General features: G+C 45.0%; 1 protein-coding gene across 1 annotated transcript; it reads right to left on the bottom strand.

Annotated features, from left to right (window-relative positions):
• Positions 1–20378: 20378 nt before the first annotated feature.
• Positions 20379–57625, bottom strand: EHF (ETS homologous factor; the record flags this gene model as incomplete). The annotated part of the gene is made up of 9 exons (XM_082659246.1): positions 57509–57625; positions 35734–35833; positions 31837–32082; positions 30747–30809; positions 28005–28073; positions 27818–27886; positions 22342–22404; positions 20583–20778; positions 20379–20478 (listed from the first exon to the last, which is right to left on the bottom strand). Exons 2-9 carry the CDS (start codon positions 35828–35830, stop codon positions 20379–20381), a joined length of 903 nt encoding a protein of 300 aa, XP_082515372.1. The 5' UTR covers positions 35831–35833; positions 57509–57625.
• Positions 57626–72089: the final 14464 nt, after the last annotated feature.

The raw sequence follows: 72089 nt of genomic DNA, 5'->3' as shown, positions 1-72089 counted from the left end.
TGTAGACAGACAATCAAGATTTCTGATAGAAAGTGGTCGCATTCATTAGTGTGGGTTAGGGTTTCTCTTACTCAGGATTCTGTCTCTACTTGTCCCAAGACTAACCTGTACCTAATGCCTTAAAACACCACACAAAGGAATGAAATGGGCTCCATCTATTTGTCAGGACAAGTCCTTTTCCCCATCTTCCAACTCTCTCACTGGGTTCTTCTTGGCTTCCTTGCATTTTCCCAGCCCCAGGTAAAATCTTTCTGTACAGAAATAACTTATATGATAGGCAAGCTGTCACCACAATTCTACTCCTCTTTAATAAGAATAAGGTCCTTTGTAACCTGAGAAAACTCTAAACTCCCAAAGACTAGACCATATGCTCTCTGTTTGCTGGCCTCTGAAGCTTTGTTCATGCCATTTCCTCTACAAAAATACTCTTTCCAATACTGTCACCAGCTACCTTCACAATTGTATTGACTAGTGCTCTTCGTTCTGCAATCGACAGAAAACTCAGAAGTCTAAAACAAAGATTTATCAGCTCCTGTAAATGAAAAGTCTAGTAGTGAGGAAGGCTTCAAGTACATCCTGATCCAGGGGTCCATGATTCATGAGGGATCTAGTACCAGTTCTCTGAAATTTGGTTTGTTCTGCCCCTCTCAGTGTATTGACTTTATCCTCAGGTTAACTTCCCTTATAGAAGAAAAAAATGTTACAGTAGTTTTGTGATTCACGTCTTCATATCACACAGTCTTGAGGAAGAGACTTTTATGTCCCAGCATCCCCAGCAAAAAGTCCTGAGACTCACTCTGATTGTACTAGTTTAGGTTATAGTGATAACCCTCAGAAGAGGTATAGACTACCCTGATTTGCTCTGCCTGAGTTATGTGCTCCATACCTGGAGTTGAAGGAAGAGCTACTTTCCTCAGAACTACATGGATCCCCAGTGCAAACTGAGAACTACTAGAGAGAGATAAGAGAAGAATGTGCACTTGGGAGAAACCAACAGAAATTTATTACATTATGAAGTCCTGACATCCAAGAGGTGAATCAAAATAAAGAAATACAAAATGGATAACCAAGGTAAAAGATCTGGTGGCAAACATTTGACACACTTAAATTTAGATCTGACTAAACAACTTCAGAATTGCGTTTTGAATTTGTCAAGAAAGACTAAAAATTTTAACCCTCAGCAATTAAAATATACTAACCCAAATCAGGAAATGGAGGAAGGGAAATATGAGGAACCACACATGTTAATTTTATCATATTTCAGAACAAGGAGTCAATCAATCCTGTCTAAAATTGAAACATGTACTTTTAGAAAGCATAATTGCTCCAATGTCAAAATTTTCATGCTTCATTTTCATGAACTTAAAGGTACCTTTTTTGAACTAATATACCTTGTATTAAAGAAACATTTATTTGAATTCAGAGATTCCCTCCATTTCTTTTTCTTCAAGTTGAGTCGAAGTCAAATTGAGTAGTTTTTACTTTGTGAATTGTGCATAAGATCACATTTCTCTAAAATTACTTCTATCTATGTACCTATCTATTCATTTTATTGAAGAGCTAATCCATTAATATGGTTCCTATATAAAGTTTTACAGTGAAAAGTCATGCTTTCACCCATATCCTCCATCCTCCCAAGTCCCAGCCCTCAATTCATCTATTTTTTATTAGTCCAGAAGCCTGGAATTACATCCATCAAAAGTGTACATGGTTATTTGGAGTGGTGGGATTTGAGATACTTTTTAACTTTCTTACTGTTTATCTATACTTCTTTTTTTTCAAATAGTAATCAGATATAATTTTTAAGTTATTATATTAAAAATGAAAATAATTCCTCTCCTTCAATGGCCAATTAAATCCCACTCTTTTGTGAAGACTTTGCTGGTTTTCAGGAGCAGGAATTACCTCTCTCCCTCTTCTCCATCATCCATATCCCTTACTCTGCAGCCCTCACACACCACATACATACTCTCTGAGACCAATGCTATTTGTGGACGTGTAATGCATTCCTGCGGCGGGAGTTCCCTGGATGTCCAATCTGGGGTTCCACTGTTAGCGTTACACAGACCAGTCAGCCTCAAGAAAAAGTGATAGCTAACATGAGTTTTGAATTTCAAATTACACTCAGTGTCCCAGGAACCTGTTTATTTTTGCATTTTTGGCAAAATTCAACTTCCTGTTTCTAAGAAACCCTACTCAAAGAAAGAAGGGACTTCACTCAGCTGTTCAAACCTCAGGTGGTACCTCCTTTAGCAGCTTAGGAGTTCATGCGATAGAAAGGTCATTGCTTGGGGGCTGGGTTCAAGTCCCAATTCTGCCACCTGGGCAAATTGTTTCATCATTCCCTCATCCCAAGGGAGAGGTGGTAACGATGATATTTACCTATCTCATAGAATTAAGTGAGATCATATAAGTAAAGTGCATGGTACTCTGCCTGACAAAGTAAGCACTATATAAGTATCAGCCATCACTCTTACCTATGCGCCATATCCCCGGGGGGCAGCATTACCATGTGGAGATACACTGTTTAGATCCTGAAGGGCAGCTTACCCTGGAACTAACCACATATGTCCAAGGATCCAGGCTCTGCTGCTTTTGTCTCCACCCCTTTCCCACCTCCCAGTCCTACAAAACCACCAGAGACAACTCCACGTTCACCTCAGTTCACCAGCCCTTCCCAGGGCAGAATCATAAACACTTAAATAAATTTTGGACTCCATTCAAACTTACTTTCATAAATTCCTGGAATTTTCTATTTGGAACAACCTCAGAGATGATCTAGTCCAACCTGTTGATTTACAAATGAAGAAACCAAAGCCAGAGAGTTTAAGAAACTTGCCTAAGGGCCCATGGCTAGTTAGTAACGGAGCCATGACTGGAACCCAGGTCCCATCTTCCTGCATTTCCCTATTATTGATCATATTGCCATGTAATATGTTGGTTAATTGGCCGTCTCCCCCAGAAAGTGTGATCTCCAACTTAGAATGCCTGCTTGTTCATGAGCAAGCTGAGGTTTAAAGAGGTTAAGTCACTTGCCCAAGGTCACTCAGCTTGTAAGTGAAGGTATGAGATTTGGAACTTAGATTGCTTCCACTCAAAAAGCCTGTGCTTTTTATGCTGCTAGCCTGTTTTCCAGTCCCAGTGACTTAAAGATATCTCTTCCTAAAGAAAGAATGGACATCAACGGTGGACGCAGGATGGTGGAGTAGAACAGGAAGTCAAGTGGGCTCATATACTACACTGCTATGTGAACTTGGACCAGTCATTTGACCTTGACTTTTAGTCTGTCCTGTGCAGTAAGACTGTGGCAGCCCCTGGTGCAGTGCATGACACCTTGGCCATATGTAGTTGAAAATTGTTGAATGTGTGAAGCTTTTTTCCCCCAGTACCACATAGCCACGTTCTCTACTTCTTGTTTTCCCTCTCACAGGGCACCTCAGCGGAGTCCATCATGGGCCCGGAATCCTGTGTCTCCCCATACAGGTGAGGCATCCTCCGGTCGAGCTGAAGAGATCGCCTCTGTTTGCACAGCTTCAGCAGGGATCACTGACTCTATCACCAAGTGTGAATACACTGTTTGTTTTCCTTCTTCTCCTTCCATGTGTTGTTGGAAAAGTCCATTAGTGCTGAATGTCATGACTAAATAGTCAAGGGGAGAACAGTTGATGTGTTAATAACCCTTAGGTAAATACCATTTGTTACTGTCACCACTGAGGCTTTCAGAGACATGGCACCATTCCTGGCCCTGGACTGTCCCCTTGTCAGCTCTCTGTCTTTCAGCAACCTGGAAAGACAGGTTTGGAGAGGCAAGAAGTCTGAAAGGGACTGGCAAGCAAGAGGAAGGAAAGGTATGGGAAAGAAACAGGGACTCAAAGAGATACAGCGAGTAAGAGAGAGGAGGGTAGGTTCACGTACATACACACATATGCGTGTGAGCACACACACATACACACACACACACACACACACACACACACACACACACAATGAAGCCACGGAGAGAGTCAGAGAGCTGACGATTAATGGGATCTTTTACTAGATTTTGTATTCTCTTGTGCTCCTTCCTTAGCAGTGCTAGAGACCTCTGCATTCATCATATCTTAGCAGCTCTGACTTGGTCTCCCTGATTCCACATCTGCTCTTCTACTAACTTCTAGGATGTGCAGATTTTTCTTACCAGACCTGGCTGGGACCCAGAGTGGAGATGATGTTGGCTGGATTTGAAGAATCAGCATAAGAAGGTTACATGGCATCACCATGGAGGCCAGGAGAAAAAGGAACTTTCTAAAGGATATCTCCATGTTGGGGATGGAGGAACCCACCGTCAGGAAAGGTCACACTTGGGTGAAAGGATTCATGAAGAAGAAAACTGGAAAACCAGCTTCTCCTCTTAGTTAAGAGCCTGGGTGACCTTGGGGCCGCGCATTAAGCTCTCTGTACTTTTATGATGGCAGTTTGCATCAGATGATCTTCCAGCTCTAAGAATCTCTGGGGCTGAGATTTTAAGGTGGATCAGACACCAAATCCTCTTTGAATTTTCGTCCCTGGCTAGGGCTGATCAAGTATGACTTTAATGCAAGGCAAAATGGCTTGAAGACATCCATGTTGGTTAGATATCATTGTGTTCCCAGACTAGACACCTTAAATACCTCTCTTGGAGTTCTCACAAATTTAGTGATAATTCCTTTACTTTGCTTAGTACTTAATTCTTTTCATAGCACTCTCCAAGAGAGACTATAGAGCATCATGATTAAGATCCCAACTCTGGGGCTTCCCCGGTGGTGCAGTGGTTGAGAGTCCGCCTGCCAAGGCAGGGGACGCAGGTATGTGCCCCGGTCCGGGAGGATCCCACATGCCACGGAGCAGCTGGGCCCGTGAGCCATGGCTGCTGAGCCTGCGCGTCCGGAACCTGTGCTCCACAACGGGAGAGGCCACGACAGTGAGAGGCCCACGTACCGCAAAAAAAAAAAAAAAAATCCCAACTCTGGACTCAGCCAGACACAGGCTCAAACCTCAGCTCTGCCTCATACCAGCAGGGTGAAGTCAGGTAGGATTCTTTACCTCTATGAGCCTCAGTTTCCTCATCTGCAAGATGGAAATAACAGTAGAACCTATCTCAGGGGCAAGGACTTAAATAAATACTGTTTTTAGCACAGTGCCTACATGTATAAACCCTCCATAAATATTAGAATTTGTCCACTCCATTCCCACACCACCAATGGGAAATAGATATGTATTTCCATTTAGGAGAGGAAGAAATGGAGAACTTAAGTGACATGACTATGGTCTCCAACCAGTTAAAGTTGAAGCCAGGACCAGAAAGAAAATAGACTGTCCATCCCCCGTATCATCACGAAGTCTCTGAACTATGCTTTCAAGAGGCTAAGCTTTGAGGGTGAGAATGAAAAGGGAGAAGAGTAAAGGCTAAGGCTTTAATATTGGGGAATACGTGTTGTTAGAAGGATGGGAAGAGTAAGAACTGAAGAATGAGTACTCAGGAAAGCAGGTGAAGAAAACTGTTGCAGAAAACAAGGAAATGGAGAGACCTTCAAGATGGCAGAGGAGTAAGATGTGGAGATCACCTTGCTCCCCACGAATACATCAGAAATACATCTACGTGTGGAACAACTCCTACAGAGCACCTACTGAAAGCTGGCAGAAGACCTCAGACTTCCCAAAAGGCAAGAAACCCCCCACGTACCTGGGTAGGGCAAAAGAAAAAAGAATAAACAGAGACAAAAGGATAGGGACGGGACCTGCACCAGTGGGAGGGAGCCGTGAAGGAGGAAAGGTTTCCACACACTAGGAAGCCCCTTCGTGGGCGGAGACCGCGGGCGGCGGAGGGGGAAAGCTTCGGAGCCACGGAGGAGAGTGCAGCAACAGGGGCGCAGAGGGCAAAGTGGAGAGATTCCCGCACAGGGGATTGGTGCCGATTGGCACTCACCAGCCCGAGAGGCTTGTCTGCTCACCCGCCGGGGAGGGCGGGGCTGGGAGCTGAGGCTCGGGCTTCGGAGGTCTGATCGTAGGGACAGGACTGGGGTTGGCGGCGTGAACACAGCCTGAAGGGGGCTAGTGCGCCACGGCTAGCCTGTGGGGAGTCCAGGGGAAAGTCTGGAGCTGCTGAAGAGGCAAGAGACCATTGTTTCGGGGTGCGCGAGGAAAGGGGATTCAGAACACCGCCTAAACGAGCTCCAGAGACGGGCACGAGCCGTGGCTATCAGCGTGGACCCCAGAGACGGGCATGAGATGCTAACGCTGCTGCTGCCGCCACCAAGAAGCCTGTGTGCGAGCACAGGTCACTATCCACACCCCCCTTTCGGGGAGCTTGTGCAGCCCACCACTGCCAGGGTCCCGTGATCCAGGGACAACTTCCCAGGGAGAACGCACGGCGCGCTTCAGGCTGGTGCAACATCACGCCGGCCTCTGCCGCCGCAGGCTCGCCCTGCATCCGTACCCCTCCCTGCCCCCGACCTGAGTGAGCCAGAGATCCCGAATCAGCAGCTCCTTTAACCCTGTCCTGTCTGAGTGAAGAACAGACGCTCTAACGCAACCTACACGCAGAGGTGAGGCCAAATCCAAAGCTGAACCTCAGGAGCTGTTGAACAAAGAAGAGAAAGGGAAATTTCTCCCAGCAGCCTCAGGAGCCAGCGGATTAAATCCCCACAGTCAACTTGATGTACCCTGTATCTGTGGAACACCTGAATAGACAACGAATCATCCCAAAATTGAGGTGGTGGACTCTGAGAGCAACTGTAGACTTGGTGTTTGCTGTATGTGATTGACTGCTTTCTGGTTTTATGTTTATCTTGGTTTAGCATATAGAGTTTGTTATCATAGGTCGATTTGTTTATTGATTTGACTGCTCTCTTCTTTTTTTTTTTAAATATATATTTTTTCCTTTTTCTCTTTTTGTGACTGTGTATGTGTATGCTTCTTAGTGGGATTTTGTCTGTATAGCTTTGCTTTCACCATTTTTCCTAGGGTTCTGTCTGTCCGTTTATTTATTTTTTTTAGTATAGTTTTTGCACTTCTTATCATTGGTGGATTTGTTTTTTGGTTTGGTGGCTCTCTTCTTTTCTTTCTTTCTTTCTTTTTTTTTCTTTTATTACTTAAATTTTTTTATTTTTAATAATTGTTTTATTTAATTATTTTATTTTATTTTATTTATTGCATTTTTTTCTCCCTTTTCTACTGAACCATGTGCTGACAGAGTCTTGGTGCTCCGGCCGGGTGTCAGACCTGTACCTCTGAGATGGGAGAGCCGAGTTCAGGACATTGGTCCACCAGAGACCTCCCGGTTCCACGTAATATCAAATGGTGAAAGCTCTCTCAGATGTCTCCATCTCAACACTGAGACCCAGCTCCACTCAACGACCAGCAAGTTACAGTGCTGACACCCTATGCCAAACAACTAGGAAGACAGGAACACAACCCCACCCATTAGCAGAGAGACTGCTTAAACTCATAATAAGTTCACAGACACCCCAAAACACAGCACTGAACCTGGTCCTGCCCACCAGAAAGACAAGATCCAGCCTCATCCACCAGAACGCAAGCACCAGTCCCCTCCACCAGGAAGCCTACACAACCCACTGAACCAACTTACCCACTGGGGGCAGACACCAAAAACAGCAAGAACTACAAACCTGCAGCCTGTGAAAAGGAGACCCCAAGCACAGTAAGTTAAGCAAAATGAGAAGACAGAGAAACACACAGCAGATGAAGGAGCAAGGTAAAAACCCACCAGACCTAACAAATGAAGAGGAAGTAGGCAGTCTACCTGAAAAATAATTCAGAGTAATGATAGTAAAGATGATCCAAAATCTTGGCAATAGAATGGAGAAAATACAAGAAACATTTAACAAGGACTTAGAAGAACTAAAGAGCAAACAAACAATGATGAAAAACACAATAAATGAAATTAAAAATTTTCTAGAAGGAGTCAGTAGCAGAATAACTGAGGCAGAAGAACGGATAAGTGACCTGGAAGATAAAATAGTGGAAATAACTACCACAGAGCAAAATAAAGAAAAAAGAATGAAAAGAATTGAGGACAGTCTCAGAGACCACTGGGACAACATTAAACACACCAACGTTTGAACAATAGGGGTCCCAGAAGAAGAAGAGAAAAAGAAAGGGACTGAGAAAATATTTGAAGAGATTATACTTGAAAACTTCCCTAATATGGGAAAGGAAAGAGTCAAGTCCAGGAAGGTCAGAGAGTCCCATACAGGATAAACCTAAGGAGAAACATGCCAAGACACATATTAATCAAACTATCAAAAATTACAGACAAAGAAAAAATATTAAAAGCAGCGAGGGAAGAACAACAAATAACATACAAGGGAATCCCCATAAGTTTAACAGCTGATCTTTCAGTAGAAACTCTGCAGGCCAGAAGGGAGTGGCAAGACATATTTTAAGTGAGGAAAGGGAAAAACCTACAACAAAGATTACTCTACCCAGCAAGGATCTCATTCAGATTTGATGGAGAAATTAAAACCTTTACAAACAAGCAAAAGCTAAGAGAATTCAGCACTACAAAATCAGCTTCACAACAAATGCTAAAGGAACTTCTCTAGGCAACAAACACAAGAGAAGGAAAAGACCTACAATAACAAACCCAAAACAATTAAGAAAATGGTAATAGGAACATACATATCAATAACTACCTTAAATGTAAATGGATTAAATGCTCCAACCAAAAGACATAGACTGGTTGAGTGGATACAAAAGAAGACCTGTATATATGCTGTCTACAAGAGACCCACTTCACCCCTAGGGACACATACAGACTGAAAGTGAGGGGATGGAAAAAATATTCCATGCAAATGGATATCAAAAGAAAGCTGGAGTAACTATTCTCATATCAGACAAAATAGACTTTAAAATAAAGACTGTTACAAGAGACAAAGAGGGACACTACATAATGATCAAGGCATCAATTCAAGAAGAAGATATAACAATAGTAAATATTTATGCACCCAACATAGGAGCACCTTAATACATAAGGCAAGTGCTAACAGCCATAAAAGGGGAAATAGACAGTAACAAAATCATAGTAGGGAACTTTAATACCCCACTTTCACCAATGGACAAATCATCCAAAATGAAAATAAATGAGGAAACACAAGCTTTAAATGATACATTAAACACGATGGACTTAATTGATATTTATAGGACATTCCATCCAAAATCAACAGAATACACTTTCTTCTCAACTGCTCATAGAACATTCTCCAGGATAGATCATATCTTGGGTCACAAATCAAGCCTTGGTAAACTTAAGAAAATTGAAATCATATCAAGTATCTTTTCCGAACACAACGCTATGAGACTAGATATCAATTACAGGAAAAAATCTGTAAAAAAAACAAACACAGGGAGGCTAAACAATACACTACTAAATAACCAAGAGATTGCTGAAGAAATCAAAGAGGAAATAAAAAAATACCTAGAAACAAATGACAGTGAAAACACAATGACCCCAAACCTATGGGAGGCAGCAAAAGCAGTTCCAAGAGGGAAGTTTATAACAATACAATCCTATCTCAAGAAACAAGAAAAATCTCAAATAAACAACCTAACCTTACACCTAAAGCAATTAGAGAAGGAAAAACAAAAAAACCCCAAAGTTAGCAGAAGGAAAGGAATCATAAAGATCAGATCAGAAATAAATGAAAAAGAAAGAAGGAAACAATAGCAAAGATCACTAGAAGTAAAAGTTGGTTGTTTGAGAAGATAAACAAAATTGATAAACCATTAGCCAGACTCATGAAGAAAAAAAGGGAGAAGACTCAAATCAACAGAATTAGAAATGAAAAAGGAGAAGTAACAACTGACACTGCAGAAATACAAAAGATCATGAGAGAGTACTGCAAGCAACTATATGCCAATAAATTGGACAATCTAGAAGAAATGGACAAAATCTTAGAAAAGCACAATCTTCTGAGACTGAACAAGGAAGAAACAGAAAATATAAACAGACCAATCACAAGCACTGAAATTGAGAGTGTGATTAAAAATCTTCCAACAAACAGAAGCCCAGGACCAGATGGCTTCACAGGCGAATTCTATCAAACATTTAGAGAAGAGCTAACACCTATCCTTCTCAAACTCTTCCAAAATATAGCAGAGGGAGGAACACTCCCAAACTCATTCTACAAGGCCACCATCACCCTGATACCAAAACCAAAGATGTCACAAAGAAAGAAGACTTCAGGCCAATATAACTAGTGAACATAGATGCAAAAATCCTCAACAAAATACTAGCAAACAGAATCCAACAGCATATTAGAAGGTTCAAACACCATGATAAAGTGTGGTTTATCCCAGCAATGCAAGGATTCTTCAATATATGCAAATCAATCAATGTGATAAACTATACTAACAAATTGAAGGAGAAAAACCATATGATAAAAGGAATCTAAATCAGAAAAGAAGAAGTAAAGTTGTCACTGTTTGCAGATGACATGATACTTTACACAGAGAATCCTAAAGATGCTATCAGAAAACTACTAGAGCTAATCAATGGATCTGCTAAAGTAGCAGGATACAAAATAAATGCACAGAAATTCTCTTGCATTCCTATACACTAATGATGAAAAGTCTGAAAGAGAAATTAAGGAAACACTCCCATTTACCATTGCAACATAAAGAATAAAATACCTAGGAATAAACTTACCTAAGGAGACAAAAGGCCTGTATGCAGAAAACTATAAGTCACTGATGAAAGAAATTAAAGATGATACAAACAGATGGAGAGATATACCATGTTCTTGGATTGGAAGAATCAACATTGTGAAATGACTACACTACCCAAAGCAATCTACAGATTCAATGCAATCCCTATCAAATTACCAATGGCATTTTCACAGAGCTAGAACAAAAAATTTCACAATATGTATGGAAACACAAAAGACCCCAAATAGCCAAAGCAATCTTGAAAAAGAAAAATGGAGCTGGAGGAATCAGGCTTCCAGACTTCAGACTATACTACAAAGCTACAGAAATCAACACAGTATGGTACTGGCACAAAAACAGAAATAGAGATCAATGGAACAGGATAAAATGCCCAGAGATAAACCCATGCACATATGGTCACCTTACTTTTGATAAAGGACGCAAGAATATACAATGGAGAAAAGACGGCCTCTTCAATAATGGTGCTGGGAAAACCAGACAGCTGCATGTAAAAGAATGAAATTAGAACACTCCCTAACACCATACACAAAAATAAACTCAAAATGGTTAAAGACCAAATGTAAGGCCAGACATTATAAAACTCTTAGAGGAAAACATAGGCAGAACACTCTATGACATAAATCACAGCAAGATCCTTTTTGGCCCCCCTCCTAGAGAGATGGTAATAAAAACAAAATAAACAAATGGGACCTAATGAAGCTTTTGCACAGCAAAGGAAATCATAAACAAGATGAAAAGATAACCGTCAGAATGGGAGAAAATGTTTGCAAATGAAGCAACTGACAAAGGATTAATCTCCAAAATTTACAAGCAGCTCATGCAGCTCAATATCAAAAAAGCAAACAACCCAATCCAAAAGTGGGCAGAAGACCTATATAGACATTTCTCCCAAGAAGATATACAGATTGCCAACAAACACATGAAAGGATGCTCAACATCATTAATCATTAGAGAAATGCAAGTCAAAACCACAATGAGGTATCACCTCACACTGTTCAGAATGGCATCATCAAAAAATCTACAAGCAATAAATGCTGGATAGGGTGTGGAGAAAAGGGAACCCTCTTGCACTGTTGGTGGGAATGTAAATTGATACAGCCACTATGGAGAACAGTATGGAGTTTCCTTAAAAAACTAAAAATAGAACTACCATACGACCCAGCAATCCCACTACTAGGCATATACCCTGAGAAAACCATAATTCAACAAGTGTCATGTACCACAATATTCATTGCAGCTCTATTTACAATAGCCAGGACATGGAAGCAACCTAAGTGTCCATTGACAGATGAATGGATAAAGAAGATGTGGCACATATATACAATGGAATATTGCTCAGCCATGAAAAGAAGCAAAATTGAGTTATCTGCAGTGAGGTGGATGGACCTAGAGTCTTTCATACAGAGTGAAGTAAGTCAGAAAGAGAAAAACAAATACTGTATGCCAATGCATATATATGGAATCAAAAAAAAATGAAATGTTTCTGAAGAATCCAGGGGCAGGACAGGAATAAAGACAGACGTAGAGAATGGACTTGAAGACATGGGGAGGGGGAAGGGTAAGCAGGGGCGAAGTGAGAGAGTGGCATGGACATATATACACTACCAAACGTAAAATAGATAGCTAGTGGGAAGCAGCCGCATAGCACAGGGAGATCAGCTCGGTGCTTTGCGACCACCTAGAGGGGTGAGATAGGGAGTGTGAGAGGGAGACGCAAGAGGGAGGAGATGTGGGGATATACATATATATATAGCCGATTCACTTTTTTATAAAGCAGAAACTAACAAACCATTGTAAAGCAATTATGCTCCAATAAAGATGTTAAAAAATAATAAGTGTATTTTAGGCAAAGGGAACAGCTGAAGCAAAGTTCCCGAGGTAGGGATGAGTTTGACTATGACTTTCAATGGGGCATTTTCAGTGACTTGATATGAACAGAGGCCAGATCATGACAGTTAACAGAAGAGAATTGAAGTATAAGGAAATAGAGAGTCTATGGGTAAACTACTCACTCAAAGAGCTGGTCTTAAAAAGAAGGAAGAGAACGGTATTGGTGGCATTTATGGTCGACAGTGGGCAGTGCCAGCCATTTCTATTTGGGTACCTTTCATTTCCCTTCCCATTTCAGTGATTTCCCCTCAATACCAATATTCTCAAGCGGAAAGCCACATCCTTGGAACATTCACATTAATGACTATGAGGTATTTGTGGGGTTTGGAGATAAGAATACTCAAATCCTCCCACTCCAAGTCTTCACTGACAGCATGGAACTTGTTTGCACTTGTAGATACTGTCACCATTTCAGCAAACACAGAGATATTTGCTTTGGATCTTTATTTTTTTTTTGTTCTCTAGAATTCAGGGTCATCTCTGGTTTCTAAGGCTTTACTGTATCTTATTTAACTGTTGGTTAGTTTTGCTCACTATCTTTTCACGCTTACCCCATCCTCCCAGGTCAAATTCTAGAGAAAGGCTGTCCAATAGAACTTTCTTTGATTATGGAAATGTTCTATATCTGCATGTCCAGTACAGGAACCATGAGTCATATGTGGCTATGCAGCATTTGGAATCTGGGTAGTGCAATGAAGAAGCCACAATTTCGGCTAGGACAACAGAAGAATTTATATTTTAATTTTATTTAAACATTAATTAAAAATATGACACATTTAAATGTTTGGAAAATAAGTATGTTTGGAAAACATCAGGTATATGAGTCAAATAATTTGATTATAAAATTTATGAAATCTAAATACAGATCAAGTCTTTCCAATCAATATTTAACATGTGTTCCGTAAGTGTAAAATGCACACCAGATTTTACAAACTTAATATGAAACTTTTCATATTTCATAAAATATCTCATTATTAATATATTAACTCATTTTAAAATGACAATATTTTTATGTATTAGATTTTAGAACATATTATTATAAGTAATTTCACCTGTTTCTTTTTACTGGTTAAAGGGAAAATTGGAAAATTTCAAATTACATGTGTGACTCATTTTATTATCATCAGAGAGAGCTAATTTAAGCTATTATTTAGATATTAAAGAGCAGATTTGACAAATCTCCCTATTCTGTAGGTATACGAATATAATTCATAATGTTATTGACTTATGATGCTTTACATTAAAACAGAATAGAGTTTAAAAAACTTTTTTTTAATTTTTTAAAACAATTTCATTTACATAATTTTCACTAACTTAAATAGCCACCTGTGGCTAGCACCCATATTTTTGGACAGATAGTTCTAAAGTTAAAATTCAGGAGAGTTCATAGTTCCCAAAGAGAAGACACTCTGCAAGGTCTTTGTGATTACCGAGAAATGCATCAATGCAAATAAATAATTCCCAGGGCAATGAGGAAATTTCTTCTCAATTAAAATAAAAGGAATATATACAAAGTAGGCCAAGTTTGATGTGCTTGAATATTATCAGCATACTAATTTAGCCCAAACATGAAAATACTGCTTCTTGTAAATCAGAGAGGTAATCTCTAAAGATCATCATTTCCCTGAGTGTGTTCTAAAGGGTGCTGATTTCATGAAGTCTTCTTTGATGAAAAACGTGCATTGTCAAATAGGCTTGGAAAATTGGGAGCACTTTTTTCCCTCTCTTACAGATTCACAATACACATCATAGCACAAAGGCTCTGGGAAATCCTACAGTAAATAACTCTGTGATACATTGTTTGACTCACTTTCTCCAATGTATTTAACCATGAAACCCTGTGTGTGTGCGTTTGTGCGTGTGTGCGTGTGTAAAACATTAGTGTTTTGACACACTAGAGAAATATTAGGGTTAAGAGTACTTAACTTAACTTTGGGGGAAATCCCTGGAGGACCAGCGGTAAGGACTCAGCGCTTTCACTGCAGGGCCGTGGCCCTGGTTCAATCCCTGGTCAAGGAACTAAGATCCCACAAGCTGCGTGGTGAGGCCAAAAAAATAAAAGTATGGACTTTGGGAAAAAGAGAGCTGGGTGAGCAATGCCAGTTCTACCACTTACTACTAGCTGTGTGACCTTGAGAAAGTCATTTAATCTTTCTGACCTTCATTTCCTTCATTTGAAAATTGGAGATAATAGCTATAACTAGCAGGCTTGCATGAGGATTAAATATAATAGTGTATGCAAAGAACATATCACAGCTCCTGGGATCAAGTGGATCTTCCCCAAATGGTTAGCTATTATTATTTTCATTATGACTTCTATCTATCTATTTATTTATTTATTTATTGACTGTATTGGGTCTTTGTTGCTGCTCGCGGGCTTTCTCTAGTTGCGGCGAGTGGGGGCTACTCTTCGTTGCAGTGCGCGGGCTTCTCATTGTAGTGGCTTCTCTTGTTCTGGAGCACAGTCTCTAGCATGCAGGCTTCAGTAGTTGTGGCACGTGGGCTCAGTAGTTGTGGCTCGCAGGCTCTAGGGTGCAGGTTCAGTAGTTGTGGCTCACGGGCTTGGTTGCTCCGTGACGTGGGATCTTCCCAGACCAGGGCTCGAACCCGTGTCCCCTGCACTGGCAGGGGAATTCTTAACCACTGCGCTACCAGGGAAGTCCCTCATTATGACTTCTTAAGTGACTGAAGGACTGAGACTTTCTGGGCCCCAGGAGAAATATGTTATGAACTGGTAGAGCTCATTTTTTGCCTGGAAATCTTTTTACCTATTGTACTGGAAACCTGGATGTTAAGAGTGATCTTTTCTGCCTTTCTTTGTTTATCCTTCACTAAGAATGTACACTCAGCATCAGATGCTCTCCATCTCACTCAAAAGAAAAACCAGAGCCTTCAAATTGACCTCCAAGTTCTGTGTGATCTGGCCTGCCAGGGCCTCTCTAACATTATTTCCTACTACTGCTGAGTCTACTCTGGCAAACAGACTGCCCTGCTGTTCCTTGGACATGTCAGGAACACGCGTCAGGAACCTCAGGAACTTTGTACCTGCTGGTCCCTCCAGTAGGGTACCATTCCCCCAGCCATCTGCATGGCTCCTTTCCTTCCACCCTTCTTAACCCTGTCTAAACTTGCAATCAACCCTACATACTCCAGCACACTTTACTCCTCTTCCTTGCTCTACATTTCTTGACTACACATCTGATATGCTATGCTTGTTTCTTAATATTTTGTTTCTTGTCTGTTTCCATCCAATAGAACATAAACTTCAAAAGAGCAGAATTTATTTTGTCTCTTTCATTCTCTGCCATAACTCAGTGCCTAGGACAGTGCCTGACACATAGTAGTAGATGCTCAGTAAATGCATATTGAGTAACCATATGCAGAAACTGCATATGTTGTGTTGCTAAGTGTGTTGCTAAGTGCATTCCCTCTAAGCCTGGTTTCGAATGACTTGTTGAAGCATGAAGCACACATTACAGGTTGGTTTCTGTGGTTTTTATTAGTGTTTTCTGGGACCCATCAAACCAAAAAAACATATTTTGAAAAATATAATTCTTTCATAAAACAGAAATATTCAGTTTGAATTTAACACAGTTTCAAGGGCAAGATTTCTGATTTTTTAAAAAATAGCAGCAGTAGGGTTGCTTCCCACAAATTGTCAACCCAGAAGCCAGATGGGAAGAAAAGCAAGAATTAGGCATATAGTTACAGAAAGATTAATCCCAATTAAGCTAAACTTGTGAAGGCTTATACATTTTAGTGGTTCGTGAGGCCCAGTCTCAACACGTTTTTATTAAATGTTCTCTGTATCTCTTATTCCAGAAATGAAATACTGAGAAGCAATGCTGAGGTTAATTCAGCTCTGATAATTGTGATTGCTGTGTTCTTTCTTTCACACAGGAAGTACCCATCCAATGGGCTCCTATGGAGTACCTATTACACCCCACATAGTTAGATAAGCTCTTCACAAATATGGTTCCACGCTGTGCACACAGTGGGCACTTGATAAACTTTTTTTAACTATAGAAGAATAATATAATTGCCTTTCCCTCTTATTATTTTAACTTTTCCTACACTTTATACATTTGAAAAACAACACACTTGTAAAACTAAAATCTAACATGCATGACTAACCTTATCAAAAGATCCCTCAATATTTTTCAAAACAACAACAAAAAAATACAAACCAACCCCAAAATACTAAAACTTAGAACTGCTTTACACTTAAATAGCAATTTACATCATATAAACACATTCATAATCTTCATTGGTTTAAACAGGTTCAAGGTTCATGACTGGCGTCTTACACCAGGTAAGTCTCACAGTTCCTAATAAGGTGACAGAATTCTCACACAACATACATTGACTTGCAGAACCAAATAAGCTGTTTTGATTTTATTTCAGCACAGGTAGGAAGGCAAAGTAAAGAGTCTCACAGTAAAATGTTCACCTGATAGATAATATGTACTTGAAGTTTTGGCCGTTGTGCTCTTCATCCAGTGAAGAAAACAATTTACATCACGATTATGGATATAGCTTCCCAATCCGAGGAGTCTTCCAGAAGACATTCATTCATTCACTCAACATATGGTTATTGAGGACCTGTCTCATGTTGGATACTGGGAAAACAATATTGCTAAGATATCATCCCTGCCCTCAAAGAGCTTACAGTCTAGCAAGGTATGAGTTTGAAGAAGGACAAGCACACTCAAAGGAAAACTCATTGCCCGGGTCTGCCCTGCTCAGAAAGCAAGTTCAAGAAGCTGTAAGTATGTCCCTGGGAGTCAGGGCTTTGCTCGTTTCATCAAGTCAAGTATCTAGAAGCCTCAGATGATCTGAGTCTGGTAAAGTCTTAGCAATACCTTTCCTGCCTCAGGTTCCCAGGAAAAAAACAAATAAGAGCCCGAGCCTTTAGTTTAAGGAGAGTTTAAGGAGACTGTGCGCAGTGACCATAGGAGCATCGGCTCAGACGAGCTTCTCAAGTGAGAAGCTGTGAGTTGCCAAAAGAAGGGGGCTTCACCTGGTGCTGGCTTGTCTCTGGGATTTTGCTTTCCCTTGCAACACCGGGGGGAAGGATTCTATTCACACCCCAAATTGGCATGGCTCGATTACCTTGAGTTCTCCAAGTCATGAACAGCACACACAAAATGCATCAAACTCAAGCCAAGACAATAGAGAGATATGCTGAGAACTTAATACGCCCACCTATTTATGCAGGAACCGGATGCCAAGAAACCGTCACTTTCAACAAATAACACAATCTGCTAATTATCTGCAGAGTGTTCCAGTCAGTACACCCCAAACTCACTACCTAGCAAGGACTGCTCTTCAATGGAGAGGGTGAGGAAAGAGCAAGACCAATTTGGAGGAATGTGAGAAACTTACAGGTTTGTGGAAGAGCGAGGTTGGAGAAGGATCCAGGCTGCCTAGATGATGAACAGGCCAAGCCAGAGAAGAAACAGCAGAGAGCGAATTAGCAGACACCCCTAATACCTTCACACAATTCAGGCACACACAGTCACACAAACATTCATGTGTTTACACTAATTCAAATATCTGGAGGTTTAATTCATTCTGTGGGAAGTATAGTCAACTGCTGGGAAAGCCTCATAGCTCTTTAGCCTTCCTTGGAGAGCAAGGTGTGTCTTTCATGCAGGAATGTCTCAGATCTGTGCTGCTCATCTTCATTTCTCTCAGTTCCCTCAGTAACTGTGACTTGACAACACTGAGTAGCACCAAGTCAGGCAGAGACAAAAACAACTCGGTTGTACCTTCAGAAGGTCATTCATCTCACTAAGCTGTGCTCCAAGGTCACTGGCCATAATGGCTCTCATTATAATTAGGACAAATTCTTCATACTTCCAACATTCTGAATCCATTACAGACACTCTGCAACCTTTGACTATGACTCGCTTGCCTGAGTTGAGGAAGGCACTGCAGGAGGTGTTCCATCAGTGGATGAGACGAGCCCCCTCTTATTGGTACATGTCTTCATTCCCATATTATGCTCAAGATAGAGAGACAGGAGGGAGGAGAAAGCCAAGGACATGGGGAGCAAAAAAGAAAAGTTGCAAAAGGGATCTGGATGTTCAAACTCATTTTCAAAGTGTCTACAGGCTCACGTTCCTCCCAGATTTCAGGGTCTGGCGATAATTCTCCAGGGACCCAGAACAATGCCGTCATTTGAGAAGTCTCTAACTCCTTCCTGACCATAGATCCTGAACCGAGTTTTCTGTTTTTCTCTTCCATCCTTCCTTTCTTTTGTCTTTTTTTTTTTTTTAACATTCTTCTAGATGCAAATCTAGGCAAGACATCATTCACTTTGGAATGAGTTAAGATGAGATAGGAAAGAGATTATCCAAAAGAGGAAAGATTATAAGAACTAACATCTGCAAAGATTCTCCCCTGGAACTAACTTCCTCTCTCTCACACACACACTCTTTTTCTCTCCTCTCAGTGTTTCCTTCTGTAATATAATATTTACTCTGTTTTGTAATTCTAGTGCAGTGTGTTCTATTGTTAGCCCTTGTTTAATTTATCTGAGTCTAGCTCTCATCTCAGGTTCTGAAAAGAAATCGCTCTAGCTCTTTCAACCCATTGTCCAAACATTTTAAAAATGAAAAATAGGTTGACTTTAAAGTCTTGCTTTTGCTTCACTCTAGGGATTTTTTGTTGTTGTTTTTCTGAGAATAAATCACCATCTTCATCTTGACTAGCTAAATCAGTGGTTCTCCCTCCCCCCGGGCCCCGGGGACATTTGGTAATGTCTAGAGACATTTTGGGTTGTCATAACTTCGAGGACCAGAGTGCTATTGGCACCCAGTGGGTACAGATCCTAGATACTGCTAAACATCCCAAAACACACAGGACAGCCAAATAATACACAACAAAGAATAATTCAGACAAAAATATCAATTGTGCCAATTGGGAAACCACAGGACAATGGGAGTACAAGAGCAAACTCATAACTACCTCCCTTTTCCCACTTATTTTTAAGCAACTGGGATAAAAATAACCAAAGCGGGACCTTCTCTTTAAGTAACTAAAAGTGAGCAGAGGTGGCAATTGAAGTTTTTCACCAATCATCCAAGGGGGAGGAGGGAAGATAGACTTGGCACCAGGTAAATCATTCCTGAATGAGTATAAAGCCCCCTCCACCATTATTCTTTTCTGATTTAAGCATAAAAGGCATGTGATTATGCAACGATTACAGTCCACTCTGGATTGTGGAAGTCCTCATTCTCCACTCACTGACTCCCGAAGGTCAGGGTAGACTTCTCAGCATCCTTCTGGTTCATCCCACCAATCGGAGACCCTGGAGTTCATCCTAGAGGCCACGCCCACCTCTCCTGAAGAGGCCACGAGGATGCTATGTGCGGAGGACACCTCATCTTTTCCTAAATCATTTTGCACATAAAAACTTTTAATGCCATCTGATTTTTTTTTTCTTTCTCCTTAGCAAGAAGCACATGGCTACAGACTCTGTTCTTGCAGTGGAGAAGAACTTCACAATAGAGGCAAAAACAAATCACAGCCACATACAGTGTCATATTTCACAGAAAACTGTGTACGTTTGTTCCCCATATAGGACATACTTCAAAGTAACAAAATAATTCTATCAACTGTCATGTTCCTTCTTCCTGTTAGAAGTAGATGTATTTTTTTCCCCGTCATGGTACATAAATATCAGAGAAAAGTAGTCTTTGAAATATTTATGTCCAGGGACTTCTTGGTTGGTTATCATGTGGGATGTGTTTAGGTTTGTGTTCAATGTTTCAGCAGCTTCAGTTTTCATTTTCCCTCCATCCGCGTGCATTCTTCCCAAATTTATATACCAGTCTTCGTCCATCCACACGTTCCAGAATTTCTCTTTTGTAGTAATATCTGTAACAAAAGGCATTGCATAAGGTGGCTGGTCTGATTAAGACAGCCGGGGGAATGACTGGTCACACGGCCTTATCACGCTTGGAGACGTGAAACCCCCTCACCTCATGGCTCGGCTGAGTTTTTCGTAGGTCATGCTGCTGTTGTTTTTCTTTTTCCCCCATAGCTGGGCCACAGCCTCTGATTTCAAGAACCTGAAGATGCCTTCAGACCGGTCTTCCCACTTGATTAACCCTGGATTCTTGTCTGGGTTCAGGAGGATGTCGCGGATGAATTCCCATAAGTGAGTCCCTCGCGGATCTGAGGTGAAGGAGAAAAAGGAGTTTATTCATGGCTGAAGTCACTGCAAAGAAGGGCTAGAGGAAGCCTAGAGTAGAAATATCTCACAACAAGTCAGAGATACTCGATTCCATGCTACCCACCTGTGACGCCAAGTCACAGACTCCCCACTGGGTATTTAAGAATGAACTAGCACAGTTTTTTAATTTTACAAATCAGAAAGCTGAAGCATGGAGAATTCAACTGACTTGACCAAGGTCACACAGCTAACGAGTGGCAAAGCCAAGACAAAAGAATAGGTCTTACACAGAGAACAGATTTGTGTTTGCCAAGGGGGCACGGGTTGGGAGAGGGGGCGGAGTGGGAGGTCGGGGTTAGCAGATGTAAGCTAGTATATGGAATGGATAAACAACAAGGTTCTACTGTATAGCACAGGGAACTATATTCAATATCCTGTGATAAACAATAATAAAAAATATTTTTAAAAAAGAACGTATATATATGTATAACTGAATCACTTTGCTGTACAGTAGAAATGAACACAACACTGTAAATCAACTGTACTTCAATAAAAAGAAATAAGTTTAAAAAATAGGTTTTAGATCTCCTAGGCTAGGAGGTATATCTTCTAAATATGGTTAACAGATTGCTGGGCATTCATTTCAACTTGTTACTTCCCAGGAGAGCAACGCTCAACCACTTTTATTCAGAACCTCTTTTGTTTAGAACCTCAATCAATTAGACGGCCGCCACCCAGCAATTGTGTGTCAGCCGAATGGGCATCGGTAGGTCTTAGAATTCTAACTCCTAGAGTATATTGGTGCGGGGTCTCACAGGGGTGGAGGGGGCAATTTGAAAATGAAACAGCAACTGTAATGAAATTAGCAACCAAATTCAATTCTACCCTCACTGGATTTGTGACACACAACTCCCTCCCACACCCAATTTGAAGGGCTGTGTTCATTCTGTTCTGTGGGAGGACCTGGAGTAGCAGATAGCAGATAGCAGTCCAACTCCTTACAATTTCCAGATGACACCACCTTGATTTCTTTCCGTGTCCTCCCCCCGACCACCTCCACGTCTCTGATATTTCATACACTTTCATAAGGTTTTATTATCGGGGGAAATACAACGCCCCAAAAGCACTGTTGAATCTTAAGAATAAACAGTATTTCTTGGAACAGTAACTCCACAAAAGTAAGAAGCCAACATTCAGCAAAAGAAAAAAAGAATACACCCTCAGCTGTTTCTTCCCATCTCTCTCCTTTTCCCACCCTTTTTTCTGGAGAAAGGGAAATTGCTCACCCCATGCCTGCAAGAAGTTCTTGTTCACTGATGTCTCAGTTTTAGCACAAAGAGAACAGAATGAGGAGGCAATAACCACTGGGGCTCCACTTTGAGAAACAACTGCAGAGGGGGTTACTTAGACCGCAAGTGATGCCTCTCTTTTCACACCCTACCCAGTCTGAGGTGAAGAAATGCAGGTAGAAGGCAGAGGCAATATTTGTCTAAACACTGGTGGCCTCCAGTTATTCTCCACTCAAGGGGAAGGGCCAGGAGGCATCTGAAAGCCAGCCAACTTACTGTGCTTTTTGGTGTGGGACTTTGTTGGTTGGTCTTGCTGCTTTTTCATATCAGGCGACTCTGCTAAAGAGAAAAATGAGAACTGCTTCATTTCCCTATTTCCTACAATTATCATCTTCATTCATTCATCCACTCATTTCACCAGTATTTATTGAGCACCTACTACATGCCTAGCACTGTTCAGGCAGGTGGTCGTGTCCAAAACAAAACAGAGGTGATAAGTGCTCTGGAGAAAAAATTTCAGGGTAAGAAATAGGGGTAGAAGTGTGGAGATAGGAATAATTTTGCCATTAAATATAAGGTGGTCACAGAAGACGTCTCTGATATGGGGACCAGAAAGGTGTGAGGGGACAGTCATACAGAGAGGTTGTGGAAGAGCTTTCCATGCCTGAGAATAGCAAAGGCCCTGAGGTCAGTGTGCATAGAATAGAAGGAAGTCAGTGTGGCTGTGAACAAGGGGCAGAGGGGAGCAGGTGAGGTTCAGATCACTAAGGCCTTGTAGGACTTTTTGAGGATTTTAGCTCTTATTCTGTGAGAGGTGGGAAACCATTGAAGGATTTATTTATTTTTTTATTTATTTATTTTTGGCTGCGTTGGTCTTCTTTGCTGCCCGCTGGCTTTTTCTAGTTGAGGCGAGCGGGGGCTACTCTTCGTTGCGGTGCATGGGCTTCTCATTACAGTGGCTTCTTGTTGCAGAGCACGGACTCCAGATATGTGGGCTTCAGCAGCTGTGGCACGTGGGCTTAGTAGCTGTGGCTCACGGCCTCTAGAGCGCAGGCTCAGTAGTTGTGGTGCCGGGCTTAGTTGCTCCACGGCACGTGGGATCTTCCCGGACCAGGGATCGAACCCGTGTCCCCTGCATTGGCAGGCAGATTCTTAACCACTGCACCACCAGAGAAGTCCCCACTGAAGGATTTAGGTCATTGAAAAGTTTTAGGCTTTTATATATATATATATAAAACAAAAATGTAAACATTTATAACAAAGAAAGATGACTTGTAAGCCAGAGGAGTGCCTTTTTTGGCATGCAAAGTTACCTTTTAATCAGCCTGACAAAGGGGCCATTGACTGGCCTGAGCTCAGTACAGAGGGCCACAGTGGATTATGGAAACACAGATTAGTTTAACAAATGACTCATTATGGTAACCCTTGAGATTATCAACAAAGAGGAGTTGACAGAGGCAAATCTGTGAAATAAAACTTGTTAAAGAGAAAACTAAATGATCTAGCAGTGTGTGTATGTATGTGTGGGGGGGTGTGGGTGTGTGGGTGTGTCAGTGGGCACTTCAAATGTCAGGACGACTAACGCAGATCTTACCAAAAAAAATTCTCACAATCAAAACTCTGCCAACTTGAATCCAGGGCAGCCCCTAAATGGTAGCCAATCCTGATAAGAAATTGGACCGGTATATCGCATCCCTTCTGTGTACATTACATCAGGGCTCCCTAACTTAAGGTTTGCTGACCCATGTGTGGACTTCAAGGGCATTTCAGACTGACTGAAACCACAGGCAAAGGAAGAGGGTCCACAGCTTTCAAGATTGTCAGTAGTGATCCATTATTCAATAAAGTTTGAATACCATTACCTCCTAAGGAAAATGGTTAAGAAGACTAGCTCCTGTTTCTTGACCACTTACTATGTACCAGGCACTGTGGTCAGCACTTTCCATGAATCACCTGTTTTGATTCACACAATCGCCCTATGAAGAAGGCGATAGCAGGATCCAGAGGTTTCACTCATAACCACTATTCTATGCCATTTCCAAAGAGGGTTCCACATAAGAGATTTCATAAACGTCTTCCCTGCCAAGAATCAGGTTCAGTTCTGCAACCCACTGGTTAGTGGGGAAAAGTCTTTCCAATTTGATGATTCTCTATTTCCCCGCGTGCATGGGTGCATCCACCTATCTGATCCCCCAGATTGTCACAACTCAGAGCTCCCAGCAGATTGAAAGTCGTGGTGGGATAGATGAGAGAGTTTTAATAAGATCTGGTTACAAGAGAAACCTCTTTTTCTGGTTAAATGTGCCACCATCCTCCCCCACCCCGCTGCCCCTCCCCCTCAACACTGTCAGCAGGAGGGTTCGCACCCGACTTGGATTTCTCTGAAACCTGAAAGAACAAATTCGCAGGAAATGCAAGGAGACTCCACTCTCCCTCCCTGTAGGTTTCAGGGTGAGGTTGCGACATCCCATCAGGATGTGACAATATTGCGACAGGTTGGCACCCACAGCGGTTTCCAAGTGATACGTCATTCTGACAGGGCCACGTTGTTCTGCAGACAAAGAGTGGCATTTACCCAGCAGGCCACAAGCAAAGCTCATTTTCAAATGGCACCCAGGAGGGATGCAGGGCCATTATTTCAGAGCCAGCATTGAACTCACAAAAACCCAAGTGTAGGTGTCTCTCAGCTTTTTGGCCTCAATCATTGTTTATGGGTTACAAACTCATGTAATGCAAGAATCAGTTACTTCGGGGAGTTAAGGTACCTTTATGAATAAAATGGAAACCTTGGCCCCTCTCCCCAGAAAAAGGCACATATGTGTACACTCGTGAAATTCTGCAACAATTTCAGGAGTGTGGGGGTCACTTAGGAGTCCATGGACTCCAGATTAAGAACCCCCAGACCAGCTACACCACGAGGAAATGTTCTCTTTGAGATGTCAGCCATTTAACCCAAGCTAGATTTCCATCCAGCTTAAGAAAGACCTCCCGCGAAAAAAATCCCCCCAATAAAGATGTGTGCATCATCGTAGGCAAGAATATGCAGCCAAGGGCAAAAGAAACTTGAATTTCTTCCAGCCTCTTCTTCCAGCCCCCAGGGCATGCGCGACAAGCTGTGGAATCACCCACCTGCCTCAGCACTAAAATCCTTTGATCTGAAACCTCACCTTAATATGATGGCCTTGCCCCCTGTATCTTCCCCCGGCCCCCAAATAAAAGTCAAAACCTTTGAAGTTAGCCGCGTGGTTAAGTGATTCATCCTTATAAAATAATGGCTTGCTCTGGGGAAACTGTCCAGATTGGCCTTCTCCTGCTCCACTCCCAGGCACCTCAGGCCAAGGTCCAGTCCAGACGGGGCACCACCAAGGCACGAGTTTATGATGAGCTCCAGAGCATGACTTCATCTAAGCTGCTTCACAAGAAGCAAAGATTAGAAGCATTTGCATATTATTCAGCTGTGAGCCATTTCTTTACGGGATATACAAATTTCAGTGTTATAATAGACCATGCCACCCTCGCTCTAGGCTCAGCGAGTCGGTAAATAAACACATCAATCCCGAATTAGCGTCATTGGCTCGAGGACTATCGGGCAGATCCGGAGCACTGGCGGCGGCCATTTTATGAAACGAGCCGATGACAGAGACATCAAAACAGAGCCCGCTTCCCCGCCTGTGTTTATCAGCGAGGGCGTCAGTTGACATGTGGCCTCGCCTCGGCGCGGCTTGTGACTTGCACTAAAACACATAAAGATACTTAACTGCGCTCCATTTCATGGGAGCTGGAAATCCAAAGACTCAGACAAATGACAAGGGTCTTTGGCGGGGGGGCGGGGGGGGGGGCGGGGGGGGCGGTTCTGGTCCCGTCCAGTAGAGACTAAACTTTTCTGAAAGGAATTGATCCTTACAAGGCTGTAATTAACTACCCTACCTGGAAGGCTGTTACCCCAAGGAATTCACCAACCCAGACACTGAAATGATTCTTTAAGTGATCATTCGGATCGGGGTCCTGGAGGGCTCATCTCATTCTCCAGCCTGTGTTACCATTTCGGGATAGGAATGTGGAGTAAGGTGATCAAGAATCAAGGGAGGTGCAGGAGAGCAGATCTGTAAAGCCCATTTGAAGAAGGACTATTCAAAAGGAGAATAGTTGAACTCAGGAGACAGTGAGTTAGTTCCCTGTTACTACAAATATGAAAGCCGACATTGGTCCCTGTTGATTGGGAGATTCCAGCAGGTTAAGTCAGGATGCAGGAGACAGCAGTGTGGCCTGGCTGGGAGGGCAGCAGAGTTGTTGATTACGGCTTTTCCTCTCCCAGGTGCCTAGAGACCTAACCATCCCTGAGGCTCAGGAAGTGGTTGGTTCAACTTTATTCTTCCTTGGAATCTTCTGCCCTAAGCCAAAGACCCAGGACGTGGGAGGTGACACCTCAGGAGGTGTGTCAGGAAGCCAGAGGGCGACCGTGGTGGTTTCTTCAGCTCTGAAAACCTTGGTCTTGACTGGGTGGCAACGATTGCCACAGAAATTTTACCCTGACTGGCTCAGTTCCCCCAGCATGGCAAATCCACTGCAGAACCTTTCCAGTGTTTGATCTAGTTCCCTAATTTCAGCAAATACTTAGAGTGACACATAAGGCGATGGGCCTCTGTGTGGAGGGGGAGGTCGAGAAATGAATTGGCCTCCATTCTTAACCTCAATTCCAGAAGCATTTACCCTGGCTCCCAGCCCTGTCTCATTCAAAGGGCTTGACCCGAACAAAACCTCAAACCAAAAGCTTGCATTTTTTCAGTTCTCAAAAGCACACTCAACAAAATGAAAAAAAAAAAGGAAGGAGGAAGGGTTGTTGTTTGATTCTTCCTTTCACAGACACTCTTTTAAATCCCAGTTCTGAAGTTGCCCCAAATTCAATTCCGGGAAAAGACAGATTCACTTGTGACGGGTCTAAGCTCCATTTCACAGAGCCAAACAGATTCACAAATTTGCACCAAGATCAAGGGACAACATGAAACCCTCTCTTCACCTCCCCCATGCACTCATTCCTACCAGTGGACCTATTTGTAAGTGGACAAGGAGAAATAATCTGAAATACAATCTGAAGACTCCTCTCCCAGACTCTCAACAGACCAACCCTCCCGCTCAGTGTAACCTTGATTGAGAGTCATGGGTAGACCCCAGATGCATCCAGTCCTAACCAAACACAACTCATATGAACATAATTCATAATGTGCAGGTGGTCTGACTAATTAGAGAGTCCTGATGAGCCGACAAGGTCAGACTTTAAAACTGACCTGTGATTCCCAGGGTTCCAGAAGTTTTCAGCTACTGCCCCTCCACCCAGAGACCATCATCCCAGGTTCACTGACCTCTGAATTCCACTGTTAGACATTCAGTCTCTAAAGCCAAAGACAGCTTGTTGAAAATTAAATAGAGCCTTCTCCCCCATAAGGATACCCACATATGAATAATTTTATTGGATAATTTCACAAAAGCAAGTTTTTACTGAAGAGAGAGTTTCTGTTGTCACAGAGAGTGACTTGGTTTCACAGGAGCAAAACACATTTCCTAGAGGCATCCTTGCTGGTCATTTTCAATGTACAAATATGGGCCCGAAAGCAGATTCTCTATAAATTTTTCCTAGCCTTTTAATGGGAAAGACTCCAGCAAAGTTGGAAATGTAGGGCATTGGTAATTCTCATTAATTCACAGTAAGCACTTGCAGGAGGTACACTCAGCCTCGGATGTCAGGACAACTTACCAATGGGAAGGTGACCGCTGGTTGTCATGGAGATCTGGGCCCGGCAGAAAGTTTTGCTGTCCAACAACTCTGTGGCAATGAAAACATAAAGGACATTAAGAGTCCCCTCCTTACAACATAAATTTTGGGCTGTTAGAAAACCAGAATAAGAATGTAAAAGGGTCTTAAGCGTTGGGGAGTTAGTTACCTACTGTGCTACCATAGTTGGTGTCATATAAATAGTTTTCTTCTTTCCAGGTGTTCATGATGGAAGGGTCTACAAAGGACAGAAAATGGGAATGTCAGCAATCACCTTCCCCAGGTGAGGAGTTTGCCTTTTCTTACTCACTGTTCATCAGAGAGGTGTGGGACAAGGGGCTGGTTCTCAGAGAGAAGAGATAAGATTCTGCTTCAGCCACATGTTACCTTATCATAATGTTACCCCAGTTTTCTTCCAGGGCCCTAGGGGAGGTGGACTTTGTTACGGCCCCATCCAGGTGTTCTACACCTGTTGCGTTTTGAGGGAAGTGAGAGAAGTTGCAACAGTGGGATCCTGTCCTAGACCAATGCTTTCCTGAGGATATTCCCAGTCTGCACTTGGTGGGGGGGGGGGGGGTCCAGGAGCCTGGCATTGTCTTACATTCTACTATATTGTCACCAGAATATTTTTAGACTAGTAAAAAAAATGGTAGGGACAAAATAATTTCATGATTAATGAGCATCTTTTCCTAGTAACGTCTTCCTGGGAGAATTAATGATGTTTCTTTAAGAAAAAGTCTGCTCAGTCTTATCACAGAGTCTTTATTGCTAAAATCCAGAGAGAAACTCTTCTCAAGTTGGGTGACAGCCCCCTCCCTCCAAGATTTCTCCAATATGCTTAAGGGGTGACATAAAATTTTCAAAACAGAACTAAGGAGAAGGAGATGAGAGTGTTACCAAATCAAATAAACAGGTTTTAAGAGTAGGGCCTCATTGCTTCATCTAGGAAAAGTTCTCTCTCTCTCTCTCTTCAGTGTGCTGGGTAAGCACGTCTCCTGACTCTTCAGATTTCAGACTCCAAGGAAACTCCCCTCCACCTACCCTAAACGAAGCCCAACTCCTACACACCCCTCACCTCTGGGCTGATCTCCAACAGAAGCTTCTTCTTTCCTGGCTGGCCAAGAGCTGTGAGATCTGGCAGGAGCTGTCACCTCATCCCCACCAGGAGCTTCCTGCTCTCCCCTCGTCACAGACAGAGGCTGCCCTCGGCTCCCTCCTGCCCAGCATCTGAATTTCAGGGCCGGGGTGGTAAGCCACTGGCCGAGTTTCATTTTGTTTTTGTAGCATAAATGGTATAAAAACCTGACTCACTGGCTAAGTCCTCCTGTTTACGACATAGGGATTTAGCTGGTATTTGAACTAATAGCTACGTGTTTGGGCACCCCAAGCCTGATCACTTAGGGGTTACACCCTCTGTCCTCGTTGGGTCACCTTGTGTACCTGTTGTTGTCTCTGAAAACAAACTGAACCAAAAAGGTTTGGGGGTGTTGGCCCCTGTATGAGCCTCCTTTCCCCTCCTCCCAGGGTGGAGCTTCCTCCCCACCCTTCGGCTCAGCTTTTCTGAACTGGCAACATGAGAAGATCTGGATGGTCAAGGAGGAACTGTCAAGTACTTGGGACCTCTCCAGTACCAGCCTGGCTCCTCCACTGGGGCTATCTGTCCAGTCAACAGTGGGGATTCGGGGTCAGGGGGCACCATCCTCTAGGTCAAGTCCTGTGCCTGCCTCTAGGGCAGTCACGTCCATAAAGCATAGACCATCTGGGTAACTCAACCCTGGTCTCTGGGGGGAAGGGCAGGGCTAGGAATACCTAATTCACATGTTTAGCAGCTACTGTTTTTTCTTTAATAATGGTAGACCAGCCCCCTTATAAAAGAGTAAATAACTGCGTGGGGCCAATTTCTGCCCCTAGTGACTCACAAATCACCCCAGGTCTAATATAGTCCTTGGTGACCGGCACGCAACCTGCAGGGAGGCCTGAGGCAAACTCCGTGGTTGGTCCATGTGGCCCACATTCTCACTGATGTGGACATGGGGAGTGACCTTGGAGCAGTGGCAGCTCCTATGGACCTGGGGGGACTTGCAGAGCTCTCCCTAGACTAAGAGGTCATAGGCCAAAGGTCACTATACAAAGACCTCTGATTGGTACAAGGCTCTAGGGCACAACTTCTCGAGGCAGTTACTGCGCCCTGCAAGTTCCCAGGGGAGACAGAAAGTCCCCAGGAGAGAGATTTTGGGGCAGAGGAAGGAGGGATGATTAGGCAGATGAAGGAGAACAAAAATGAATGTAGCTACTCTGGGCCTGCAGACCCTACTCAGAGCTCAGAATAGTGGCTTTTGTCTAAAAGCATACCTAAGGCAGGAGTCAGTTCCACAGCTGCCTTTGGACATCCCTACAGAAACTCCAAGGTCCCCAGAAACTATAGTAACTACAACACCAAGTCCGAACCTTCCTCCTCCTTGAGAAACACACTCCCTCCAAGGGAGGAGAGGGAGAGGAGACACTGACCCTTCCTCTTCTCTCCCCTGGCTTCTCCTAACTTGGCCACGTCCAATCCCCTGACTCTTTGTGGTGACAAGAAAGCCCACTTAGACTCTGCATTTTCTGGGCTCCTGGATCAGAGCCTGGATGTTCCCTTGACCAACCATGGGAAGCAGAGAAGTGTGGGCAGAATTAGGCTCACCATCAATCTTAGAAATCAGAAATAGTCGGCAGTCACTGGTCCCAAGGACGAGGGATGAGGCTCATGGCTGCTGGGCCCATTGGAGACAGCCAGGGAAGAGACATCCCTGGGTTTCCTGCCAAAGTACTGGCTCCGTCCCGCTCTCACACTCTCCCTCACACTCCCTCTCAGTTGTCCTCCGCAGGCCTTTGCCTACCAAGTTGGCTCCCTTCATCTGCCACGACTCACCAGCTTGTTCGGTCTTGACGATAACATTGTGTGTGGACTGGAACAGGTCACTGCTGCACTGGCCTGTGAAGGACAGATTGGGAAACTCAGAGCGGGCCCACGTGTAGCCAAAATGTGTTGCTTGACCAAGGACGAAGCTGGCTTCGTGAAAGAGTTTCTGCCAGTCCCACAGCACGGTCACCCTTCTTTGCTTCTGGGAGGGGGCTTCCCTCTCTGCATCTATAATCTCAAGCCTGGGGCCCTTGGCCCAGAAAATCAGTAGCTAGGGCACCAACATCAGATGGAATTATTTGGCCTTGCATAGAGAAGGCATCCAGTATGGAGGAAATAACACTTTAGAAGTTGAAAGACCAGTTTTTCCACTAATAGCTGCAAGGTACTTCACCTTTCTTCATCTTGGTTTCCTCAACTGTCTATTTCAGAGATTAAACTAGCTAAAGTCATTAGATTTCCTCTAAGGTGCTTTCGCATACTAAGATTTGATACAAAATGCAAAGGAAACACAAGGAAAATCACCTTAATTCTTCTTTGATCTTAAATTTAATCAAACCCCTTTTGATTAGATCTAATCTATGAGCTTTGTCTGGATAAGTGCAGTGATTCTTCCCTTATTTATGCCTGGCAACTTTTCTCCAGATGTATCATATATAAAAGCACATATATACACGTGAATTCGTTTCATATGTTTTTCCTGCCCATCCAGATTATAAATATCTCAGGAGCAGAGGTCATGCTTTAATGCCTCTGACCTTCAGTTTTCCCAGATGAAAACTGCCCCTGTCAAATGGGTGCAATATTTATTTTCTCATAAGGTCACCAAATGAATCAATTCACTTAGAGTCCTTGTATAAGTAAATACTCAATAAATGGAAGTTAGAGGAATGTCTACAAAAAGGCAAACAACGAAACAAAGGTGAGAAATCTGGACATTAGGCATTCAGAGGCACCAGCAGCATGCAAGTCATGGAAGGCCAAAGATGGAAGGTCAAAGGTGGAAGGTCAAGGACGGCCACATCACCTCCCACGCTTCCCTGCCTTGAGCTTCAATCAGGGCAAAGCTTTAAAGAGACAGAGACAGAGAAAGAGTTACCATTCCACTTGAGATGCTGCAAGTTGCTGTAGAGGAGCTGTCCCGCTGTCCCTGCCGCCCGGGTGAACTCCTGCAGACTCATGCTGCAGAGATGCTCGCCGTTGATGTCAAACTCCTGGAAAGGGATGCAGCTGGCATCCAGCTGGTTGGTGTCCAGGAGGTGCTGGAGCCATTCCCACACCTGGTACTTGGTCCAGTACTGAGGATGGATTTCATGCCACTGGCCTCCAAAAAACCCGCTGGAAACTGCAAAACAGGAGGCGGCCCTGTGAGTGACCTGTGTTTGTTTCCGAGCATGATCCCAGACGTGGGGATGCCCCTCTGGCTGCCAGACGTCACAGGGATCACAACCACCCTCGGCGTGCATCAGTGGGGATTGGAGCTTGAGATGGGCTCTGGAGAGGAGGCTCTAGGAAACGCAGTTCTTTCCCCAGTGGTGGTGGGAGCCAATCATTCAGCCTCTGTACATCTTCATTTTGTTCTCCATATACTTACCCCTGAGCTCTGGATGAGGACACAACACTTGAAATGCTCTGCGATCATAAGCTCTTTCCCCACCTCCCACAAACTGCCATGAAAGCTAAAGCATTGCTACAGTTTCAACAGAGTATTAGCTTCTTGTCCACATCCACATAGTTGTCTCCTTCTCCCTCTCTCTCCCCCATTTATTTCTCTCTCTTACACACGCATATATACACATACATACCCAAAACTCAGACCATTTTCAACCAAAACTGAAGCTTGAGACTCAGGTTCTTTTCTCTGTGATGCCTTTGCTGCTCCCCAAAATGGTCCAGATGATTCATCTGCTCACGGTGCTGACATCCTCCCACCCCATACCGGTTAGTACAGCCACTAGGATGTCACTTCCCTACTCAGCTACCTTCAGCAATTTCCCTTTATCCACTGAAATTAGGCCCCAAACTGCCAAGCCAGGCATTAAGGCTCTTCACTAACTATTCCTCAAGTGACCTTTTGCCTTTTTTCTATGTTGTTCTTTCAGCCCGGTTTGTATTCTACCTATCACTCCCTGTTGAATTTCTACCCAGCTTGCTGACCCTGACCACCCTATAAAGCCATCGCAGACTGACTGCTGAGGGCTGCTGTCCTCTGAAACTCCAGGAGATGCACTCTACATTTCTCCTAATGACGTTTGTCATGTTCTGCCTCTCTTGGTGGGACTCTAACTACAGTCCTGTTCTCCTTTGTAAATTGTATGCTCAAGGTCATGGACTCTATCTTACCCATCCTTGTATCTCCCATAAAAACTACCTCAGAGACTTTGCCATCATAGGTACTGTCTCTCTCTTTCTTTAGTAAATTTGGGGCTGAAGAAGAAATAACGTCGGTACCTGGAAGAGTTGTGAGGTGCATTCACAAGATGGTTAATTCAAGTACCGGTGAAGAAGAGGAATTCATTCAAGCCAATAACTATTACTGAGCTCACTATGGACTAACCATCTATGTACGTGACTCTCATACTCACTTAAGAGAACATGACGAAATCAGCCCCAAATCCTGGAGGGATGGAGAAGAGAGAACCAGCCTCTGGCGGCATGTAACCAGACTGAGAGAACTTATGATCCCCTTGAAAGCATGGGCCAAGGGAAGGAGCTCTCTAGTGGGCAAGGTGAGGGGCAAGGACAAGGGGAAAATCCTATTATAGCCCACCAAGCTGAAGGAGGGGAAGTCCAGCTGAGCATGACACACAGATATTCCCACAAACTCAAGGATAGACTAATAGAGGAATAGAGGAAAACGTAGCAAAAGAAAATGGTCCCTAACTTTTTCTTCAAGGTCATGCTAGATCAGTACTTCTCAAACTCTAATGTGATTCTGAATCACCAGGGAATGTGGTTCAAATGCAGATTCTGATTCCATAGACCTGGGGTGAGGCCTGAGTTTCTGCATTCCTAACAAGCTTCCCCAGGATGAGTATGATGCTGGTCAGTGGATACAGTTTGAATGGCAAGGAGCTACAGAGCTCCAAAAGGTTTGATCTCCACAATGCCTGTGGCCTAGCCCTCAACACCTCAGGAGGAAAGGCTGAAGGGGGAATGTTTCCAAGCCGGTCCCACCTGCCACTCATATTATGTGCCTTGCTCCTCCTTCCTCATGGCCACAAAAAAGCAGGCCTAAACCCTCAGCTTGGGCCCTAAAGGAGAAGCCAGCAGTGGAGGGGGAAGGGGCAGGGACTGGACGAATCTAGTCCCAAAATTCAATTACGTAGAAATATTCCCTAATACACCAACACTCAGAGCCTAGACCGGATGTCTCTATTTCCTCCCGACTTTTTGGTGTCCCACCAATACAGCTGTTTAAGGGTGGCCTACATTTTTTGCAGCTCCCCAAGTCTCTGTTCTTTTATTTTTTAATGAATTGTGTTGCTATGAACGTGCAGTTCCGGGTTTGTAAACAAGAGACAACAACTCTCGATAACCCCACACCAGGCCTGCGGGACTTTCTTCTCTCGATGTCACATGACGCAGATGAGAGGATGGCTCCTGACACGCAGCCTCTTAGAACTTGGCAGAACCCGAGACTTTTGTCTAAAGTTGACCAGGGGAGACTTCCCATCAGCCAGGCGACTCATCAGATTCCTGAAGCTTTGGGAAAAGCACTGAAAATCCTATGAGTTCAGCTCCTCTCTGGCATTCAACTGGCCTCCCCCATCAATCATGACCAGGAGCTGGGCCTTCTCTGGGGCCTCTGGAAGTTAGAGAGTAAAAAAGTGATGTTTAAATTCCACTCCCTGCTGACTACACTCCAGAGGGATGCTGCCTTAATCGAGGGTCCTAGGGCCTGGCATCCAAAGGATTGTGTGTTTCCCTGTTTGGAATCATGCTTCAAGGTCCCCACAAGGAACCTGAGTCCTGCCACAGGGAAGGTCATGCCCAGAAAAGGCAGGAGTTCAGAAGCACAGGTGATCAATAAGAGAAGGTCAGCCATCCCCGCTTTCGACCACGTGTGGCTGGGCTTCCAAACTGGAAGGTGGAGCTGCCCACAGATCGGCCACTGCTTAAAGAATGCACCCCTTCCATCAGCCTCCCACTGCTGCTTCCCAGACTCTGCTCACCGATGGCCCATCTCCATTTTCTCAAGGGAAGCAAGTGCAGCAGAGTCTCTGGGGAGGAGATTAGCGGCAGGTATGGGGTGGGAGAAGGCCCAGAGCTCCCTACGCCCACTGCGGTTCGGTGCACAGCAGTCTACGCAAACTGAACACCTTCACAATGGGGTGCGGTGCCCTGATTCAGCAGCAACTTTATTCAGTCCAGCTTCTACAGTAAGCCATGGGCTTGATCACCAAACCTTCTATAAGCCCCGCCACCAGGCCCTCCTTCTTCTAATCAATCGGTTCTAGATTAAAGCACCAAAGGCAGGCACACGGTCTCCTAACAACTCTCCCCTCCCTTTACAAAGGGAGGTCACCGGAAAATGAAATAGAAAGATTAAGCTGCTACAAGTCTCTTCTCCTTAACTTCCACGCTTCCATGCGACACACATACACACACACACACACACACACACACACACGCACGCACACACACGCACACACAGTTTTCCATCCTATCCTATCTTGATATCCCAGCCAACACTATTAAAGTTGGCCTTCCTTTGGGGTGCCTCTTCTATCACCCTCTCTGCCAGGCTACCAACCTGGACCTTTGAATATTGGGGGAAAACCACGGAATATCTCACATGGGCTTCTGGCTGGGGCCCTGGGGGGCCTGTGAGGACCTCCAGCATGAAGAAGAGTTTTCTCCAGTCTCCCTGGAACCCACCCCCCCCCCCGGCTGCATAAAACCTGTATTTTTCATTAAGTTGGGAAGCGAAGCCTAATGAAAGCCGAGGAAGAATCCCCATGGGGAGTGACACTGGCCCCGCGCGGCCCCTTACCATTGCACGTGGGGTAGGTGTCTGTCCAGGCCGGCTGCTGGTGGAGAAGATTGCTGCTGGGAGTGAGATTCATCACACCACTTCCTTCCAGAATCATGATCTGTAAGGGGATCAAACAGGCCGTTCAGCCAGCGCCTCTCAGACAAACGTCATTTGAGAGTATAGATCATAGAGTGAATTTAGGAAGGAAGAAATAATTTGGTCCTTCCATCCATCGCCTGCGAAGCATGTTGCCACAGCCCTTTCAGTAAAAGCAAAACTCACTGGCAATTAACAATGTCCAGGTTCGATTTTCATATGCATGAGGCAAGATTTTATAGCCACCCATTCACAAATGAATAATCTCTGATCGGAATGAAACGGGAGGAAAATGGAATACTTGCTCACTGGGCGAGTCTGGCCAGCAGCCAATTTTTTTTTTTTTTTTTTTTAACAAAAGTGAAAATACCAAAGAGGTTTTTATTTAAAGTAAAATTTCAATCAATGAAAACCCAAATGGGTAGCAGAACAGACCCGGCACCTGTGCAGGAACTCTGACCTGAAATCAGACATTCACAAGTCCCAACACATCTGAGCAGCCTACACCTGGGCAGCCAGTAACTTTCCTCAGCACAAACGTCTGCCAGGGGATAGGCTCGTCTTGGAGGACCTCAGCCATATTTGACCTAGAGTTTTTCAAGTATTTGGCTCCGCGATAATATTAGAAATCAGTTGGTTTTGGGGACAAGACACTGCCCCTTCCCTTCCTTCCTGGTAAAAATTCAGCCCCACGTTCCCTCTCCTTTTAGAGACCTGGAGAATACCGCAGGCTTCGAAGCTGATCTGAAGCTGACTTTCTCAGTCTGAGGGCTCATTTTCTCAGTAAAGGACCCAGGAGAAGAGGCTTTCTTCCATGAGCCTGTTCAGGTTTTTTAAAACATGTAAAAATTTTACACTTTAGAAATATTCACCTCAGTCGTCCAGCATCTACAGTCTTCCTACCCTCCAGGCAGGCGCCCTCCACCTTTCAGACTGAAAGCCCCAGAAGTGTGTTCAGTCATCCAAAGGATGAACAGCTTGTTTCCAGAGGATGACTGAGCATTACCCAGGGCCTCTAAGGGTAACCTGCTCTTTCTAAATGTTCGGGTAGGGAGAAGAGTCTAGCTTTAGAGGAGCAGATCATGGAAATGTTTCTGCCTGTATGGGGGAAATCTTGCATCTTCACGAGTCACCAACCTCTCCCAAACTGCCCAGCCAGAGTGGTTCCATCCCTCAAAACCCTTTCCTCTAATTTAGCTGGTGCTCCTCTGGTTCTATGTAGGGCTTGAGAGGGGAGAAGAGGGGTCTGGAAAAGACATAAAAATTCATTCATGCATTCATTTATTCAACGGATATTTATCAGCCTTGCAATGGGCTGGGCACAGTTTTAGGGACCAGGGATACAGCAGTGATTAAGAGTTGAACTAGGCTAAACAGGAACATTTATCATGATTATTAACATCATCATCCTGGTTGTTTGGCAAATAATTAGGCCTAAGTAGAAGGCAGGGGAAGGAAAGAGGGGGTGGGAATAGCGAACACTGTAACAGACCACAGGGTGCAGAGATGGCAACGCCGGATTCTACGTGGTGGTACCACAGAGACGAGTTTCGAAGTCAGAAAGAGCGGGGGTTTATCCCACGCTCTCACACTTACCTGCTAAAGTTGGTACTAAGTCGAACAAAAGTCACTAACCTCTCTGAACCCCAGTTTCCTCTTATGCAAAATACAGGTCGTCATACGTACCATGTGTATTGGTTAGAGCTTAAACGAGTTTCTGTACCTCGAGCGCTTGGCACAAAGTCGGACATGACCGCATGGTAGGCGTTATGAGGAGGAGGGTAGGTGTTATGAGGAGGTTATCTCTGGATAACCCAAACCAGAAGCAACCTTGGGCCTCAGTTTCCCCACGCAAAAATTTAAAGAAGGTAAATTGCTTCTTAAGTTCGTTTCCAGAAATCTCTTTGATTCTCACTCTCAGAGAAAACCAACCCAAGTCGAGCCTTCTCCTCCTTCACAGGAACTGCACCTTTTCCCATCGAGCTTTCTACAGCAATTGCCCTAAGCGAAGAAGCCAAATGGGGGACTCCAAGGTACAAGAAAACTTCCAGGTCCCTAGAAGGGTGGCTGGGGGAGGGAGGAGGCATGGCAACGGCTCCTGTTTGCTCAAGGCCGGGCTTGTTCCTTGCCAGCATTTGCTCAACCACAAGCAGTAGACAGGTTACTGTTTAACCCTGAAGGGGCTGCAGCTCAGAGCCCAGCCCATCTGCCCTCCAGGCTGTGGGTAAGGGTGGGGTGGGCAGCGGTGGAGGCTTCCCTGAAATTCTTTCACAAGGGTTTGCCCGCAGGGCTGTTTCAAAGTGGCCATTTCAGTGGAAGCCAGACCTGCCGGGGCCAACTAGGACCCACCTCCTCAGCCGGCTGGCCCAGACCTTCTGCTCACCACTTCCCAAAAAACTAGAAGGCAGGGTGGTGTGAGGACTGAACGCCTGGCTTTGAAGTCAGGGAGAGGTGGGCTCAGAACCTACTTCCCCTGCTCACTGTGGGTGACCTTGAGCAAGTTCAAGTCTGTCTAGCCTACATCTTTCTGATCCTCACTTTCCCGCCCTGTAAAACGGGAACAACCCAGACGCAGAGGGCTGTGGGCATCAAATGAGCTTGTGCATGCAGAGAGCCGAGTGGGTACTAAGGAACAATTCAATAAATGTCGCATGACCATGTGGGCCAGTTTTCCTCTTAGGACCGAACGCCCACCAGCCCCTTTCCTCCGGGCAGACATCATTTCTCAGCACGAGGCACCCAGAACTCTCAACCCACAGAGAAGCCCTGAGGACTACAAGGTCACGGCTGCCCGGTCGCCACCTGGCCCCCAGGAGGCTGCGCGCGCTCCCTGCCGGTACCCCCTTTCCAAGGGAAAGCAGCTGGCAGGGTGAGGGGCCCCTTTTTACAGGGCACAGGAAATGGTTACTGCCCATAAAAGAGTTTATGTCGCTTATTCCTTAGTGAGTCAGAGTTCACCGAGGTCACCCGGGCTTGTGAGGAAAGAAGATCAGTATTTTCAACCCAGCTTGGGGCTGCAGGGACAGCGCCCTTAGCGTGGGCACCGAAGGCCCCCCACCTCGGGGCCAGCATGGCGGAAGGCCTTTCACCAAGTCCTACCCCCTCGGAGGCCCAGCTCTTCAGGTGTAAAATGAGGACATTTGCCCCCCAGCAGCCTTATGGGACTGTTGAAAAGATCAAATGAGATAATGGATAATAAATGTGCCTTGCGAATTGTTTTAAAAAAAAAGCATTATGGGCTTCCCTGGTGGCGCAGTGGCTGAGAGTCCGCCTGCCGATGCAAGGGACACGGGTTCGTGCCCCGGTCCGGGAACATCCCACATGCCGCGGAGCGGCTGGGCCCGTGGGCCGTGGCCGCTGAGCCTGCGTGTCGCTGAGCCTGCGTGTCCGGAGCCTGTGCTCCGCAATGGGAGAGGCCACAACAGTGAGAGGCCCGCCTACCGCAAAAAAAAAAAAAAAAAAAAAAGCATTATTATAATCAACTCACCCACACTCCCATATATGAATATAAACTTTCTATGGTACATGGTGATTACTTTATGGGGTATAAAAAGCAACCCTTTTCATTAAAAAGTAAGGGAATTATTTAATGCTGCTCTTTAAGCTTTCTACTTTACCTTCAGCATAGCTTTTATTAGTTTCTTTCAAAAGAAAAATATATCAAGTGTGGGAGGTAGAGACTTTGGAATCTCTGAGGCCCGGGTTGGAATCCAGGCTCCCCATCTTTCAGCAACGTGACCTTGAGTATGTTACCCTTTCCCAGCTCAATGTCTTCAATGATTTCAAAGGGGAAGTCGGGGAAAGTGGATGTCCTCCAAGCCTAAGGGCTGTTTGGAAGGATAAATAATATCATGGATTTAAAGGTCCCTAGTCCGATGCCAGAACACATGCCCTCATTTAAAATCAGTTTCTTTTCCTTTCTTTAAACATCAGTTCTCAGGGTGTCGCTCTAACACATTTTACTTCTTCCAAGATTGGAAGAAGTAAATTCAGAGCCTAAGTAAGAAGGTTCCACCCTTCGAGCCAAAAGCAAGCTGGGAAAAGGATCTATTTGGCCTCATCTCCAGCTCGAGGGAGAATTCTAGGGGTGAAAAGCAGTTTCTCAACCTCAGCACGACTGGCATCTTGGTCCAGGATGGTTCTTTGTTGCGGAGACGACGTGTGCATTGCAGTATGCTTAGCTGCGTCACTGGCCACTAGATTCTAGCAGCACTCACCCACCACCCGCCTGAAAAATGTCCCCGGAGCCAAATCACCCCCATGTGTGAACACCAGTCAAATGAGAGCCTGTGGAGGTGACAGCTCAGGCTTTGATCTCGCTGTGTGGTGACCTTGCACTGTTTTCTATCCTTTCTGAGCTGCTATAGCCTCTCCCAGGAAACAGCCATGGCATTAGTATCACCACGTAGGCTTGCTGGAGGACTGACTGAGATAAGGGACTGCGAGGTCCCCAGCACAGCGCCTGGTCACGCCGGGTAATTGCCTCCTAGGTAGAAATTTAAGAAAATGCACTGGGTATCAGGCCCACCTTTGTCTATTCCCGCATGGTATGTATTCTGGGAACACAGCATAAATTACTACTTGGGCTATTAAAAACCGCACACCAGAAAAAAGGTAAATCTTAACTGAAACCGAAAGAGTGAAATGCAATGTGGGTGGTGCGGCGTTTTTCCATCTGCATTCTCTTATCCCCCCTCCGTGTATACAAACAATCCGAGGGAACTTGTTGACCCCTGTGATTGTCCTGACTTCCACATTCGCCCCAGACATCACCCTTTGCACGGCAGTTCTAAAACTGACACTTTGGGCGACAGAAGTCCGGAGCCACGCGTGGGACCCAGTCGACTACAGTAGACGGTATCTCATGCCAGCCTTCCAGCCAGGACCCATTCCACCTTAGGCAGCAATTCCCTGGCAAACAATGAGCTACTAAGGTTTGACCAGTCGGAACCCATTCTGGCAGAGACACGGCACCGTGCCGTGCTGGGGCGGCCACAGACACTCTTTACTCGCCTACTTTGTTAAGCGGCAGTTCGGAGTTAAACACAAATTCCCACAGAGCCCTAAGACGCCAGGGTCTCAGACCACTGCTGGGCCACCCACGCATAAAGGCGATCTACCACCTCTGTACCCTCCCTGCCAGACCTTCATCAAAGGCTAAACTCCCTTCGAGCACCAGCTTGACCACCACGCACAGGGAGGACCCATGGATCGGGGTGGAGGCCATCAGAGCACTCGGCCTGACCCTGAAGTTTAAGAGTCTCACATTTTAGCTGCTGCTCGGTGGCACAGACGGGAATGCGTGAGAAAGAGTCCCACTAGCATCTGGGTTGAAAGGGCATACTCAAGGTGTGAGGACCTTCAAACCCAGCCCGATGTTGCTGCATTTCTGGAGGGCAGCTCTTACAGGGACTCAGATGGTGAGGCTTGAAGTCCTGATTCTGCCCCTTGGCAGCCTGTGTTGACCTTGGGGAAGTACCATCTTCTCTAAAGTCTCAATTTCCCACTGTGACAGAAAGTGGGGGAAATGGAGTTGATGTGCGGATTAAATGAGAATGTTTAATGTGTGAGAATGTAAAGTTCTCACACATTATCTCATACGTGGCAAGTACCCAGGAAATGTTAGCAGTTATCATGGGGTCTGCCCAGGGATCTCTCTCTAAACTGTGCTGGTTGGTTTGGGCGACATTCTTGGGGTCGGGTTAGACCCTTCAGGGGCAGGATGGTGTAATGGTGGGGAGCCACAGGCTCTGGAGTCAGATGGCCATGGTTCAATCCCTGGCTTTGCCAGTTTACTAATGGGGCAAGCTTGGACAAGTGATTCAGCTTCTCTTGAAGGTCTCATTTTCCTCATTGATAGAATGGTATGAAAAGTGTTGATAGATGATATGAAAAGGGTTGTTGAAAGACAAAATGAGATGATACCTGTAGAGTGCTTGGAAAAGCGCTTGACACATATTAAGTACTTGGTAAATTTAAGCTGGTCTTTATAATCATTATTATCATTTCTTTATTGTGCTCTGGCTATTATTTTGTTGAGTCTCCAAGGAGGAAATTGAGGGTTTAACTCACTTCAAGCAAGGCTTCTAACTTCCACCATCTACGTAATATTCAGCAACCCCAGCTGGCTGGCACAATCTAGCCTAGGGCTGGACTCGTGCCTCCCCACACCCCATCCTGGGCTGCTGGGCAGACGCACCATTAGGCTGAGCCGTGAGTGGCATCTCTCAGCCCCTGCTCACAGAAGCCGTGCTCCCCTGCTCTGGGCATGCATCCTGCCTTCTCCCCTTCGTCCCACCAGGCACACGCTGCCTGAGGCTGCCAGGAACGGTGGAAGGGCACCCCTCTGCAGGCCTTGGGTTACCACCCGGCATTGTGCTCTCACACACCATGGTTGGTTGGCAGGTGCACAGGAGAGCAGCACATCCAAAGTGGGATCTCCTGGCAGAGAACGGCCAGAGGATCTCTCTATCCTACAGGGTCCCTTAGCACATGAACTGCTCATTTACTGGAAGAAGGGGGTCTGGGATTTGAGCTCATGGGAACAGAAAAATGAGGGGAAGGAGGCACCTCTGGGACTTTGACAAGGGACCAGAGTCATGCATTCCAGAACCCAGGAGCCTCTGCCCAGTCTCGGGACTCCTACCAAGGCCAAGAACTGCTCCACTGGTCTCTCTTCTTAAACACACAGAGAGAACCTGCCAGCAGAGACAAACGCAGCCCAGCTTGGGCTCGCTTATCTGGAGCAAGGTGTGTCTTTTGCTCTGTGGTGAGGTAACTGAGACCAAGGACAAAATGCTGTAAAAATGGAAAAGAAAAAAATAATAGTAATAATAATAGTAACTATACTATAGTAGCTAGGGTTTATTGAACATTTAAAATGTGCTGGCTCTGTGTTAATAGTTTTAAATACATTGTCTCAGTCAATATTCACAATTACTCTGTAAGGCATTATGTCATTTAACAGATGGTTTATCGGAGGCTCAGAGAGGTTGGATAACTTGTTCAAGCTCACACAGTTTTGAAAGAATTGAAGCTAGAAGAGAATTCAAACTCCAAGGGTCTAGCAACAAACCCTGGGGACTTTCATCTGGGGCCTCACACCTTTACCAGGTTTCTCCAAGATTACAAAATTCTCTGGTTCATTCAATCATGCAGTGTCCCTGATTGAAACCCTTTTCCTTTTTGCCAGAGCAACCCGAAGCCATCACTCTTCTCAATATATTCAAGAGTTCTTTTTAGAATGAAAGGGTAGAAATCTGTCTTCATTCTGCCATACCTACCATATACTCAGGTAGGAATATTTAGGGTATGAAAGCTGGGCCAGCTTTACTCCTTTAGCCATTAATTACAGATTTATAGCCCTATATATTTATATACAGACACATTTACATGCATATATACACATGAGTATATCTGCACACATATATAATATAAACTCTCCTTTTATGACTCCATAATGTTATTTTTATTTTATATTTTGGAAATAAACTGGTCCATAATTCTTTGTGCTTCATCTGAATTAGCTCTCAGTCCAGAAAGTAGGGTTTGCTCTTTCTGGGAGGGTAAAGATACACTGGGAGCCACCAGGACCACAGAGCAGACCACAAGCAGGGCTTTGCCTGTATTCCCTGTTCCCAGCCCCAGGGGACTGAGAGTCAAAGCCATGGTCTGCCTTCTTCCCAGCTCCTTGATACCTTCAACCACAACATCCCCAAATGGCCTCAGACCTGGCTGCCTTGTGCGGGTATTTTTACTCCTCAGGCCCGAGGAGCAATTAGACATTGTAAATAATTACTTTTGCAATGACAGTAATATCTAAACCATTCTCGGTCCCTAATCAAAGTTACCCACAGGTGAATTCACAGCATTTGCCTGAAGGATGTTGCAACAGATTACCGACTTCCTGTTTCAATATGACTATCATTTCAAGAGAACTACTCCCAACGAGGAGAAAAGAAAATTCAAGTATATGTGAAATTTAACTGAATGTAATACAGACAATAATTTGTGTTTTCCAAATGAATTAAAATGTGAATCAAGCTTGGGGAATGTATTTGATCCTCTCGGGATTACATCACAGGTAATTTCATACCCTCATAATGTGTTTTGAAGCAGACATTTCATGTTCCCAGGGGCAACATCAGAAGCATTATTCCTGGGCTTTCAAGCGTTTTCATGAGCAATGATGCCCTATTGGGAGGCCAAGAGCTGATCCATTATAGATACACTTTACCGACTGTGAACCATTTGGAAATATACGCATGAGGCAGATCTTTATCAGTCTTGGTGCCGGATGCAGACAAGATGCAGATACTGACAGTGGACAGGCACCAGAGTTGATCAAAAAACAAGATTACCTTTCATGACCCCAGGAGCCTTTATCCATCTCGTTCAGATATGACAAACTAAGAAAAATCGGGCAAGCTTTGAAGCATAAAAGGTCACAGTCTTTTGAGACCTCAAGGGAAACTAGGGTTTCCTCCTCTTCAAAACGCACACCAGGTTTTGCACGTATTTCGTGGGCCCCAGGCCCTCTAGAGACTGTCCACTGACCCCGGCAGATCTATGGACACCGTGGATCTTTAAAAAAAAAAAAAAACAACTCTCTTGCTCTCATGTTGGATTGAAATGTAAAGAAAACTTTGCAGTGGAGTTAGGGATGGGAGACAAGTCTACTCCGACCTCTGAGAGAAGGCCTGAGAGATTCTATTCTTGTTCTTACTTGACATGGGTGTTGCCTAGTTTTCCTATGGTGACACCAGGAGGGGCCCCACTGTCCCTCTCCGTCGGCACCTAAAGTAGGGATCGTGCTGCATCCAGGAGGGTCATTCAGGACCTCTGTTTGGCAGTGCAGTGAAGAATTCACCATCCTCCCCACCACCCGGACCCTCAGGATCTCTCTCCCCACTAATCCTCCATCTCTATTCTAAAACCAAATAATCATAAAGTAAAGATCATATAGAAAAAACAAAAACATCCAAAAACAAACAAACAAAAAACCAGGCCTACTTTTACAACCCTAGGCCTCCGTAGGTCTTTGGAAAGGTACAGGTATGGGGACTAGAGGATTACATTCATGGCCCTTATTCTCCTACTTGGCTGATGAGGCCGCACACGTGTTTCTCAAAGGTTGGTCTATAGGCCACCTGTATCATCATCACCTGAAGAGAAGTTAAATTTGAAGTTTCCTGAGGTCCCGTCCAGACCGTGAATCAGAATCTACATTTCTGAGACCCTCCCTTCACGAATCCTTAAGCGCTCTCACAGCTGAGAGCTTCTGGCCAAAGATTCACCTACTTGCCTTCTCTCGATTTCCCGCAAGATAACAAACTCCAGCAGATATCAGCCCTAAAAGAAACATCCATAAACACCAGGAAATCTTTGTAAAGTCAGAGACAATACATTCAATCCGAAGAACTCAAGCTCCAGTTCATCTGCGGAGATTCTATCACTGTGTTATTTGCAAACTTGAAATAAAGCTGTCCCTAATGTGCAGTACCACCAAATGGTTCAATGCAACAGTGCTCAACGAACTTACACGTATGAGTCTCTGAAGGCCAAACAAACAAAGCCAGCATTTGCAGAGGATTTTTGTAATGATAATTTCCATCAAGGGAATCTCATGGCTGGCTGAGTCACCCCTTATCCCACCCCCCACCCCCACCCCACCTCAGCTCTTCCAAAGTTTACTTAACCACTTTGGATTTCAGACCTCATAGCAAAGAAAATTAGTATCTTAGCCTTTGGCAGAGAGAAACAAACAAGGAATGTTTGTCCCACAGGTATAAATATTTATCCCCTCCAATTAATACATATTTCTTGACTGTCTACTAGATGCTAGGCACCGTGCTGGGAGCTGGGGGCACGACAGTGAACAAAACACAGAAGCTGCCCTGCTCAATTGGACTATCCAGAGAGGACACCACTTCTGAACACCACAGTAGCTCTTTCCAAAATCATCTGACCTCATTCGCCATCTCCTGCTGGGGTTACCATGGAACCAGAGGAGACAGAGCCTGGCAACCTGCTCTGGCATTTGGAAATCACCAAGCTTGGAAAGAACTTCACCTCCATTTAAAAACAGGACTGATGGGCTTCCCTGGTGGCGCAGTGGTTGAGAGTCCGCCTGCCGATGCAGGGGACGCGGGTTCGTGCCCCGGTCCGGGAAGATCCCACATGCCGCGGAGCGGCTGCGCCCGTGAGCCATGGCCGCTGAGCCTGCGCGTCCGGAGCCTGTGCTCCGCAATGGGAGAGGCCACAACAGTGAGAGGCCCGCGGACCGCAAAAATAAATAAATAAATAATAAAAAATAAAAACAGGACGGATTCTCCTCTCTCCAACAACCCCAAGCCCTCACCTTCACAGGAAACCCTCACCAAGACCTGGCGTTGGCAGCCATGAGTTTCACACGAAGCAGCTTCAGCCAAAACCAATCTCCACTCAGGGCAGAATAAAGCGGCTGGTTGTCTGGACGGCTGAATGTCTCTCCCCGAGACAATGGCGTGTTTATGTGTCGGAGGGTTAGGGGCAGGTTAACATAAAACCCACCGTAAACAGAGCTGTTCATTCCGTTGCTGGCAGGGGCTTCTGTTATCTTCTGAATACCTCCCAGAGGGTATGAGCCCTACCTTTGCATTTGAGTTGGCAGCAGAGTTATTTTTTTGCACCTGTTGCTCTGCTCCAATAACAACGCAGTTAAGCATTGATTTGTTGGAAAATAAACAGAAAAAAGCAAAGAAAGGCATCTGCCCAAACAGCCTGAGCTGGTTTGACAGAGCGTTCATGCCAATTTGTTTTTCCTATAAAAATCAAAGAAAAACCTACGCTTTCACTTTGGATGCTACCCTCCCACTCCCTCAGAAGAAAAGGTGGTATCGAAGAGGCCAGCCAGAGCTGGCAGGGCCAAGGAGCCAGAAGACACTGTACTTTTCCATCGGCTGGCTCTGTGAGGGCGCTGAGGGGTGTCCAAGATCTGCAGAATGACATGGCCAGCCTCCAGCCAGCCCAGGTTAAGATCCTGCGTCAGATTAACAAGGGCGGAGAAGGGGCTGCTGGGGTATGATCAAAACCCAAACCACACTCTTCCAAATGGTTGACTTCTGAAAGTCAATATGGTTCAAGTAGTAGGTGTGGCCTATGGGTACCTCCCTCAGCAGAGACTCAGCCTGCTTCTCCCAAAGACTTCTTCATCCAGCCCTGGGCAGCAAGCATAGTTCGAAAACTCCAGGTCCCTGGACCATAGCTTTCCCAGTGGGGAAGGGAGGTTAGCCATACCTACCTCCAAGGCAAGATGTATGGACTCGCTCACGTCCCGCCAAGCGACTTGATGTGTCACGTCCCCAGTGGAAAGGACCTAAGATGTTCACAGTGTGATGCCTGCATTAATTCAAGCATCGTCGTGCTCTCATTTCTCAACAGTTTGTCAATATCCCATGAGGAGCTCAAGCCAAAAAGGGCCACAAAGAGCTAAACAAATCACTCAGATGGAGATCATGACAATACTAATTAAGCAGTGGCATCATCACCCACCCTTTAGCGCAGTGTCAGAAGAAGCCTCTTAATATCTCTTTTTAAGCCTTGAGCAGAAAGCCTAGGACGTGGGCCAGGCTCACTGTTCCCCGAGATGACCACTTCCCCTCAGCTTTCTCTCGGCTGTTGGGCCTTCATTATCGCCAGACTACTGGCTTAATGGGGGAGTCACAGCAGTGGGGGAAGGCCTCGGAAACGCCGCTTCTCGAGGAGCGTTATGAACAAAGTGTTCCGACAGAAGAGGGATATGCCTGGCTGAGCATTCCCAAGCATTCTTGTCATGAGCAGGGCAGGGAGTGGAGCGCCTTGGAACCAAACTGGGCAGCCAGAAAAATAAAAGATTTAACAACACCCTCAGTTGACTGAAAAATAAATAAGACCAAGGACGCAAGAATGCGGGAAGGGTGGAGGGAGGTAAGAGGTGGGAACCGCAGCCAGGCAGGGGTTGGGATGGACTGGGACAATGGATTTGACCATGTTGAGATTCAAGTGTCTTCCCAGAGAAAGACTAAGATGACCCAGCCAAGGAAAGCTCAACAGCCACCAATTTAGAATCTCACAGACTGAATAATTACAAAACAACAGACAAAATTATGACGAGGATGATAGTTTATATTTATTGAGTGTTAATGATGTGCCAGGAATTGAGCTGGGCTTTACAGGAATTTCCTCACTCGATCCTTGCAAGAGCCTCAAATGTTGGTACTAATATTAGCCCCACTTTACAGGTAAGGAGGCACAGAGAAGTTAAGCAACTTACCCAAAGACACAGAGCTAGTAAATGGACTGGATATATTATAATAAATGTATTGGAGTGTGGCAGAAAGTGCAATACAACTCTTGTAGCTTTGAAAATGGATCCTTGTATTTCCAAAGACGAGGAAGATGTCTCTTTAGGATCGCTTACTTTTATTTTTGAACTTGAGATCCTTTAATTTTTTCCCTAAATGTGAACAAGAGGCATACTAAGCATCCTTGTGCCCTAATATGAAAGTTCTCTTAGTGTCCATCAGCATGGATGCTACAGAAGCACCAGTTCACCGCCACGCAAATCCATTTGTCAAAACTTCAGCCTGGCTTCCTGTTGAAAGGCCCAGACTGACTCAGGAGTTGGGCTTGGCTGCTTGAAGCCACCTCAGACTTATTAGCCATGATAAAAGAGCAATAATAATAACAAGGAAACAAACTGTTGAAAAATTAAGGGAAATTTATGCCTCCTTTGGAAAAGCACCTGACGACTGAGCTGTCACTCAGAGGCCCTGATATCAGACCTGCTGTGTTGTGGACGTCACACCCACAAGGGGAGGACTGTGAATGTGTCACTCTGAGAGTCTGCATTCCATCACTCAGAGAAGAACTCTAGGGAAGTCCACCCCATCCTCCAACAGGCGCATGACCCTGCAGCAGTTTGTAAAAACGTAGCCATAAAACACAGACAGCTTCATTAGACTCGTTCCAGTATCATCTTTGCAACTTAAGAAACAAATAATATCTGAATTTTCTCACGAATTAGAGGATCTCCTCTTTAGAAGAAATAGGGTTTTCTCTTCGTACAGGCAATCATTAAATGACAATAGACAAGAAAGCCGTGTTCCTTTTTAGTGCCATCCTACAAGAACAATAGACTCTCAGCAACCCAAGTCTCATTTTTCCTTCCAAAACACACTTTGCTCCGCGTCTCCTATCTCACTGGCCTGTGGATTAAGCCCTCTGGAAAATAACAAATGAAAATACTCCTCAACAAGGCAAGCAACTGCCTATCAGAAATGTTTTCTAAGGAATCCAATCCCTTCCAGCCAATTATTCATCCCTCCCATTGCTTCAGTGGACACCTTTGACACTCAAACAAAATGACCCAACTCAAAACACCCAAGGTCAGCTAGATGATCACGATGAGAATGAGTAGGGCCTCTCCCAGCAACTTCCCGGCTTGCTGGCTTCCCAGCATCAGGAGCTGTCACAAGTTTGAATAATTTCATCACATCCAGAGGGAGGCCCAGCTACATAATTTGCAGGGCTTGGTGCAAGGGAAAATTTGGAACCCCTTGTTCCAAATGTATTAAGAATTTCAAGACAGCCACAACAGAGCATTAAACTAAGCACAGGTGCTTCCTAAGTGTTGGACCCTGTGTGACTGCATTTGCTCTATCCCACTGACACCGGCCCTGTCCCCGGGGTCAGTCCCAACTTTTGCCTTCACCTGAACGCTTGCTCTATCATCATGGAAGGCAGGGGGAGTCTTTGCTGTCTAAAACTTTTCTGTCTAAGGCTCCTAAAGTAGTTAGGAGAATTAAATGAAATACGACATTGAACATGTCTGTAACAGCACCTGGCTCACAGCAGGCACTCAACAAACGTTAGCTAGTATTATTATTGTTGTTGTTATTATTATTATTTTCATTATGCCAAGGTCCCTCGACAGCTCCAAAGCTACCCATAGGCAAGAATGATGGGTGGGAAGAAAATACGGCCCATTTTGATAGAGACCATCTATTAGCTACTGCTGTTCAGAAGTCATTTCATTAGCTCTGTGTGAGAGAGTGCTATAAATTAGGCATTCTTAGCCTTCTCTTTATACCATGGACCCATTTTACGCAGTCTGCTGAGGCTTATAGACCCCTTCTCAAAAAAATGCTTTTAAAATGACAAAGTAAAATAATAAGGTTAGAAAGGAAGTTTATCTTGAAATACAATTATCAAAATACTTTAAAAATAAATGTGTGATATCATAATAACATATGGGCTTCTTTATTAGTACATTAACCAAGAATATCTAGTGCAGGTCCAATAACTTCTGTAATATCAAAGAAGTGATGAATAGTGATATTTTGAGACGTCTGTAATGAGTATAACATGATATGAAAGTATCTGCAAGTTCTCTTGGTGCCAATCAGTTACAGCTATTGCTACTGGGGAGTTTTGCTTACATTCATATTGAAATTGGATTGAATTCACACTGAATGTTGAATTTTAGTTAGATTACTGAAAATAAACATGTAATTTTTTTCCCACATCCAAATTCACAAACCCTCTGACTTCTCCCCATGGACACTAAGACATCTTTGGATCCCAGGTTAGGAACCCTTGCCGTTTTACAGCAAGGACTGCTTGTTCAATTCAAATAGCCTCTTGAGACCACTTCCACATGGCCAGAAGCCTCAGCTGAACAATTTACAGGAGGCAGACCCTATAGTGCCTTGGCAAATAAGTAGGAATTTTTTTTTTTTTTCGGTACGCGGGCCTCTCACTGCTGTGGCCTCTCCTGTTGCGGAGCACAGGCTCCGGACGCGCAGGCTCAGCGGCCATGGCTCACGGGCCCAGCCGCTCCGCGGCATGTGGGATCTTCCCGGCCCGGGGCACGAACCTGTGTCCCCTACATCGGCAGGCGGACTCTCAACCACTGCGCCACCAGGGAAGCCCAGGAATTTTTTTAAAGCCTCTAGAATACCCAGAGTAAGTAATGCCTTAGCTGCAGTGGCCAGTAGGTATCTGGAGGCACTCAAGAATTTAAGGATGGGCTTCCCTTGTGGCACAGTGGTTGAGAGTCTGCCTGCTGATGCAGGGGACACGGCTTCGTGCCCCGGTCTGGGAAGATCCCACATGCCGCAGAGCGGCTGGGCCTGTGAGCCATGGCCGCTGAGCCTGCGCGTCCGGAGCCTGTGCTCCGCAACAGGAGAGGCCACAGCAGTGAGAGGCCCGCGTACCGCAAAAAAAAAAAAAAAAAAAAAAGAATTTAAGGGTTGAGCAACATATATAAAGTTGCGGTTAACCATGTGAACTGCTGGGAGGGAGATCAGTTTCTCCTGGAGGCCCCTACATGCCAGGCATCAAGACGGGATAAAAACGTGCTATGTACCTACTCCAGGTCTTCCTTGGAACTGCCATGGGTGGTGGTTTGCAGCCAGTTCAACCCAAGGCTCCATTTGGAGTTCTCGGCTTCACATGGCTCATCCCATCTCCCTGCTGCCCACCTTCCCCACTGAAAATCCCATTGCAGTTCTTTCCCAAGGTCACAGTGCAGAACCAACATCGATCACTTTGAAAAACAAAATTCCAGAATTATTATCAGCCACTCCTACTCAATAGCGCCTCACTGAAAACACCCATGTTGAGCACTGACCCTCCAATTCCGTTCCACAAATTACTAATTGTTTCCTCACAAGCATTTGTCCAGGTGCTTTCAGAATCTTTGTCTAATTTAATCCTTACAACAGCCTGTGCAGATATTATTAACCCTATTTTCCAGATGAGGAATATATATTCTTGAGCTTACATAATTCACCCAAAGTCACTCAGCTACTCAGTGGCAGAGTCGAAGGTGAACCCAGGTATCCTGACTCTAACCTCCATGTTCTTTGTACCACATTCCAGCTGCTTCCAGGCAACAAAAACTCATAGCCCCCTGCTCCTTCAGATACATAAGCAGCCAAAGTCTACTCTTCACCAACGCTCCTCAGTCCACAGCCTCTGGCCAATGGAGTTAAGACAAGTGAAAGGTAAGCTAGGTGCTCTCTGTTTTTCTCAGTGGACGTAATTGAGACAGAGGCTGAATTTGGGCCAAATCTAAAGTTCTTTGCAGGGGCTTCCCTGGTGATGCAGTGGTTGAGAATCCACCTGCCAATGAAGGGGACACGGGTTCGATCCCTGGTCCGGGGAGATCCCACATGCCGTGGAGCAACTAAGCCCATGCACCACAACTACTGAGCCTGTGAGCCACAACTACTGAGCCCGTGTGCCACAACTACTGAGCCTGTGCTCTAGAGCTCATGCTCCACAACTACTGAGCGCATGTGCCACAACTACTGAAGCCAGTGCGCCTACAGCCCGTGCTCCACAACGAGAGAAGCCACCGCCATGAGAAGCCCGCGCACTGCAACAAAGAGAAACTAGGGCTTTCTCTAGTTTCTCGCCGCAACTAGAGAAAGCCCGCATGCAGCAATGAAGACCCAACACAGCCAAACATAAAATAAATAAATTTATTTAAAAAAATAATAAACTAAAGTCTGTTGCAAAGAAAACATCTTATCAGTAGTCACCCTGGAGACAAGGCTGAAATAATCTTCACCTTTCAGACCCCACTTACTTCATCCAATAGGATATATCATTAGCCCTACTGAGGGAATTTTTTAAAGGTTCCCAAGAGGGACCCCCCAAAAAAATCTCTATGAGACAGTCATATGCTCCAAGCTCCACTGTCATACACAAAAGTAGAAGACCTTCTTCATATTCCAAAAAAGACTCAATAGACTTTCGGAAGAAGTCTGCATCAGGCAAAGAAAGGGCTGGCAGGCAGACTAAAATTTCTCAGATCCACAATTGGACCCATAAAGATTTAGCCCCAAGATTGTTTATGTGGTGTCTATAATATAGAGTGAGGTGGATGTGACAAGAATAGGAAATTCTGAATTCAACACAATTACAACCACATCAAAGAAATTGTACATCTAGACAAGGTCCTACGAAAGTAAAAATAGTTACTTTAATAGTGGGGTTTAAGAAGTGGTCTAATAGTCCAATAATCAAAATATTATAGGAAGCATTTTGGCTCCTTTTGATTTGGGGCTTGGTTTCCATCAGAAAGCAGGTTTGGAATGCACCTCTGCTGGCCACATTTTAAATAAATAGGCAGATACCCTTAATAACAACGAAGATGCTCCTGAGAAAGGACAGGAAGGAGGCTCTAAGGGCCGGGGTGTGGGGGAAGATTGGAAGAGAAGAGATAATGTGAATCCAATGAACCAGAACAAGGGGCTCAGCCCCATAAAACAAACCGAAGACAGAGTGTGCTTAGGTGCTAGTGAAATCCATTTTCAAAGAAGTATTTTACAAGGTATCTCTTTTAAAACAAGGCCAATTAAAACCCTGGTAACCTCTTTAAATGGGCCATCCCGCTCGACCCTATTGCAAGCTTTGTTTGCTCCAGATTCGCGCCAAGGGCCTCTGGGAAGACCAGGCTCTCCAGGTGGGCTGCCCAGTGGCTTGGCCAGCCACGTTCCCCTTCTGATGACCCCCCGGGTCTTCCTCTCGGAGAAGTGAGTCCATGTCCATCCAATCTACCCAATAATTCATGGACAGTCAGATGAACTGAGCAGCCTCCACGGGGTCCTGAGCATTCACTTTTCAGTCGGCTGCTTTCGTGTTTTACAGAAGACAGCATTAGAGTGCCTACCCGTGGACACCAGTGGCTCCCGGGGGTCACAAAGCAGTCAGCTGCATCCACTTCTACACTGGCACCAACTTCAGATAAATGAGGCAATTGATAAGATGGGATGTTGTCATGGGAACAGCTCAAGCACCCCTAGTAAAGGTATCTAGTCTTTAGTACCTCCACCAGGTACATCCCTTGGCCAAAATTCTGAAGACCCCAAGGAAGCCACTTAAGGGCTCCTACTGGTCTTCTTTCCTGTCTCATCCTTAGGAAGGCATTCCCACCCCATTCTCAGCTTTCACAGACTCGAGCTAAACCTGCCGACCTCTAGGCATAGCTAGTTTCCCTGGGTCATCAGATTCCGAGGGCCGAAGTGGACCTTACGGATGATCGGGTTCAAACTCCTTTGTCCAAATGAGGAAACAAAAGCCCAGAGAGGTGGAGTGTACTGCTCTGGGAGCACAGCTTTGCTGGGACTACAAAACCAGGTCTCCTGACTGCCAGTCGCCTGACTGTCCTGCACCCTGCCTTGCCCACACCATGCTCCAATCACTCAAAAACGTGAGTCTGGAATTCTTCAAGGAAGATTCTTAAAGAAATATCTTTTTTTTCCCCCTCTGAAGTCCAATAAGTTTTTTATCAAATAACTCTGAGGGATCCATGGAAATTTCTACTCCAGCACATCTCAGCTTCCCGACACCAAAACCACTCAGCTTGAACATATGTCCCATCCTAACATTAGCTGCTGTGGGAAGCCATCCTCCCCCACTGCACTCTTTGTTTCCTGCACAACTTAATAGTCTGGGCTTTAAAACCCTGTCCGATTTAAATAAACGTAATAGTCACATATGTCTAATAGGAGCACAATTGCAGCTCCTCAAAACGAATCCGATGATTTAAAATCCTATTATGAAAAATTAGATAAGAAAATATTAACTAAAGTTTATTATCTTCCCTGTCTCTTCAGTTATTCAGCAATAGATTTAAGAGAACTCCAGCACCATACGGCTGCCTCCCTGCCTCTGTCTTCAGGTGACAACCCCCAGTTCAGACAGAGCCGGTGTGGCTCACCCAGGCTGACAGCCCCGCAGGGTCAGTTACCCAGTAACAAAGCCAGGATTAGAAGCATGGTCTCAAACACCAAGGCTACATGGAGCCCAATCCTCCCGACTGGCCCCTCCCACAACAGAAATGATTGTCACTTAAATTCTACCGGAGAGGGACCCTAACGAGAGAAATAGGCTGAAACGGCAGAAAAAGGTATCACCGAAAATCAGCTTCCAACTTTATATTTGATTCCTTAAAACCGTGGCGTTGCTTCTCAAGTGTGTTAGCAATTTCTACCACGGCGTTCTTGGTATCCACCCTACCCCATCTCCCAGAGGTCTTTGAAAATCCCATCTGTTCAAAAGGACTTAAGGAGGACTCCAACTGGAGGAAAGGGGGGAAGGACTGAATCACTTTTCAACGATTTGTATAAACCTCTACGGCTGGGTTTGATGCTTTAACATTAAACAGGGTTCCTACACTGAGTTTTCAGAAAGCAAAGCACACAGCCCAGTGCTAACTCTAATTTGGAGGCGGAGGTATAGGTGGGGATGAGGAAAAGTAAAACGTTACAAGATTCCAGAAAGCTAAATTCTACTTCCTGGAAATGAACTTTGACCCAAAGCACTCACTTTCTGGCCTAGGACTTGACATGAGTTCCTTCCAGTTGCCAATTAGCTAACTGAGTGCAGTTGAGTAAATATTTTAACCTCTCACTTTCCGTTTTGTCTCAGCCTTTGAAGTTGTCAAAAAGGTAATGAAAGAAGATCTGCATAAAGTTGGTAAATTAATGGGAGCATAAAGGTGGAATCATGAGTGTGAATGTAGGGCTTCTCAGAGGTCCAGAGAGGCCCAAGGCATTTCCATTTGGGGGAGCTCACAGTATATTTAAAAAATAGGGGAAAAAATCAAAAGGGGGTTGTTTGAATTTAACAAATAGATGCTTTTTAACACAAAAGAACAAATATAATTGAATTTGAGATCTTTCATATATATGAGGCCTGGATCAAAGGCATCACCTTACCCACAACCACCCTAAAAAGGTCTCGACTAACGCTGCCATCTTGAACAGTAACACAAGAGAACTTACAGCACGGTTGTTCCCTCAAAGTTACTTTCTTCTGCAATGCCTCTGGGGCTTCCCTGGTGGCGCAGTGGTTAAGAATCCCCTGCCGATGCAGGGGACACGGCTTCGTGCCCCCGTCCGGGAAGACCCCACATGCCGCAGAGCGGCTGGGCCCGTGAGCCATGGCCGCTGCGCCTGCGCGTCCGGAGCCTGTGCTCCACAACGGGAGGCGTCACAACAGTGAGAGGCCCGCGTACCGCAAAATAAATAAATAAGTAAATAAATAAAATGCCTCTGTAAAATGGTTTGGAAACATGGAGGATTATCTCCATTATATTTATTATTTTTCCAAGTGTGATCACACACTTCCAAATGACCCTCATTCCATGTTCCCACTGTTTTTTAAAGTCTATCCATATAAGCCATGAGTGATGGTGTGGGAATAATGTGATCCTACCCGACTTCAGATTATAAGATGGAATTGATGAGTTATTTCATAGTCTCAGAATTCTAGGTCTCAAAAAGAGGATAAACGGAGCCTTCTGCCAACTCCCAATGCAGCTATTAAAGTCATTCTTTTCCTTTTTAAGAATGAAAGATTATTCACTGTTATAGAGCTCCATAAAGTCATTCTTAAAATCTCTTAACAGCCTTTCCCGGTAGCATCTCTTACCCCTGAAGTTCTACCCAATAACACAACTTCATCTCTCCTGTTGGAAATCAACTCTTGCCTTGACCTCAGTGGAATTAGCGCATGGCCACTCTTGATCCCCAACTCTGCTTTTATGCAGTGAAAGGCTCTATCTAAACACATCCTCACAGCCATGCCTATAGAACCAACTCCTGAATTAGACCTTCCACTGAAAAGTTCTCAAGTCCACTCACTCACTCACTTTATCCCTGTTACTAAGTTCAGTGCAGGTAACCAGCAAGACACCTGTGAACTTAGACTCACAGAAGCTTATGCTTCATCATAACAAGACACATGCTCCCACAATCCTAGGAGTATCCTAAATCTTGGCAAAGACGGATGCTGAAAATGTCAATTTCCTGACTCGGCGTTGTCATTTACCAGCAGGAAGATTAACTCCCCACCGTTTCCAGTTCTATCCACACGTAGGCCAGTTCTTCTCCATCGTGTCCAAACAAAATCAGAAGAACCCCTGTCTTAGAAGGCATTTGGGGCTGCTGACTCACATCTGGCTGTCTGGTCATAGTATCCCATTATGGAACAAACAAAGGGTTAGTTTGTCCCCACGTGAAATGACAAAACTCTTTGCCAAAATTGTTTTTGTTTTTTTGTTTTCTGGACAGAGATGTGCAGCTCTCCCCAATACCCTTCCCTACCTGGGCTGCCTGACCATTTTTTCCAATGTGGGTGCATACACACACCCTTGCCTGTTTCCAGCCATTTTCAAACACCAGAATATACTGAAGATAATCTGCCTTTCTCTACAACTAATGTAATGAGTCAGAAAAACTACCAACAGAAGACATCTCTAGAAAGTGAGAACATGTGCCCTGAGCCCCAGTAGCTATTCAGCCAACCAGTTCTTCACTGAGAAGAATCTATCCCCAGCTTTCAGAATTTCAGAATTCAATCCAGGGAAATGGCTTTGTCACAGAAAGAGAGGGAAACCAGGCGGCTTTTAAATTCACAGTGATCAAAGACCAGACTCCATGCAGGGAGTTCACAGATAACAGCCAAAGTCACCCTGCTGCCCTCCAAAATAATATCCTAAGACAACCCAGTGAGGAAAGCACAGCTGAGGTGAGCTTCGCTTCCTGCCAGCTGCCTCCGGGAGTCTGGTTTATTTTCACCTGTCTGATTCAAGGCAGGTTTCTCTTTTCACTCAGGTGTTTGAATTCCAGATTCAAAAGAAGGTTTAAAAGTAAGGACTTACCTCATTTACCTAAAGATTCTGGGTGGGAAATCCAATAGCTGTAGGGGATGGAGGGAAGGTAGCAAGCAGCCCTCACGCCAGCTCCTACAGGGAACCAGGAGTGTTATCACGTCTGAGCTCTCATCAGAGTGAAGATCAATGCACATGACAATAATTTTAAATCATTTTGTAGGATGTTAAGCAATAAGCCACCAACCGGGAATTCCCTAAGTCACTTCCCCCTCTTCTGATTGGCTGCTGGGCCCTTTAAAAAAATAAAATAAAGGATTACAAACATTTGCTCATTTGCATTTGGCCAACTCACTCGTTAGTGTTCAAACAAAACAGGTCTAACCAGGTTATGCCTGTGTCTCGAGAACAGAGACAACCTGTTAATGGATGAGGAATTGATTTGGTGGTGACTGTTCTTTCTAACTTAGAGACTGTTTCAGGTGAAAAGCACCAGGCTTGCTCCCCAAAGATACCAGCAGGAATGGAGAATGTGAGAGCAAAGTGAGCAGAAGCTCAAATCTGGAGGAGATGATGGTACAGGGGATTCGGGGGCGCTCTTAAACCTCTGTCTCACGTACTAATTTGTATTCAGTCCACTCTGCTTTGACATCAAGATCTTTGCCCTGGGCACACAGGTACCAGGTTCTTAAGGGACTCCTGGCCTGGTAGCGGGAACATAGGTTCTATCTCCAAGCACCATGATTTACTCCTTGACAGTGACCCTTGGCAATTTCAGTGGACTTTGAAAAGCCTATCTCCCCTGGCCCTAGGTAAGAGCTTTGGAAAATTTGAAGGGAGGGTCCTGGAAGGGAGAGTCTACCCTGAGTTGTTCAGGTAGAAGATTCAGCTCTCAACAGCTCGAGGGCTGACTATCTGGTTGGTGGATTATCCAGATTCTTTACTTCCTCTTGACACTTCCATGGTCTATTTTACTATATATCGACCCTCCCTACAGGTGCTAGAGGGGGAAAGACCAGGATGCTGTAACTGGAAATACAACAACACACTTTGGGCAAGAAGAAGATGGAATCTGGGGCAGGATCCATGGATTCAAATGCCCATGCTATCCCCATCCCCCTGGGCCAAGGGCCTGCTTCACCGGGTCACAAATGCCCTTCCACCAATACAGATGAGTGTCGGCTCCTGGCAAGGAAAAATACCCTCCCTTAACCATGAACTTTCTCTCTTGGATCTCCTTGGACTCTGGCCTGGCATGAGCTAAGTGTCTAGGCAGATTTCTTTAACTCACCAGGCCTCCCCTCTGTGGGAGGGGAAAGGGAATTTGAGTTTTGGCAAAGAGACAAAGATTTTGTGATCAAAACCAAGAAGTTCCTTGTGTAAAAAAGGAAAGTCTATATATGGGCAACAACTGAATAGAGCAAAAAGTAAGCAGTTATCCTATTAAGGTGGAGTGGTGAGTGGACAGTAGCCCTCCTTTCTTGCTGGTTTTCCTAGTGTGGGCACCCACCATGTTTGCTGAGGTTTGGGAAAGTGTAAAAGACTCGGTGGGAGGGCAGGGGTGGGTTTGGGAGGGTCTTGGAACTCAGGCAGGTCTTGAAGGTTTTGAAGGTTTGGGGAGTGCAATTTAGGGAGGCTCTAAAAAGCCCCTCTACCTCCTTGGCCTTCACTAAACATTCCCACCATTCCCTATCTTCAAAGGCCTTGTTAAAATGCAAATGTCCGATAAATACAGTAAATGTCATTATTGCCCATTATCACATTAGCCCCAATTAGTCTATGAGTTCCAGATCTGAGAGCAGGGCCCTGAGGGAACAGACTGGTGATGTTTTGCTTAAAAGATGAATCAGGAGCCACCTGAACTACCAACCCCACCCACTGCAGGGGGTGTGTGTGCGCGCACAGGAGCCTGTGTGTTTATGCGGGCGCGTGTGTGTGCGTGTGCGTGTGCGTGTGTGTGTGTGTGTGTGTGTTGGGAGGAGGGGCATCCAGGTGTTTTGAGTGCCAGTGTAACTCCAGGAAGCAAACTTGGCCTTCTTTACAATTTTGCCTGAGATTAACCTGAAACAGGGACTTCCCTTGTGGTTCAGCAGTTAAGACTCCAGGCTCCCAATGCAGGGGACCTGGGTTCGATCCCTGGTCAGGGAACTAGATCCCACATGCATGCCGCAGCTAAGAGTCTGCATGCCACAACTAAAAGATTCCTGCATGCCACAACATAGATCCTGCAACTAAGACCTGGTACAGCCAAATAAATAAATAAATAAATATTTTTAAAAAAACAAACAAAAAACCTGAGACAGCAGTGGGGTAGGTGAGAGGTAGGGGGTGTGTGGTCAAGAGGTGGTAAACCTCAAAAGCAACTCCAAAAGTGGTGTGACTCTCCAGTTCGGTCCCAACCACCTTTGATTGCAGGCTTTTTCATTTCTAGGTGAAGAGTTTCAGTTACATGTCTATTTCTTCATCCACTCTTACCCTGCCCATTTTCCATCAGAGGACTGCTCCATTAAGGCACTCCTGAGAAGAGTCTTTTGAGGATGGTAGTGGTGAAAGAGGATGAAAAGACGTCACCTCATACTCACAAGCCACTTTAGTTGTGGAGTCTTTGTGTATATACACAAAGTACCTACAATGTGTCTAGTCCTTAGTGGGTTCTTATCAAGTATTGGTTATTTTCTCTACTTGGGACTTAGTTGAACCTCCCAGACGAAAAACAAAAGCAAAAACATCTTCCTCCCCCATCCAAAAAAAAAAAAAAGTCTAGATTTTTAGGCATGTTACACCCATAGAGAAATTTCTTCAGAGTATGAGGTCTCTTACCGTATAATTAACTTCAACAAGACAGCACTTACATCAAATTAGATAGATGGATGGTTAGATAGATAGACAGATAGATGGATCAATGGATTTCACATCCATAGAGAAATTCCTTCAAAGTATGAGGTCTTTTACTCTATGGTAAAAGAGACAGCACTTACATCAAATTAGATTGATGGATAGATAGATGATAGATAGATAGATAGACAGACAGATAGATAGATAGATGATAGATAGATAGATAGACAGACAGATAGATAGATAGATACATGATGGAATGGATGGAAGTCCTGATTTATAACTGAAAATGCTAAAAGTTGGATTTGATGCTGAAGCCTTCAGCTGCAAGAGCCTCAAATATATCAAGCATGTCTCTCACGGATAAGTTTAAAAGTGTAACCACAAAACCATCAAACACACCAGAGCCTTTATATAAACACATTGTTAGTTTCTTGAAAGTCATAACTTTCTCAAGGAGGAATCAGGCAAGAGTCTGGTTATCATGTCAGAGCTGCAGCCCCGTCACAGATTCTGTTTGCTCTGTGCTCCGAGGATCTCCTGTAGACTGATAAAGACAAAGGGAAGCAACAGAGTGATGAGACAAAGCTGACTGCCTGGGTTTTAAGGATGGGAGGACTTAAGAGAGGCAAAGCAGCTTGCCCTCAGGTCAAGATTAAGATAATACTGAGATAAATGGAACCAACTCTGCAAACCCAGTTACTCTGCCTAGAAACTTTCCTGATTTCAAGGCCCTATCACTGTCTCAGACCTGTGCAAAGACACAGAGGCTTTGAGTCAAGCTGCGTTGCTGGTTCACACAGAGGAAAGGGGGCAGAGCAAACCAGGCCAGGGTGTGGGCAGTGGCCTGGGGACCCTGAGTTCAGTTGAATTGTCTGCTAAGAGATCCACATTCCTACATCAAAGACAAGACAAAGAATCTCTCTGAGCCAAGTATCAAGCCCTAAGGGGTCGAGTCTTAATACCAACACAGGCTGTGGTTACAAGGTTAACGAGAGTGGTGCGCTTGCTTTGCAAAAAGAGGATGCTGGCTTACTTTACACAGCACCTTTTAACTAGAGGCCCTATATTTATTTTTGAAAGCAAGAGTGTGTTTATATCTGTTTCTGTCTATCATCCGCTCTTGATGACATGGACTTACCTCCGGGGCAGAATGTAACAACTATTTAGTGGGAGCCACACAAGAATATTACTCTAGAACTAACAGGAACAAGAAACTCTGGTGGGGGGAGGGGAGTGACATAGAGCATTAGCATCAGTTACCTTGGCTAGAGTCAAATAAGGTACCACGATTAATGAGTATCATCTTGCCTCACACCCTACTCCCTTCTAAAAGCTACGCTTCCAAAATCTTTACATTTTGGCTTAGATTCGATTCCCAGGGGTCTACAAATCCTCTGAGGAGAAATTTCCTGGGCTCTGAAGGTAGCACCTGAGCTCCATTTGGGAGGTCTGACAGCTGTCCTAACAGATATGCAAGGCACCTTTTGACCATGTCTTTTGCCATCACATCTGTGCCTACACGCTGAGAATGTTCTCTGCCCATGGCACGTACCACACACCTGCTGAAGTGGGGACAACCTTGGTGCTGGAGTGGGAAAGGGTGGCTCACCATTTCTGGAAAAAAGTGATCCATCGCATACACGCTTGCGTGCGCACACACACAGCTACCCCTCGGGCCCCTGGCTGTGCCACCGATCTTACCTAGGCACCAACAGTAAATGTTATGAACTCCCCCTTCATGTTTTAATTATTCTCAAGATACCTCCATTCTTGACTTACTTAACTCACCCCTGACCTGTTCCTTCTGCTTCACCTATATCCCATTACTTTCTTTCTGGCCTTATCTCACCTCACAAACAGCTTTACACAGTGCCCTGACTTAATGCCAACTCCACTGTTGGTGTAAGCACTTTGCTTCTTGAATCAAACTGCTCTGAGAGCCTAGACAGCATTTCCATCAGGGTGTTCAGGAAAGTTTATTTCTCCATCTCAGAGCAGGGGGAAAGACGAAGCAAAAGTTGGCCACGTCCAGACCATCTTCTTGCAGCCTATATTTTCTTCTCTTTTGTGTGGGGAAGAGCTTCTTATAGGGGTTGTATTTACGTATTATTTTGGCATTAGAACTTCTTCCACTATCATGGAACCCCCAAATATAAAACAGAATAAAGAGATGCTTCTGCAGATGGATTGGAGGTGAGGCATCTGCAGCCTCCCCTGATCAGTCACCCTTCCCTTCCCCCACAGGCACTCAGCCTTCTCTGACCCCTGCGTCCTTGCTCTAAGCCAGTGGAGCAACTGTATTGCTTAATACAACTCAGGGGCTCCTGCCTATACCTGCCAAATTGGCACCTCCAAAGGTGGGTGACAGCAGAGACAATAATCAATTTTGCATTCATCACCATCCATCTTTATTTTGTGGGCTCCCATATTATTCCACCAATGACAAACCAGAAGCCTAGGTTCCTACTGTCCAAGAGGATATTTTAATGGGACTGATCTTGGGTGAAAGTCTCAGTGCCTCGTCTCTTTCACCCAGGGACCATGAGAGACAGCAAACTCTCAGACCCAAGTAGAAAATGTGTACAATCACAATCTAAATGTCTAATTATTGGGGAGAACCTGTGGTGTTGCAAGATGAGGGGTGCTAAGAACTTCTTCCCTCACCCTCAAAAAAAACCCTCAGCTGTCTCAGCAGCCACTGTTATTGTGGAAAGGACAGAGATTTTGGAGCCAGACGGACCAGGACAATCTTGTCACATTTACTTACACTTTAGCTCTCAGTTTCCCCATCTGTTTATTGGGGATATAAACACTCTGAGTGAGCTGTTTGAGGATTTAAATGAGAAATGTACAAAGCCTCAGTGCCTGGCCTTTGATGGGCTCTAGGGAAATGCTGACTCTCTTCTCTAAGTATGGGGCTTGAATCTCAAGTGATCCCCTTAGCAACACATGAAGTTACATATGGGTGATCAGAGCACTAATTCTCCACGCTTCAAAGGACAAAGTAGGAGAAAAGGGTGGTGCTGGACAAGTTATAGGAAAATGGAAGCGTAATAATGACTCGTCACTTTTATTCATTTGTAACAATATCCCAGTCACTAGACTAAGAATTTAACTTGCATCACCTCATTTAATCCTCACAAAACTCGATGAGAAAGGTCTTATTATTCTTCTTACTTTGCAGATGAGGAAACTGAGCCTCATAAGCCTGATAAGTAACTTGGCCAAGGCCACACAGTAAAGCAAGTTGCTGGAGCTCAGACCCAGCCAGTGTCATTCCAAAACAAGACCTCAACCACAGCCCTCTTCTAAAAAGAGAAGCTTAACAGTGTGTTGAAATTTGGATTATAATATCTTATAGGGACAGGGAAAACCAAGCTCAGTTCTGGAAGGCAATTGGACACGTGGATGTTTCTTGGAAGAGTGAGATTGTAAAGGTGAAATGAAAAAAATATGAAACAGGCAAGCAGGTCTGGACCTTCTAGGGTAGTCTTCACCCCCTGCCCTTCAATACCAAACATGTAAAAAGCCAAATGCTCAGAATAAGAATTGAGGGGAAACCCACTGGAAAGTGTTGTGACTTGGTCTCGCCTGGGAAGTCATGAGTCTCTTTTGACACAAAGGTCACCCTGCCACTCACCAGGCCTAATAGCACTCGGCAGGCTAAGTCCCATAGCATCTAGATCCAGAAATGGCAGAATAGAGTGAAGAGCTGGAGTGACGATCAAGGCATTACATGTGGGAATTTAAGGGAAAAAAAGGTCATGAAGAACCTAGGGGTAAGACAGGAGTAAAGACACAGACCTACTAGAGCATGGACTTGAGGATATGGGGAGGGGGAAGGGTAAGCTGTGACAAAGCGAGAGAGAGGCATGGACATATATACACTACCAAACGTAAAACAGATAGCTAGTGGGAAGCAGCCGCATAGCACAGGGAGATCAGCTCGGTGCTTTGTGACCACCTAGAGGGGTGGGATAGGGAGGGTGGGAGCGAGGGAGACGCAAGAGGGAAGAGATATGGGAACATAAGTATATATATAACTGATTCATTTTGTTGTAAAGCAGAAACTAACACACCATTGTAAAGCAATTATACTCCAATAAAGATGTTAAAAAAATTTTTTTTAAAAAAGGCATTACATATGAAGGTTGAGGGCAGTAGTTGAAACTCGTTGGGGGCAGGGTCTCATCGGTTTCCCAATCCCACTCTCCATAAGCAATTGAGAGTGTCTCAAGAAAATGTAAAATACTAATCAACCAGATTCTGCTCCTAAATGCCTTCCAGATAGAAGTTAGGAATTCTGGACCTGCTCATGCCTCTGGAAAGAATGCATCTAGAAACCTCCTGGAAATGATATCCGAGAGTTGACAAGCACGTCCATTGGAACTATGTAAAAAAATTCATTGCATAAATAAACTATTCATTCAGTCCATTCAAAACGTATGCACCTGCACTTTGGTGGAATGTCAAGAAAGAAGCCCTTGGAATTATTTCTGAATAATTCCTGATTTAGGGGAACTCCAGATGAAATCTCCCCGCATGTATCATGGTGTGTCTATGATTTTTCTCCCCTTTCTCTCCCCCATCCCCATTCTTAGCAACCACATGTGAGTTCAGGGTTTGGAATTAGTCAATCTGTCTTCCTGGACAAGGACAGTATACCAAATACCTATTTTGAGACCTGGTTTCTCTTATGAAAGTGCCCCAGGAAAGTTTTATGAGAATCCTGATTTAAGGTTGGAGGTTAATAGCTCTGAAATTCTGAGAACCAAAAGATACTGTGTAGGTGGGTGCACAGTCAAACTGAAATAAGGAAGTCCTCTGTAAACTGAACCCAAAATCTGCACAGTCAGTTCATCTGAAAACTTCTCTCGGGAGGACAGCCCCAAGTGAAAGGGACCAGCCACAGTCTACCCACTCCTTACAGTGGAAAACATGGAGGCCCTCGAGCTCTGTGCTGCTGGAAAGAATGGGAAATGGAGGGCAAGGGGCAGAGGCACCCGACAAGGCGAGCCTGCGGGAAGGGCACGGTCAGCTTGCCTTGGACGTTCTCCATCAACACCAAAGTCCGACGTTGAGGGACTTTTTCCATCAGCACCAAAAGACTTCAAGGTCTGCCCAAGGTTTACCATCCTCAAATTCACCAGTTTGTGGTTCTCCAGGAATTGCCAGACCCACTAGAGCAGAAAACCTCAGGGAGTCCAACCTTAGCTCTCACAATTGTGGGTGGTTATGGTGGAGGGGGCACACCCTTGGCAGATTTCTGGGTTTTGCTAATTCATTTTCTTTTCAGCTTGGCAGGTCACTTTAACTTGGACGCTGAATGCACAGCTAGGAAAAAGAGGCTTGTTAAGGGATGGGTCAATGCTCTGTGAACTTGAGCCTTGGCTGGGGTAACATTGTTTCAACAACCAGGTAAGATGAGCCTAGGAAGACACAGCACTATGCCACCATGGACATGATCGCTGGGCATCCACACCCACCATGGGTCACCGCGCAGTCCACATCCTGACCCCCAGCGGACCACTCGTTGCTCTAACTGCAACCCCTCTCCGTTCCTCAGAGCTGTTGGCAGCAAGCGCTAGACGGTAGGGCAGAGTTGCTGGGGAAGAGGGTAAACTGAGACCAAGAAGGAAACAGATGGAGAGAGAGCAGTTCCTGCATATTTCATCCTGAAGCCCTTAGAGAAACTGTGAAATGCCCTCCAAACTCACCTTGGTAATATTTCTTACCATTCTTACCATGGTCACAACTGCACCAGAATTGTATTCACACACCCCCATTCTTCAGGTTTGCCGCCTTCTCAAAAAGCAGCTAGATCATTCTCTTATTCCAAAACCTTTGCCAGTTTCCCCATTCCCTGGAGCTGTGCTCCTCAGAGGGTAGGCAAGATGATTTTTAAGCACAAATAATTTCTATTTTAACAATTATATGTTTTTGATGTAAAAACAAACTTAGTAAAGTAAAAGAGAGTCCGTGTAAGTGAAAATGAAAATTGTTAAGCAAATAATATAAATGGGTACAAGACATAGCAAAAATAGTGATAATAACATTTGAGTGATTGAAATGTGGAAAATAATGCCTTAAAGACAGGCAGTCCCAACTCCCTGAGGGCACAGCGTTACCTGTCCCCATCACTTGGTCTTCACCTATGCACTAAGTCCCTGGGGGTACATCCCAGACACTGTGGGCCCACACGGCTTCTGCTTCCCTGCTTCCTGCCATCCCACCAAGTGGATCGTCCCTTCCCCACCTTTGCCCAGTGGAAGCCAACCCATTTTCTCCATTCAGTCTTCTCCAATTGCTTCATTAGAATTTAAGTCTCCCCAGATGGTTTGTTTGTACTTGGAACCAATAGTCGACATTTAACAAATGTTTATGGAGCTTCTGCCATGGGCCAAGCACTGTGCCAGGCAATGGGGATTTAGCCACTGGAGGAAAAAAAAAGACAACAATTCCTGCCATCACGGAACATAGATTCTAAAGAAGCGAGACATCAGCACATTTACTGTTCTGCCATGGGGACCACTTGGGGTTCCGCTTTTCCCCAGCCAGCCTGGGTAACCTAGGCAGACAGGGTCTACATTGCCTATCCCCGGAAAGGCCTGACGTGACTTCTCTCAATTGCAGGGCACTGAGTTGGTGAGACCCCAGAGCTGGGGCTCAGGTGTCTAGAAGCAGCGGCATAACCCACACACCCTGTGTGTCTGTGGCGCTTTAGAAACGGTTTCCTCTGTGTGTCTCCTTCGATCTTCCCAATGTCCCTGGAACGTGTGATGCATACAAGATGGTTGAAATGAAGACACCACTTGGTTTGGCATCTTTCCAGAGGTCGTGCAGTTAGCGCAGAGCTGACAGCAGTCTGAGGTCACGTGCATGGTTCCCAGTGGCTCCTCTCGCCCCTGCAACCGCTCTCCTCCAGCCTCAGGGAGAGACACCTCCAGACACAGACAACTCTAATTCCCAATGGGAATCAAACCCACAGAAGATACGGAGCACCTCCTGGTGCAAGGCTCTGTACTGACTGCAGGAAAGAGGAGGGAGCCTGAGAACAGCGGCAGAAGTGGCAGAAGCTCTGGACATCTTTCCAGAAAGAAACAGTGCAGAGCTGCTGCTACTGTTCTATCCCTGCATTCCCCTCTTCTCCTCTCTCTCACCCCGGGTTTTTTCCAAACCCGCTGCCCAGCCTCGGCGGGGAGGTGGCATGTAGAGGACTTAATGCATCCCAGACTTTCCTGATTTTAGCACTGAATGCCCCACCTCCCAGGAAACTCCATGGTCCAGGAAGCTCCTGCTAAACCAGGAAGGTTGGTCAATCCAGCTGTGTGTCACAAAGGCTCCAATCTGATCTTCTCTAACAGCTGTGTGTCCTTGGGCAGTCACCTACCATCTCTGAGTCCCCGTGTTCTTATCTGCAAATGGAGACATTGCCATCACCCAGGGCTGCGGAGGGGATTAAAGTCATAACGTATGTTTAGGGGAACATGCCAGTGCACCATGAATGATTGCTCTGATTAAACCTGTGGAGGCTGGACCGAGAGCTGCAGTTGAACCAAAGGTCCTATGAGCTGGTTAATGAACTCGTAAGAGAGCTTGCCGAGTGGCTCTCTTTTAGAGGTGCCCGTGCCAAGGATCACGTGGCCACAGTGGCCATAGTCTCACCAGGGCCTCTGAATGGCAAGAAACAAGAAACTTGCTAGCCAACCAATCCCACAATCCACCCAGCTCTGCCTTATTATTTTTATTAAGCACTTACTACGTGCCAGATACTAAGTACTTTATTTACATACAATCTCTCATTTAATCCTCACCACAGCCCCTCAAGGTAGCATTATCATCCCCCATTTTAATGACAGGAACCTGAAACTGAGGGGGATTTAGTAACTTGCCTGAGGTCACACTGCTGGGAAGGACAGACAGAAACCAGGGCTGCCTGACCTCAGAGCCTCTATCCCTAACCACCCCTAACCTAAAGTGAAAAACATCCTCTCCCCGTTCCTCGGCAGAAGCTGATCGCTTTTTCTCCCCTCCAAGTAGAAGGAAATTGGCATTTGATGAGGCACTGGGCAATCTGATCAGCCTCGGAGAGAAGGGGAATTAGCAGGCCAGCCCTTGCTTGCTCGCTGTGAGATGATGGCTTACCCTGCAACCCTGCTGGGTTTCCCAGAACCCTGAGTAAATATTTATATAATCTCATTACATGGCTCCCCAGCTTCAGACTGTGCAGAAAACATAGAACCAACCCAGGTCGATGAACCTTTGTAGTTTGGATGTACTGTTTTTCAGCCCATGACAGTCTTATAGGCAGACTCGTGCCTGTAGACTGTCCAGTATGGAGAAAAGGACTCTTGACTTGGAAACAGACTGAGGTTTTCATCCCAACTCTACCGCTTACGAGCTATGCCACTTCAGACAACTTGAGGCTCGGTTTTCCTATCTGTAAAATGGGCATAAAGTTTGTCCTAGTTTCATTACCATCATCATCCCTCGTGGAGAACTTACAGGTGTGCTAAGCATTATATTTCCATCTTTGCATCAAATCCTCTCAAAAGCCCTTTGATGCAGTTACCATTTTTATCTCTGCTGAGGAAATAGAGTCTCAGAGAAGCTAAGAAATTTGGCCAAAGTCATACATCCGGTAAGAGGCAGAGCTGGGTCTGAAACCCAGGTGGCCCAACACAAGATTCTTGCTCCCTGCCCCTCTTTGCCTCATTCTCCCATGTACTATCTCTCATAATATGTATGTACTGTAAAGCTTTCAATGAGATGACACACGTGAACATGCCTGACTCAAAGGTCACCCTGTGGCAGCATCCTCTGTTCCACAGTTCTCAGCCCATGCTCCTTACCAGTACCTGGAAAGTTGAGAGAGGAGCTCAGGGTGGGAGCACCCCCTCCATGGGAGCACCTCTTCCTACATAACTGTACTGCCCTCCAAGGTGATAGTGAACGATTGGCCAGTCCGGATAAGCACCCCTGAGCCTGACAGTGACTCAGGAATGCAGAAGGACCAAGGAAAGTCTCCTACTGCAGAACAAAGCCAGGCAGTACCCTGTGACGATGCTCATTGCAGCCTGGAGGGGCGGCACGAAGGCTGAGAGCTGGCTGGTTTACACAGCGATGAGTCACTACCTCAAAGCCTTTGAGGTCCAGAAGCTCCACCAGGCCACTGGGGACCCAACTAGAATTTCTAAACAAAAAGCCCAGACCCCCTGCTCCTCAACCCATCTACCACACGGCATAACCTCTTGCCTTGCCTTCCTCCGCATTAAGCCTCCCCGGATGGCCCCCACTAGCCCCAAATTCTCAAAGACAGTGGGAGGAGGGTGTACAGTTGGAGTGTGATAGAATTGTCAAGTGTACAAAAATCAGCCACGTGGTTTAAAAATGGAAGCCAGGGCTCTTCGCGTTGTCCTACTAATGGGTAAAAATAGGTCATTTTTCAACAAGATAAAGAAATGAAAACCTCCCATTATCATGTTTAGCGATCTATGACATCCTCATCCAAGATGAGCTCTGCCAGGCTGAAAGAGAGGCTCTCCTCAGCGCTTGGGTTTAGGGTCAGATAGACCTAAGTTTGTGTTCCAGATCGGCCACTTGTGGCTGTGTGACCTTGGCCAAGTGACTTGACTTCTCTGAGCCTCTACTTCCCCATTTATTAGATGTGGACTATCACAGTACTAATTCTGTAGGGTAATTAAAGGGATTCAGTTAGGTAATATATGTAAAGGGCTACTTTTTCAGTTATTTGTTTTATCATTCCTGTCATTCTGAATTCTGCCTCCTCAGCCTGTGTAACTGTCTTACACAGTTACACTCACTCAAACTGTGTAACTGTCTTACACGGTGTCCATAGATCACCGTCTCCCCAGATTCCATTGGGCTTGACTCCCCGTCCCTGCTTAAAGGAGTTTTAGAATGGGGCCAGTTGAATTGGTGACCAACCCCAAGCGGGGCCAGTGTTGTCAGTAATCGGGTCTAGACTTTCCAATGGCCCCTTGTTTTAGGTTTCGAGGGCCGCAGAGGCCTCCTTCTCCCCCTCCCCACTCTTCCCCTTTTCCTCTTTCCCACAGCGCTCACTCTCTCACACGCAAGCACCACCAGGAGGTCACAGGCTCTTTCCATGGAAATGCTCTTTAGTTACCTGGCGATTTGCATTTTGTAACACGGAAGGCCTGGATGTGACCAAGACACGTGAGCAGCCACAGCCTGACAATGACAAAGTCACACTTTGTTAAACTCACACCTCAACCTCTCCACACCTTCCTCCTCTCTCTCACCACCATCCCTCCAAACACAACAAAGATCTGTGTGTCAGAACTTTCTAGAATAACAAAACCAATAACAATAGCAATATTTTGCGTCAGGTACAATGCTATGTGCTTAGAGTAGGTGACTCTATTGCTTCTGGATTTTATGTTTGGAAATGTAGTGACTCCATTTAACCCTCAAAGCAAGCATTCCAGATAGTCTCGGGCCAGGTTCCTACCATTTTCTTGGGTAACCATTTTTCAGACGGCCCCTGCCCACTGCTGTCACTTGGCACTCAGCTTGTCAGGCAGAGGAGTATTGGAACAAAACTGGTCAGTGGACCACATGGCCAGCGGAGGGAGGAGGGGGGTTTCACAGTTTTAAAAGCTCCAAAAGAACAGGTAACACCCACATTTAGTTCAGGAGCACCTTGGAGGGTATGTTTGTACAATCTGTATGGAGAGCAATTTGGTGGTTATCTACCAAGATGTGAACGCTCATACCCTTTGGCCCAGCAACCCCATTACTCAGAATTTCTTTCATAGATATATGCACAAAAGACCACAGAAATACATGATGAAAAACTGGAAATAATATTAATGTTCACCAACAGAATAATGTTAAGATAAACTATGGTCCATCTATACTATGCAGTGATATTAGGAAGATAGGTCTGTATACCATGACATTAAAAAATGTCCACAGGGGGCTTCCCTGGTGGCACAGTGGTTGAGAGTCTGCCTGCTAATGTAGGGGACACGGGTTCAAGCCCTGGTCTAGGAGGATCCCACATGCCGCAGAGCAACTAAGCCCGTGAGCCACAACTACTGAACCTGCGCGTCTGGAGCCTGTGCTCTGCAACAAGAGAGGCCGCGATAGTGAGAGGCCCGCGTACCGCGATGAAGTGTGGCCCCCGCTTGCCACAACTAGAGAAAGCCCTCGCACAGAAACGAAGACCCAACACAGCCCAAAATAAATAAGTAAATAAATTAATTAATTTAAAAAAAAATCAGAGAGAACATTTCCCGGCTGTGGTCAGAGGAAGTTCTGACTACTGAATAAAAATAAATAAATAAATAATGTCCACATACAGTGAAAAAAACAAGCTAAAAAACAAGGCTTATAAAATTGTTGTATTTTTTTGGTTTAAATTATGTATTTTGTGTATGACTGGGAGAATATACAGCAATCATATTAATAGTTTCTGCCAGGGGTGGGGGGTGGGATTGGGAGGAAAGTTCCCGTTCTTCTTTGTTTTAATTTTGTGACAGGTGTATATTTATCTATTTATATCTATATGACAAAAATATTCCAACACAGCAGATCTCTCCATTTCTCTCCCTGCCACCGTTCTGCAGAATCCAGCAAAGCAATACATAATAACCCAAAATAAATATTTATCCAGAGCTTTGCTGTTTACAAAGCAGGTTCACAAATCTCATCTAAATCTCACACTATCCCTGTGAGATTATCCCCATTTTATAGATGAGGACACAGAGACTCAGAGAGGAAAAGTCATTCTGCCCCATGTCTAATGGCT

Source organism: Grampus griseus (assembly GCF_964374135.1).
Source record: "Grampus griseus genome assembly, chromosome: 8".
Classification (NCBI taxonomy): domain Eukaryota; kingdom Metazoa; phylum Chordata; class Mammalia; order Artiodactyla; family Delphinidae; genus Grampus; species Grampus griseus.
Note: the sequence above shows the minus strand (reverse complement) of the source record. Positions and strands in the feature narration are given on the sequence as shown.